At 50.6% G+C, this 61,011-nt stretch overlaps 4 protein-coding genes across 6 annotated transcripts; all 4 read right to left on the reverse strand.

Moving 5' to 3' along the window:
- Window positions 1–32,074: 32,074 nt before the first annotated feature.
- On the reverse strand, window positions 32,075–34,288 carry S100A6 (S100 calcium binding protein A6). Of its 2 annotated transcripts, none has more exons than XM_060087865.1 (3): window positions 34,188–34,288; window positions 32,663–32,821; window positions 32,075–32,300 (listed from the first exon to the last, which is right to left on the reverse strand). In XM_060087865.1, exons 2-3 carry the CDS (start codon window positions 32,798–32,800, stop codon window positions 32,166–32,168), a joined length of 273 nt encoding a protein of 90 aa, XP_059943848.1. In that variant the 5' UTR covers window positions 32,801–32,821; window positions 34,188–34,288; the 3' UTR covers window positions 32,075–32,165. The 2 variants fall into 2 exon arrangements, with proteins under 2 accessions (XP_059943848.1, XP_059943842.1); XM_060087859.1 differs by lacking the exon at window positions 34,188–34,288 and adding an exon at window positions 33,369–33,477.
- A 278-nt stretch (window positions 34,289–34,566) lies between these two features.
- On the reverse strand, window positions 34,567–37,975 carry S100A5 (S100 calcium binding protein A5). 2 transcript variants are annotated; one of them, XM_060087882.1, is made up of 5 exons: window positions 37,891–37,975; window positions 36,838–36,996; window positions 35,151–35,227; window position 34,884; window positions 34,590–34,758 (listed from the first exon to the last, which is right to left on the reverse strand). In XM_060087882.1, the coding sequence occupies exons 1-5, from the start codon at window positions 37,921–37,923 to the stop codon at window positions 34,693–34,695; spliced, it is 336 nt and encodes a 111-aa protein (XP_059943865.1). In that variant the 5' UTR covers window positions 37,924–37,975; the 3' UTR covers window positions 34,590–34,692. The 2 variants fall into 2 exon arrangements, with proteins under 2 accessions (XP_059943857.1, XP_059943865.1); XM_060087874.1 differs by having other exon boundaries at window positions 34,567–35,227.
- A 2,572-nt stretch (window positions 37,976–40,547) lies between these two features.
- Window positions 40,548–58,254, reverse strand: S100A4 (S100 calcium binding protein A4). Its single transcript, XM_060090554.1, has 4 exons — window positions 58,167–58,254; window positions 56,450–56,611; window positions 41,905–42,060; window positions 40,548–40,846 (listed from the first exon to the last, which is right to left on the reverse strand). The coding sequence occupies exons 2-4, from the start codon at window positions 56,555–56,557 to the stop codon at window positions 40,682–40,684; spliced, it is 429 nt and encodes a 142-aa protein (XP_059946537.1). The 5' UTR covers window positions 56,558–56,611; window positions 58,167–58,254; the 3' UTR covers window positions 40,548–40,681.
- S100A3 (S100 calcium binding protein A3) lies at window positions 41,905–58,253 on the reverse strand. The gene is given in 7 exon segments (XM_060090557.1): window positions 41,905–42,060; window positions 44,924–45,110; window positions 45,579–45,640; window positions 45,643–45,720; window positions 47,647–47,712; window positions 48,332–48,396; window positions 58,167–58,253. Coding segments are annotated over 4 exon segments (309 nt in total). The 5' UTR covers window positions 47,651–47,712; window positions 48,332–48,396; window positions 58,167–58,253; the 3' UTR covers window positions 41,905–42,060; window positions 44,924–44,945.
- Window positions 58,255–61,011: the final 2,757 nt, after the last annotated feature.

Genomic DNA, 61,011 nt, shown 5'->3' on the forward strand with positions numbered 1-61,011 from the left:
AGAACCCTGTGGTACAAGTGCAGTTGGGTTGAGAGCACAGCTAAAAGAAGGGCCAGCAAGTGCCACTCCTGGGCATATATCTGGACAAAACTCTAATTCAAAAAGATGCCTGCACTCCAATGTTCATAGCAGCACGATTTACAATAGCCAAGACATGAAAGCAACCTAAATGCCCATCGACAGATCAATGAATAAAGAAGATGTGGTACATATATACAATGGAATATTACTCAGCCATAAAAAGAATGAAATAATGCCATTTACAGCAACGTGGACGGACCTAGAGATTATCATACTAAGTGAAGTGAGCCAGACAGAAAAAGACAAATATCATATGATGTCACTTATATGTGGAATCTAAAATATGACACAAATGAGCTTATGTACAAAACAGAAACAGGCTCACAGACATAGAAAACAAACTTCTGGTTACCAAAGGGGAAGAGCGGGGAGGGATAAATTAGGAGTTTGGGATTAGCAGATACACACTACTATCTATAAAATAAACAACGAGGTCCTACTGTATAGCACAGGGAACTGTATTCAATATCCTGTAATAAACCATAATGAAAAAGAATATGAAAAATAATATATATATGTATATAACTGAATCACTGCTGTATAGCAGAAACTAACACAACATTGTAAATCACTATACTTCAATAAAAACAAATAAATATATAAAAGAGGGGCTGAAAGCTGCTCCCCCCATTTCCTCACCCACTGACATTCCTCCTGCACCTCAACCAGGAAGGGGAGCTAATCAAACACTGAGCCTTCCCCTGCCATTTTTGGGAACTCCAGAGAAATGCTGATTTCTGGGCTTCCCTGGTGGTGCAGTGGTTGAGAGTCCGCCTGCCGATGCAGGGGACACCGGTTCGTGCCCCGGTCCGGGAAGATCCCACATGTGGCGGAGCAGTTGAGCCCATGAGCCATGGCCACTGAGGCTGTGCGTCCGGAGCCTGTGCTCCTCTACAGGAGAGGCCACAACAGTGAGAGGCCCGCGTACCGCAAAAAAAAAAAGAAAGAAAGAAATGCTGATCTCTTCCCCTGGAAGAAATGCCCTCCTAGGTCTACCTGGTCCTGGACCTGGACAGGCCCCGGCCAGGACTTCCACCCTGAGGGCTGGGGACCATGTGGGAGGCCCCTCACCCACCTGTCGCCATGTCTGAAAGCCCACCACTAAGTCCCGGGGACTAATTCCTTACATCTGTCCTGGTCGCCCTTCACAGGGTACAAAACTGGCTTTATCCCATTTAGTTCTCACCCTAGTCAGGATGGCGACTTGACTCTGGGTCCCAGCCAGCCCCACAGTCTAACTTTAATCCCTCTTAGTGACTAATAAGCTGTGACCCCTTTTGTTTTGGTGCTTCACTGTTGCTGCTGCTGCTCTTTACCCTGTCCTGGCAGGAGTTAGCACACGATGCATAATAGTGCCTCCCTGCATCCGGAGGTGAAAGGCTGAAAACTTGGAACAAAAAAAAAAACTCAGGAACCAAAGAGGGGAAGTTAACATTCACTGAGTGCCAATGAGGTGCCAGGCACAGCTTTAACTCTCTAAACAATCCATTATCCATCTCTGAGTAAGGAAAGCAAGGATTGAAAGAGGTTAGCCTGTGTGAAGTCACACAGCCACAGAAGCTGAGCTGTGGATCCCACTGGAGCCCATCTAGCCCAGCCCCCTGGACAGTGCCGCTGGTTTGCAGACAACAAGACCCAGGCTGGGAGAGGTCAGGTGGCTCGCCCAAGGCCACACTGCGGGTGAGGCCTTAACTCAGAGCTCCTGAACCTTAACCCAGGCACTCATGCCTTCTTTGGGGGTATTGGGGGCAGGGAGATTCTACTTATTCCCAAGGTGGGCAACACCTACGCAATTTGCCAACCCCTTAGTTGGCAAGCCAAGGAGTTTGCTGATGCACAAGATGGGAGAGGGAAGCCTCCTCAGTTCTCTTGGGGTGGGAGGTCCTGGTATATGGGGGTTGGGTGCTGGGGGAAATCTCACCATCACAGCTCAGCATGTTTAGAGAGCCCCAACTTAAACCTAGGGTGAGTCAGCTCACCTACATCCATCTGCGCCCAGCCCAGGCCGTGGGGCATAACCCCACCCAGAACAGTGTTCTGGGTACCGAATAAGGACAAGGCCAACACTCACACCCGCTGGCCCTACAAGGGCTCTGGAAACTCCTGGGGAGGCAAGATGGGCTGACTTCCGGAGGCTTCTACTTTGCTGCCTAAACTCTCACTCTAGAACTTTGGGTAAACTCCTTGAATCCCCCTCCCTGGTCTTTCACCTGCTGAGCACTCCTGATCCCACCCCTCCTTCTAGCACCCCCATCCAGATCTACATCCCCCCAAAGGCTCCCCACAGTGAGGCCTCCCAACTTCCATGCCAGGTCTTATCAGAGCCCTGGGTCTTATCAGAGCCCTGGGCCCCATCGCCCCTTACAGAGCTGGGAATTGCCCAAGGGCCGGGCTGTTTCTTCCCCATCAGACAGGCATCTGCTATTTGGTCTATCTGCACCGCTGTCCTCCTACTCCTAAGGACAAGATGTTTGGACCCGGAAATTCAAGAGAAAGAGATGTGTTCCAGTCCCAGTTCTTCATTTCCACTCATGTCCAGGAGTGCCTGGCTGCCAGGAAGTTTCTCCCAATAGAGGAAGAAGGAATTCTATTGCCAACGATGCAATGCCAGCCTCCACCCTGTGGGCTCAAGGCAAGTAAGTCATGGTGGTTGAAACCGGCAGGAGGAGAAACAGAGACTGAGGCAACTCTGATGTGAGATTTAAGTACTCTCCAGCCCTGGTGTGGGTGAAGTACCCCTCGTATCAGATGCACAACCCACAGTTATGCTTTGGACCCCAACACGCAGGCCATCTTTAACCCCAAGAACTCTCCTCCTCTTCCTCCTGCAAGCCCCCAGGACTTGGTCTTCTTGCATCTCCTCTGCAGCAATTCCACTCCCACCTTCATCCTTTGGGTTTGCAGCAGTCACTGTTGATCACCACCCACCTACCAGTCCCCACCCTGTCCTTCCTTCTTGTTGGCAGACCTCGCCTTCCATGACGAAAGTTGAAAATGCCAAAGACATTTCAAAGCTTCCTTTGCACCTAGAAGTGGCCACAGGGACCTGGTTCTGACCACTGCTATGAAGGAGAAGTCTTGGAGAGCTTAGGAGAAAGATTTTCTGCCTTGGTAAGAAAAAGATTTGGAAAGAAATGTCCCCTGCTCTCTCTTCTTACTTTAATTGTTGTTATTGAGGGAGCTATACTTATTGCTGCTGGAGCATCTTTCTTGAGAGGAGCAAAAAGAATTACAGAGAAATTCGCATGGTCGAGCTGCAGAATTAACCACACCAGGAACCCCTGACATCCAAGTTTCTTGTTATGAGATAAGCGGCCTCTATTTATAATCCACTTTAAATCAATTATTCTTTTTTTTGCAACCTAAAGGATCCCAACTGGTACAAAGTTCCTCTTCCTAAGACCAATTATAGAGGGACCCTCAATCTCCAGCTCCCTCCTTGTAGCCACCCAGAAATCAGACTTCAGAAATCAGAAGTCCCAGCCAGACACAGTCCAGCCACGGGGCCCACTTGGGCTGAAGTCCTGCCTCCTGTTTATATCACTAAGGGAAGAAGAGGTTGAGCAAACACATGGAAACCTGAGCCTGGCTCCAGATCATCAGGTCCCAAAGGGAGGTCGAGAGTGATAAGGAAGAGAGAAATGATGCCCTAGTTATCCAGTTTGGCTTTTGCCACTGATGCAGCTTGGTGCGCTATTTCTGCTATCTTCTAAGTAATATAAAGATATTTCTACTCTCATCTAAATGTGACCTTCCTCCTTCTTATTAGATCACTGGTTCTCGCCGTATCAGTTCCAACCCCTCCTACCCGTGCACTCGAGGCCTTCCACAGCCCACGGCTCTGCTCTGGTGGGACGGGTCTCACAGTCCCACCCCACACCGTCCTTCAGGCTGCACCCCCCACCGAAAATGCCCTCCTTCTCTCTCCCACCAGTGCGCCTCCACCTGCGAAGCTCAGATCAAGTCCCACTTGCTCCGTGAAGCCTCCCCAACTACAGCAACCCAGCTGACCTCTTCCTTCAAAGGCTTGAGATTTTACTTCCTCCAGCACATCATTCAGCCTGTAATTTCACAGGCAGCATCATTTAACTGCCATGAACATCACTGCCTATGGCAAGAACCGAGACCCTACTCCATAAGTCCTGGCCCCAGGGGACAGGGAACATAAAGGCCACCCTGGCTTGTAAATTCTCCAGCCCGGTGGGAGCAGGCTCTACCTCCCTCAGTTCTGACTCCAAGAAGGACAGGTTCACAGCGGTTTTGTGAACATGTTCTCCAGAACCATCCCAATACAGGCCCACCCTGCCATTGTCCAAAGAGCACATCCCATATCAACAAAGAGGGGCAGCTTCTGGTGTTTGCTGTTCACAGGTCTTACAATGTCATCCAAAACACCACAAATACCAACTCTGATCATTTCAAATTTTTCCAGCACCTACCTCCAAAATATTTTAGGCCTTTATATATTCATCTCAACCAGAATCTATAAATTAAAATATCTGGGACGTCCCTGGCGGTCCAGTGGTTAAGACTCCACTCTTCCACTGCAGGGGGCGTGGGTTCGATTCCTGGTCAGGGAATTAGGGTCTCACATGCCATGCAGCATGGCCAAAAAATAAAATTAAATTAAAAAAAAAAAAAAGGAAAGATGTGCATTTAAAATAAATAAATAAATAAAATAAAACATCTAAGTTGCATTCGTTGCCTGAATGTCAACAGGGGTCTCCCTGTCCATTGCTACCACCACCCCTGCCCTGACTCCATACCCACCATGTATGTCCAAAGCCCTCCCCAAGATGCCTACAAATTACAGGAGACTTTGCATTCTCATGCTCTTTTGTGCTCTGGAGCCTGTTTTCTGAAATATCTGTCCTATATCATGAGCTACATGTGAAATTCAACCTTTTCCTCAGTTTCCACCTAAAACAAAACACAACAAATGAAAGACATACAAAGTGCTTGTGAAAGTAAATGACTTTGCAAAATATTTCGAAGGGAGAGTCTCAGAGAAGGGTCTTATTAAGAAAGAAAAGCCGGGCTTCCCTGGTGGCGCAGTGGTTGAGAGTCCGCCTGACGACACAGGGGACACTGGTTCGTGCCCCGGTCCGGGAGGATCCCACGTGCCGCAGAGCAGCTGGGCCCGTGAGCCATGGCTGCTGAGCCTGGGCGTCCGGAGCCTGTGCTCCGCAACGGGAGAGGCCACAACAGTGAGAGGCCCGCGTACCGCGAAAAAAAAAAAAAAAAGCCATAGACTTTCCTGAGATTAGAGAAAACTCAGAATATGCTAAAAGAGGGTATTTTTCGTCAAAACTAGGTGTTACTAGAAGTGGGTGGAGGCGGAGAAAAAGACAACCTCCCTCACCCAGAATCAGATAAAACAGAGGCTGCGAACTTCTAGTGATCAGAGCCCTTCCATGGGCAGCCCCGAAAGACATGCAAACCTCCCCTCCCAAGGCCAAGATGTGAAGTAGGATGGGCCTTTCCTAGCTCCCCTAACCTCTGCGCCCACCAGCAAACCACTCCCCACCCTCCTTCTGAGAGCCCCCTAAATAGGAACCAGCTTTCCTCTTTCCCTCCGCCCCAGCCCCTCCCTCCCTCTTACTAAAGTAACACTGCTGCCCCCTCCTGGCCTATCTTGGTAATGGCCCTGGGCGGTTCTGCAGCCAGCTCCCGTTGTCCTACCTGCTTCTCTGAATTGAGAGGGCTGATGTCCCCAGCCCTCACATATACCCCACCCCACAGCTACTCCTCCCAGGACGTAAGGACACATCCTGACCTTCTGGGCATGAGACTGGAGGGGCAAGGGAGGGATTGATGGGCCTGTTCTGACCCACACAGAGAGAAGCCCTATACTTACCATTAGACCAGCAACTCCAGTGGGCAGGGGCTGTCTCCCCCTCAGAACAGGACTTGGGCCTCACCCCCTTAAACTGGGAGCTTCCTGGGGGTCACTCTATGGTTAGGGCACAGCCGCTCCTTCTCCTGGCTTCCTCAGGCAGCTGAGGACAACATAAAGGAACAGAGTGTCAGCAGGCCAGGCCTCTAGCTACAAGCCAGGGTAAACATGGCAGGTGAACTCCCAGCTGGTGAGGACAGGCCGGGGTCACCCCTGCTCTGAGCTTTACTGAGACAAAGAAGATCCACTCCCAAGGTGTGTGGATTTTTTTTCTCAGAGGTTAATCCCATTATTACAGTGCAGAACACATAAGCTCCTCCCTGACCGCTGGTGTGGCTCTCCCACCTGCCTCCCATGAAAGCAAGCAATGAGCTCACCTTTCCTCAGGGCCCAGGGCCTTTATTGCCCCCCTGGCCGGTGCTTCACCCCTATCTGCCTTCTATCACCTCCTCCTGTATCCTTCTGGGCTCCCCAGACAACATCATGGACCAGCCACACAGGCCATGGCAGACACAGATACTGGGGATCTTAGAGGGTAAGTGCCTACATTCCAAATCCAGCTCAGAGGATCCAGAGACCTCAAAGTGGTGTGGGATGAGTAGGTTCTGAGAGGCCAGTAGGGAAAGGCCTAAGTCTCCAGACAACGCAGGCATCACTGCCTCCCTTCTCCCAAATGCCTCCTCTCCCAGGTCTGTCTTCCTGCATTCAATTCACTTAGCACCTGCTGGGGGCCAGGCTGCCCTGGGCTCTGGAGAAACAATCAAGACAAGCAGGATCCTTGCCCTCCCAGAGTTCGAAGTCTGAGATTCAAGCAGTCATTCTTTATTTTTCCTGTCTTTTCTCTTTTATTAATCATAAAAAGTAATCCATCCTCATTACAGAAAACTTCGACTATACAAAAGCACATAAAATAGAAAATAAGAACCATTCATGTTACAAGTGAGTTTTACTTTTTTATTTTCTAGTGCTTCCTCCTTTTTTATATATTCATCCAATTAATGCATGCGCCTCGCTTTTTAAAAGTTAAATCGTTCAGAAAAGCTTATAATAATAAAAAAAATGCACACTCCCTGCCCCTCCTGCAGCTCCTCTCCTCAAATGCAATCATTTTAACCGTTTCTCTTTCACTTATTCTGTGCTCATTCTGTTTACCACCATCATTTTAATAAGGTGGCTTATGCTTCTATTACTCCAGGCACTGACTTTAGACATTATCTACTGAATGCCTACAATGAACAATAAAGATTAACTTGTTTGGTGGTTTGTTTTTTTTTTTTTTTTTTTTTTTTGGTTTTTTTTCACAGCAACGCATGGCATGTGGGATCTTAGTTCCCCAACCAGAGACCTAACCCGTGCCCCTGCAGTGGAAGTGTGGAGTCAATCACTGCACCGCCAGGGAAGTCCCTAACTTGCCTTTAAGAAACTGAAGGCTCCCTTTGTTTCATTTCAGCCTGAGTCTCGGACCGCCCCCTCCCTTCTCCTCCCACCTTCTGTCTTTTACATTGTTGTGCAAAACATTCACATTCCATTCTGGGATCATAATTAAATCTTCAGGCTTTGTTTATAGGTTTAGTATAAATAACTGAAACCAAACACAGGGCTTACATTGTTATGGCAACATAATTATTTACTCCATAGCCAGAAGTTGCTAAGATGACTCTGCTTTATCTAATGGTCCAGGGTCACACTCCTGGTTTCTTACAGGACAGACCTAGCATCAAAGTCTTTTCTTTCACCCAGTCCATTGCTCAAAATCATGCGACATTTTAGGATGCTTTGTTTCTGGACCATGACTTTCTTATTGTTTTCTATTTTATCTCAAGTCTCTAATTGCTTTGGATTTGTTTTTTGTTGGGGGTGGGGGGTTTCCGCTTGTTAAGAAAAGGAAACTATGCTTATTACATTATAACACTACTGTTGTCTAGCTTCTATTACATGAAATTTTTCCACTAAAGTCATTTTTCTGGAAATCCACTTTGTGAATCTCTTCGAGGATGCAGTTTTCTTCTGGCTCCTGTATTTTTTCTGCATCTTCTTCTAGCGCTATTGGTTATTCTGCTTGATATTTTATCCTTTCTCTTTTGTGCTGCCAGTATTCTTCACAATTTGGTGATTTTATATTCTTAGGAATGAAACAGTAAATTAGTTATTCCAAGTAGCTTATAGCTGATGCCGGCTTTCCTCACTATTATGAACATTTATCTATTTCCCCAACTGGTTTGTCTCCTGCATAGGAAGGCACTTAGCAGTACCGTTTATGTGGCACAGCAAGCTGCACTTGAGTGAACTGACAGGCAACCCACCACTTATGCCAGAAGCAGGAAGACTTTATTCTGGGATGCCAGGAAAGAAGTTCCAGAGAGTTTGTTCATTTTCTTTAGGGGAGAGCTGGGTCCAGGCAGCTATTGCTCTGCAAGCAGATATGGGAAGAGGGGAGAGGGGTGTGGCTGCCCTGGCTGGTCCACAGGCAGACAGACTTTCAGCCAACCCTAACAACACTAGCCCCCCTTCTCATTCCCATCCTCCACAGCCAACTCATCCTGAAGTCTCTCTGGGACTCCAAAATGTACATCAGTTCCCGCCTTCACTCCATTCTTTCCCGCCTTCACTCCATTCTTTTCCGGACATCATATTCTGTCTGAGTCTTTCTTCACTCTGTTTCATCCACCGAGACACCTCCTTCAATTTTCCATCGTCTATAAATGTTTGAATCTCTTACTCACTGTCTGATCCATCTCATATCACCTTTGCTGCTATGAGCTTCTGTCTCCTTTTTAATGGGATCTCTGAAGGGAGACACAAACACAAATCCTCAACCCATTATTTGGAGCCAAATATGCATTATGAGTCATTTGCTATATTTTCTTCCAGATTTTTTTTCTGACCATAAGTTTCCAGTTTATGTTCCACAGCATATTAATTTCACAGGAGATTAAGTTTTCTGGAAAGAAAAGAAACTTTGGAATATTTTTCCCTCTTAGAAATTTATAGTAACACATTAACATAATATATCAGTCAGTATTCAGAAATGCAAGCAACAGGAGCTGCCTCAAACTGATTTGAACAGGAAAAGATCTTAGTTGAATGATATTAGATATTTGACAGATTCACCAAGAAGACTAGAGAATGAGGGCTTAGAAAATGGGCAAGCATAAACAAAAGATACACAAACAGAAGAACAGCAGTCTGGCAGGGACCCTATGTGGTCACCATGGGCACTGGCAAAGCTGCTGCCCACTGTCAGGAAAGATTCTCCACCACCTCTGCTTCTTGGGGAAACCAGCCCAGATCCAAACTTCCAGGCAGGTGCATCTCTCTGGTTGGTGCAGCTGCCAAGGAAGAGAGGAATAAAGTACATAACTAGAATTTTCAGCTTCTGCAATGGGAGGTGGAGTCTGCTTCAGGAGATGAGATATTCCCCACATATAGGATGGGAATCCAGGAACTGGGCAGCCAAAATGAAAAAATATCCACTTCCCATACCCAACAAGGCTCTGAGAAGACTCACAAAAATAAATCCTGTCTGATAAGGTTTCACTTAGGCTTTCCCCATCTTATTTTTTCTAGAACAATTATTAACATCTCACAAAAAGTAGTACTCTACAGAAAGCAATATGTGAGATGCTGTTACATATACTAGAGTAATATCATTGTTATGCAAAACTGGAATCATACTGTACATATAATTTTGTATTGCTTAATGTGCAACAGTATATAACAGTATATAAGTCAACAGGGCATAATTAATATGCTTTCCTTGTTTTTGCTTTCTTAAATGCTTTATTTTTTTATACCTCCTTGCTCTTTCCTTTGTTTTCTACTTTTGTTATAAAGATTATGTTTATTTCAATATATCTTCTCCAGTTACTTGCAAAACATGTACTTCACTCTTCATTTTTCCTGTGGGTACTTTAAAGATTTTCAAAAAACATTTTACAAATATTATTCTAATCTTGAAAGTCAAGAATAAAGTTATATCCTTTCATTTTCCTCATATGAAATAAAGAAATTAATACACTTTTACTCTTTCCAAACCCACTTCCTACTAACTGTCAATGATTTGAAATTTAAATTCCCATTGTTGCCAATAAATTATTGTGTTTACATTGCATTTTTTCTTGAAACAGTTTTGGGTTTTTTTTTAATTTTCTTTATTTTTTTGGCTGCATTGGGTCTTAGTTGAGGCATGCGGGATCTTTCATTGTGGCGTGGGCTTCTCTCTAGTTGTGGCATATAGGTTTTCTCTCTCTAGTTGTGGTGCGCGGGCTCCAAAGTGAGTGGGCTCTGTAGTTTGAAGCACCCAGGCTCTCTCATTGAGGTGCTCGGGCTCAGTAGTAGTGACATGTGGGATCTTAGTTCCCGACCAGGGATTGAACCTGGGTCCCCTGCACTGGAAGGCGGATTCTTTACCACTGGACCACCAGGGAAGTCCCTGAAAGAGTTATTTTTTAAAACTTACTGTTAAAGTTTAGTATAATAGTAAATTAATAATATATTTTATTATTATGTTTTGGTAATTTGGACTGACTATAATTTAAGTGGCTTTATTGGTTTATTACCAAGAATTCTAAGTCACTGTGCTCACGTTCTTAATTTTGATTCATCTTTCGATCAGGGATAGTACTTCCAGTAATTTACTGCAAGAAGAAAATATAATCAGTATATTTACTTCCAGAAGAGAATATAATTAGAACATTTTATGGACCTTGGCATATCTGAGAATATTTTTCTGGTGTTTTTACAGATAGCCAACAACTTAGTTATAAAATTCTGAGTCACAAACTTATTTTTCCCCCACAAAACTGAAGATTTTGTTCACTTGTGATCCTTACAAGTAAATTCTAAGAAATACCACATATTTGAGTTGTTCCTTTCTAGATAACCTTTTACCCCCTTATAATCCAATACTTTTTCCAGAGCGTGTCTAGGCATCTCTGTCTTTATAAATTTTACATGGATTGAAGTAAGCCCTCCTCCTACACATTCTTGTATCTTTTTCATCTCAGGAAGGTTTTCTTTCTTTGTATTGTAAATAATTACTTCTGCTCTATTTATTCTGCCCTCTTTCTCAGGAACAACCATAACCACACAGGACGGTGCTGAAATTAAATGTCCAGGTGCAGAAACAGGCCCACCTGGGGTCACACCCCAGTTCCCATCCAACAAGCTCTGTGATCTTGGGCATGTTTATTAATCTTCCTAAAGCTGTTTCCTCATGTGTGAAAACAGAGTAATAATACTTTGCAAGGAGTAAATATGATGCTTATAAATGGATTAGCATAGTGACTGGTACCTGAGAATATCAGGTTGCAAGGTACCTGAAGTTTTATCTTCTTGTTCAAAATCAAGTAGAAAGAAAGGAAGAACAAGGAAAAAAACTTCTTTATGATTACAATCTCAGATTTGCTTCATCTTAATTTGTGCTTGATACTTAATCCACAATGCTTGGAATAACTGTGTTTTTAATTTTTCCCTCTTTTAAGAGTGTTAAGATGTTGTAACCCTTTTTTTAAATTTTTTTTTTATTGGGGTATAGTTGTTTTACAATGTTGTATTCATTTCTACCATACAGCAAAGTGAAGTAGAATTGTTGTAACCCTTTTATATAACCCAATAATTTTTTTGTAATGAGAATGATTTCACCCTCTAATTTATCTGTGTGCAATGAAGATATTCAAGCATTAATATGAATTATTACATTTAATAATATAAAAAGCTAATCCATGTGGCGAATACTACAGCTCTAGAGAAAGTTTGGCATTTGTTGTTGCTGTTGATTTGCTATACTGACCTCACCTGTGTTGATGACCCAGGCCTTCCATGAGTGACAACCTGCAATTCTATTGGACACTCTTAGCGGCTACCATTATTGTTATAATGTCACAGACCACTTTCGGTCTCCTCTTTCTTCTCTTTTGCACCTTCCTCCTGCCCTATGGTTCTTATGAGATATTGAAAGATTGGAGATCAGGAAGGATTTCAGGGCTCTGGCTGCCTCCAATGGGTAGAGAGAAAGATAGGATTGCAAACACACGCATAAAATAAAGTAAACCCTGCAAGAGACTCGTCTGTTGATGATAACCCTGTGTAACCAGGAGCTTCCCTCCTTGCTGATGTGGTGGGAGGGGATGCCCTACTCTTTCTAAGCACCACCATTTTTCTAGGTATCCAGGGCCCCACCATCCATGTGGGTAATTGGAGGGTGAGATGGGAGGTTCAACCAAGTCTCCAGGCCCAGGGTCACCTTCCTGCTGAACCAGGAGGTGCTGGCCCTGATCAGCTTCAAGAGGCGCCATCTCAGGGCCAGAGCTTGTTCTGTAAGCTCACTGATCTCTCTCTTCTCCTCCACCCCACTTCGTTATTGCCCTGGCTCCTTGGGGAGGGGTCTTAGGGGAGGATTACATACACATCCAAATCTTTATTATCTTGCAACTCTACCCCAGCTTTTTTAAATGCAAGCACCAAAAAAGTGACACCTATGTTTTTTCAGGTTCTGCGCTAACCACATCCTTAAAGCCACAATGACTCTGGTCCAGCAGCCTAAGTAGTGGGAGGGCTCAGGGGTATCACTCAGTGAAGCCAGAGGAGGGAAGAACACAAAGGGCCCCCAACCCCATCTCTGAGCCCTTGCAGAGCAGACCCTTGAGGACAGTGGTTCTCAAAGTGCAGTCCACGGGGCAGAAGCACCAGCAGCACCAGCAGCACTTGGGAACTTGCTAGAAATGCAAATTCTCAGGCCCAGCCGGCCTGCTGGGTTAGAAACTCAGATGGTCCTGCGACCTGTGTCTTAACAAGCACCTTGGGTGACTCTGATGCATGCTGGAGTTTGGGAACCATGGCTCAGATACTAAATGTCTTCCCACGTTTTCACAGGCGGAAGAAACCCTCCCGAGAGAACACAGAAGAGAGAGTGCTGCCAGATTTTCTCAGTCCTCGTACTTCCACGGATTTGGTGTCTGTGGGGCTGGCTAATGTAGAGATTTTGTCTTTCTCGCGACCTTCGTGAATCATTCCATGAGAACATGGAGGAGTCAGGGGCTGCAGCCTAAACCCCTTTTCAACCAGAAGCTCTCTCTGCAATCTCATGGCAGCTTTGTGGGATGGGTCATGTTATCCCCACTTTCCAGATGAAGAAACTAAGTTTCAAAGAAGTTAGCTGTCTTTTTCTAAGTCTGGATTCAACTCCCTCCCTTCTGCAATGCCGTCCAGCACCAGAATACCTGAGTGTGTGTCTCAGCCCTGCCACCAGCCCTGAGACATGGGCACAGAACTTCACTTGTCTGAGCCTTGGTCTCATCACCTATAAGGTAGGGGTACACCTGACCTGCCCGGCTCACCTGTCTCACAGAGTCATTTAGAGAGCCAGGTGGGAGAAGAGGACATCAGTACAGTAGTAATCTCTTAATTATCCCCCGTTGTATGTGTATGTGGGGGAGGGGAGGTGGGCAAAGGACAATGTCCCAAGGAGTGTGCGGGGAGGGTAGAGGAGTCACCAAGCTGTGACAGAGTGTGAATGCGGGGGCTCCTGAAGGGACGTCTTAGGCAGGACTCTTTTGGCTGAAAAGAGCAAAACTAAAAGTAGCGTCAGGGAAAAAAAAAAATCATATCACTGGAGAACACGGGTAAATGCCAAGACTCAAATGATATCACCTGGTTTCTAGATGGATGGATCCACTGATGCCCTGTCTCTCTCTTAAGAGATCGCCTTCTCCCCTGCCTTAGGAGGCCTTCATCCATGAGGAGACAGACAGCTCCCGGCTTTCATCATCCACATATGGCAATCACAAGGCAAAGAGAGCTTTCTTCCTCTAGCATCCTTCCCCCAGGAAAGGACCCTGATTGGCCCAGTTTAGGTCACACGACCACCCCTTCAACAATCCCTGTGGCCAGACTGACATCATCCACAAGAGCTGGATTTGAGGCTTGGAGAAAAGAGCATTCTGACACTTCATTTATGTGGTTTGTGTTTATTGCAAAAGACCCAGGACATTCCATCCCACAGGACATTCCACCGGATGTCAGGCTGCCAGGTGTTCTCTGAACAGTTTTCTAATTCCCCCTCATGCTCTCAACCTTGTCATACTGAAACTCCAGCCTGACATGGTTTCAAAACCGGCCTTCAGGAAACCACATCACCTAGATCCAACTTCCAGCCTCCAGGCACAATTTCTTCTTGGCTACGAGCCCCATCTTGCTGTATCACTCATGTATGCAGAGCCACATTGCAGCCAGGTCAGGATGGCTGGTTGACTACCATCCACCAGGTGCCTCCACTTTTCCAGGTCCAGGAGGGACTGAGCACAGCAGGCTGGCCAGGACCCACAACATCAGCAGACAGGGATGTCAAACCAGCCTGCCTGGGCTTCCCTGGTGGCACAGTGGTTGAGAGTCCGCCTGCCGATGCAGGGGACGCGGGTTCGTGCCCCAGTCCGGGAGGATCCCACATGCCGCAGAGCGGCTGGGCCCGTGAGCCATGGCCGCTAAGCCTGCGCGTCCAGAGCCTGTGCTCCACAACGGGAGAGGCCACAACAGTGAGAGGCCCGCGTACTGCCATAAAAAAAAAAAAAAAAAAAAAAACCTGCCTGCAGTCATACACCCACACTGGGGCACACAGGAGTAAGGCAGTGTAATTGGGAGCACCACCAGAATGAAATGAAAGTGGGGAAAGAAAGTTCCTCAAGAGGGGAAGAGATAGTGGTCAGACCTGTGTGCATGAAAATGAAAGCAGCAAGGACACCAAGGGCTGACTGGCCTCCACGGGCCTTCGCAGGGCATCTGACCTTACTGAGCCCTTTCTCACCAGTCATCTGGTCCAGTTTGACTTGCCAGCTCTGTGCAGCTGGTTTCCTTCACCGGCTCCATGAAGAAGAGTTTCCATTTCCAAGACCAGAGAGGGGAGGCTGTGGAATTTTTTGCCAGAGAACTGGGAGAACTTATGAGTCAGCTGTCTGGGCCAAGGCCAAGGCCCAGGTCCTGGGGCAGATCAGCCAGGGAGGAGGGGCTGACACTGCAGAGAGAAGTGGGGAGGGGAGAACCTGGACTGGGGCTCAGTCCTGCCCACCAGGGCTACTCTCCAGGGACCAGGCTCAGGACTCAGCTGGTCCTCCCCACAGAGGGAGTGAGAAGTCTGACAGTGCAGGTTGTCAGAAACTCACCTGGGGGACTGGGGGACGGCAGGGGGTGGGGGGGTGCCTGGGGAGGGGGATCGTCTCTGGCTTTCTCCTCCAACAGCTGCCCAACCCAGGAGCCAGAAACTGGTTTCCACTCTGCACTGAATTCCTCACTCCCTGTCTCCCACCTCCCTCCCATTCCCCTCCTGCTGCTTCCAGCCAAGCCTGAGGTCAGAGCCTACCCTACCCCTCCCTGCTGGAACAGCTGCCCCTGGCCTCTGAGGAACAATAACCCCCTAAGCGATATTACTACCAGAGTGAAGGCTCTCCTGCAGCCAAACGTGAGTCTACATCATCTCATTCATCCTAACCCTGTATATGGTGGATTCTATAATGATCCCTATTTTAGGGATGAGCCAATTGTAGAGACAATACGTAGCTTTCCCAAAAACACACAACCAAGAAATGAGAGAGCCAGCGTTCAAGTACAAGTCTGCTCTGGGGATCCCGAGCTGGGCCGCCCTGGCTGCTCTCCTGCCGTTTCATGGCTTACCCAGGAAGCCTCCTGGCCACCCTATATTCACTCCACAAACCCTGGAGTCGGTGTTACTAAGAGAGCTCCCTAAAATGGAGCCGGGAAGCCACTGAGGAAGTGAGACATATGCGTGTCTCAGCCCAGATATAAGCTGACCTTTTGACCACTCACTGTCTTCACAAAGACATTTAGAACATCTGCCCAATGTTCCAGAACCTCAAGATACTTATCAGACCCTTACCCTAAAATAACTCATGACAGCCTATCCCTTAACGACAAATATTTCCTTCCTTGTGTCAGAGGACAGCCTTGTGGCTTTTGTCCTTGTGAGCCCCTGACTGTCTCTTCCTCAGAACACTGTTTCTCGTTGACCTAAATCTGTGTCTCCCAAACTGCAATTCTTAAGAGCCCAAATAATGACCTTTGTTCTTTCAGGCCTTGATACTGATTGTTGTCCGACAGCCCCGACATAACAGGATGTTCAAAAAAGAACGTTTTCAACTGAATCCTTTTTTTACTGTGGCCCCAATGCTGAGGACAAAGGGTTAAGGTTCTACACATTCTAAAGAGAGGCTCTTGACCAGCTATGGAGGACTTTCTAGGAAGGAGGTGAACCAGAAACACAATGTTTTTACCAATCCCTCCCCTCAGGGGAAGGAGAGGCCGGGGTTGGTCAGAGGCAGGAGGGAAGCAGGGTGTTGGCAGGGCTGCTATCGGTTCCCCACCACATGCCCCAAAGAGATAGAGGTCAAGGCGCTTCCCCTTCACCTTAACCCAAGTGAGAACCACTCAGGGCATGGGCCGTGTCCTGTGGACACTTAAACTCTCAAGGGAAGAGGCTGGCTGCCCCAAAGCAGGTGTGAAAAGATGCCTGTGAAGGAATGAGGTTACCCTTCCCTCAATGGCGGGGCAATTGTCAGGGTCCTGTGGCTAGATGTGGACCCCACCAAAGGGGGCCGGCCTCCAGGACAGAGGGATCCCAATGGAGAGTCTGTGTGGAGACTTCCGCTGGAAGTCAGGGCAGAGTGGAGGTGGGATGCTGTAAAGGATCAGCTGAAGGGGGGCACTCTGATGAACCCACAAAATTACCCCCCCACTGAGAGAGTCAACATTTGAACCACTGCCCGTGAGGACTCCAAGGCCAGATGATGACCCCTTGTCTCTCCTGTCTCTGCCCCCGAGAAGGGCCAGAGGAGACACGGTGAGCAGGGAAGGAGGGTGAAAGGGCCGGTGGGACCAGTAAAGAGGCGGCCCCCACTTCCAGACCCCCAAGGGGCAGGCCGGGCACTTTCACTGGGATAAGAGACTTCGGACTGAACTTTTCATTTCCTGGAAATCAAGAGCTGAGTGACTAGAAAGGCTGTAGGCCCTGCAAGATTTCATCCAAGGATAGAGAAGAGTAATGGTAGAAAGCAGGTTTATTGGAGAGCATTTGGAGAGAATAGAGATCTGTTTCTGTCTGCACTTCACTGAGTGCGGTGCATTCTCTATGCTGGTTGTGTTTCGTAAAGCACCTGCTCTATGTCCCGCAAGGTGCTGGGAATGAGAGACACAGCAATGAACACATCCAGGGCTCTTCATGCCCTGCCGGAGTTCACGTGAGAGTGGAATTCTGGGTCTGTGTCCACCCACAGCTGTGTCTCCCCACCACCCCCTGTCTTGCCGAGAGACTTACATTCGGGTTTAAGTTCAAAGGATTCGTCAGCAAAATAACCACTCCACACTTAATTAAGTAAGAGATAAGAACATTTATTAGATTAATTATAAATTGTAGCACAAAGATAAGCAAAATGGTAAGAAATAAATGTATATACAATCATCAAATTGGGGAAACACCTACATCCAGATCCAAGCAGCGCTGGCAAGCCCCTGAAACAGCAGTCTGGAGTCCCAGTTGGAAGGTCCCAAGCGGTGTGTCCACCCCACGGGTGAGACTTCAGAGTACTGCTCAAAGGAGTCCTGCCTTTTTTTTTTTTTTTTTTTTTGCGGTACGCGGGCCTCTTACTGTTGTGGCCTTTCCCGTTGCAGAGCACAGGCTCCGGACGCGCAGATTCAGCGGCCCAGCCACTCCGCGGCATGTGGGATCCTCCCGGACCGGGGCATGAACCCGTGTCCCCTGCATCGGCAGGCAGACTCTCAACCAGTGCGCCACCAGGGAAGCCCAGGAGTCCTGCTTTTAACGCCAAGCCGCAAGCTGATAATCACCAGCTTACACGCAAATATGCAGCTCTGGCTATTATCAGAAATGCTTTGCTCTCTATTCGTATGTCTCCAAATGTTTGCTGATCCTGGGAAGTGGACAGATTCCCAAGGCCCAGGAAGCTTCGTAACTTACTCCCTTTCTTATCTGTTGGTTCTCAGGCTTGCTAGCGCCGTTTCTACTGACCTACACATAGTCCAGCAGTTTAGCACCTTCAGGGTCTTTGTTTGGTCAAAGGCCTATTATTGCCTCTGAAGCCTGAACAAGACTATTAACTTCCCCAACACACCCGAGCAGCAGGACTGAGCCCTTGCCATATTCCTGAGCAGGTGACTTATTGATACCCTCTGCTTGGCATGTACAGACTCAGAACCCACATGTTGGGCTTGATCTCAAATAATCAGTTCATCCCTCCCCCTGCCTCAGAGCTGAACTTGTCCTCCAGCTCCAGTATTTGTGTGGATCCGAGTCCTACATAAAAAAATTCTTCTGCAGGTCCCCACCCCTAGCCCTTTATCCCACAACCTTCCACAGTGTGGAAGTGTGTTCATCCATTCAACAAAGATTTATGGGACACCTATTATGTGGCAGGCCCTGTGCTAAATAAAGATGAGGGGACTTCCCTGGTGGCGCAGTGGTGAATCTGCCTGCCAATGAAGAGGACATGGGTTTGAGCCCTGGTCTGGGAAGATCCCACATGCTGCAGAGCAACTAAGCCCGTGAGCCACAACTACTGAGCCAGCTTACCACAACTACTGAAGCCCGCATGCCTAGAGCCCATGCTCCACAACAAGAGAAGCCACCACAATGAGAAGCCCACACACGACAATGAAGAGTAGCCCCCGCTCACCACAACTAGAGAGAGCCCGTGCGCAGCAATGAAGACACAATGCAGCCAAAAATAAATAAATAAATAAACAAATTTTTTAAAATAAAATAAAGATGAGGATGACACGGTCCCTCACTCTGAGTAGCTCCCAGTGTGAGTGTCAGGAGGAGGGATGGAAGGAAGGAGAAGCAGAGGGGGACAGGCTTGTAAACAGATGTTCATATCAATACTACTATGTGATAAGAGTAGTATAGAGGGGTGTAGGGGCTGCTGTGGGAGATAAGAGTAGGGACCTGAGATATCACAAAGGAGGTGACATTTGAACCTGGAGTGGGTTTCCCAGGAGACAGAAGAAATTGCATGAACAAATCATGGAATGGATGTGGCAAGATAGACCCAGGCAAGTGTCCAACATGTGTGCAGTGCTCCTTTCTACCAGCAGAGGGTGTCCTTACAAAGGCACCAATCCCATCCTGAGGGCTCGACTCCCATGACTTCATCCAAACCCAATTATTTCCCAGAGGCCCCAACCTCCAAATATCAATACCATCACATTGGGGACAAACATATGAATTTGGGGGAAACAAACATTCAGTACATAGCAGAGGTCAATATAGGATTTTAAGCTACTGAACCAGCTTTATTTGCCAGAAAGACAAGTTTGACAGCAATGTGGAAGACAAACTGGGTCTAACTCAATTTTTCCTTACACTGTGGGGCTGCACATTAGCAGCGCTGTGTGACTCAACCCTAAAGAGGAGCAGAAGGGTCTGGCTTCTGGTCCAAACAACTGGCCATCAGATTTTCCCAGGCAATCCCTTGGTAAAATCTCACCACCCCAGGCTCTCAGGCATCTCTCCTAGGCAGGACCACACTGAGTGAGGACTGAATGGTCAGCAGGGGGCACCAAAGGACTGGTGATTGGACAGTCACACGGCTGGTCAGAGCCTTCCTGCCACGTGGTGAAAAGAGAAGCCTTCCAGGTTCCAGACCCTGGCACAGCCTGATCCCCTGGGCTCCATCATTCCCAGCCTCCTCCTCCCCTCGCCCCCGCCCCCATCCATACTCTGACCTCAAATAGGAGGTCAGAAAAGGAAGGAGGTGGATTTTTTTCCCCAAATTCAGGGCAAACACACACACATATTTTTTTTTAAGGCTCTTCCCAGTTTCTTACAGAAGTTTTTACTCACCAAACTCAGCAATTTCCTGATCAAGTTTTGGATCATACTTTTGTGTATTCCTAAACTAACACCGTGGCTCTGAGCTATGAACAAGGATGCTTCTCAGAACATAAAATCACAAGCCAGAGCTGGGCGAGAGCCCCGGAACTGATTCTGATCTGGTAATAATTCCGCACTCTTGAGAGTAACTCAAAAGCTAAAAACTGTATTTAGTAATATATTTACCACAGGTGATCTGCAGCTGGGAGGAGGAAAGGACACCCAGAAACCATCTAAATGTCCAAATTTAAGGGACATTACCAAATGCTGAACATCAGCAGGAAGGAATAGTGTGTCGTCATTAAAATGGAAATTATACACTTGTAGGAAAATTCGGTAAGAAAGTAGAAAATGGGGACTTCCCCAGTGGTCCAGTGGCTAAGACTCTGCGCTCCCAATTCCGGGGGCCCAGGTTCAATCCTGGTTGGGGAATTAGATCCCACATCCCACATCCCACATCCCGCATGCTACAACTAAGACCCAGAGCAGCTGAAATAAATAAATAAATTTATTTTTAAGAAAAGAAAGTAGAAATGCTCGTCTCTTTTGTTTGCGGGAGAAGGGGGATGCATTAAAAAGAGTTCTGAGGGCTTCCCTGGTGGCGCAGTGGTTGAGAGTCCGCCTGCCGATGCAGGGGACATGTGTTCGTGCCCCGGTCCGGGAAGATCCCACATACAGCTGAGCGGCTGGGCGTCCCGAGCCTGAGCGTCCGGAGCCTGTGCTCCGCAACAGGAGAGGCCACAACAGTGAGAGGCCCGCGTACCGCAGGAAAAAAAAAAAAAGAGTTCTGACTCATTCCTGGAGGCAAACCTAGTCTTCCCCTCCCCCTGAGAGAGTGAGGGCAGGCAGAGGAGCTTCCTGCTTGGTTGGGAATTTGCTTGCTCGCTTGTTTTAAAGAATAAGTGATTACAATGCCTGTTTTCTATATTTCCGTATTCTGGTATATTGTGTAATTTTTAGGTACCAAAATATTAGCATTTTTGTCCATATAGCAACATTAATTCAGTATTTTTCAAAACCTGAACTCTTTACCATTTATGTATTGAGATGTACCTAAGAATTTGAGATGTACATAATGTAACCTATAGGTTACATTAAAATTTCAAATCAAACAAACGTTAACGCTATTAGGAAGCATTCTTCTATACCTCCATAATCTGCAAAAGGTGACAGAAAATGGCAATCAACAAAGTAAAAAAATAATTCTCATTACCCCTGAGCAAAGGATGTTGGACGTTTCAGGACTGAAATTGATACCAATTCCTCTGCGTTGTCATCCCTGTTCATAAATGAAGTAATTAAGGAAAGCAAAGCAAATTGAACATATGTTCTTTAAAATAGAAACTGGCTTACAATTAACAACAAAGACCGCAGGCCCTGAAAAATATTCAAAAGCATCTCAAAGTTACTAAACAAGAAATGAGGTTATTAGAAGATGGAATCGGCTGTCCCTCACCCCTATCAATCTAGATGAAGATGACAGTGCTTTCAGTAGCTGGCAAACTGTCCACAAAATTACATTCACAGCTCAAGGACGGCACCACTGATGATGATTGCTTTTTAAAATTGTGCTATTTTTTAATTGAAGTATAACTGGCTTATTATATTAGTTTCAGGTGTACAACATAGTGACAATTTTTCTATACATTACAAAATGACCACCAAAATTAGTCTAATTACCATCCGTCACCACACAGAGTTATTACAATATTATTGACTATATTCCCTATGCTGTACGTTACATCCCCATGACTTATTTATTTTATAACTGGAAGTTTGTGCCTCTTAATCTCCCTCACCTATTTCATTCATTCTCCCCCCCATCTCCCTCCCCTAGCAATCACTAGTTTATTCTGTCAGAAAGGAAGAAATTTTCCTCTGCCCCTCTAGGTTCTTCTGGCTGATCTAAGAAATTAAACTGACATGAGACAGATTAACAGGAAAAAATCAAACAAAAGGTTAATAACATATATACATAGGAGAAACCCAAGAAAACTGAGAACTCACCAAAATAGGTGAATCTTGCACCTTAAATACCATCTTCAGCTAAAGACAAAAGAGGAATTGGGGGTAGTGATTTGGGACTTCAGCGAGGAGGAAGGCATTTCACAAGGAGATGGAAAAGCAGATGTTTGGTAAACAAAGGAGGAAGGCATTTCACAAGGAGATGGAAAAGCAGATGTTTGGTAAACAAACGTTGGCTGGGCCTTGCAGACAAAGCAACAGAGTGGACTTTGATATCCAGGCCCAGTAGAGCTTCCCCCACCACACCTAGCCCATATTCTTTGCACAAATCTCTGGTGATAGCTCTATTCTATATTCTTTAGGCAGCTAAGGAGGAGGTTTCCAGAGACTTCTGTTTCTTAAAAATGATCATCCTAATTTAATCCTCATGCCAAAGAGATACATTTTAGGGGGTAAATCTTGCTCCCCTCCAGTCCCACCTTTGAAATCTCTTTTAAGAAGTTTCATAGACCAGAAGTTGAGTTGATCAGTTGCTTTATATCTCATTGAACCGGTCTCTTAGCCCTGACAGTAGATCAGTTCAGTTATTCATTTCAGGAGGCTGTAATGCAGGTGGGCTCTCAAGGTTAGGGCTTTAGAGTCCAAGCAATCTGGTATTTAATAAGAGGCATTTCTATGGAGAAAAAGAAAAACAAAGGTTAATGATTGGAGCAAATTTTCTGAGTCCTGAGAGTTGCCTATCAAAGATTTCTAGATGTCAGGGCTGAAGCATCTTTTTTTTTTTTTTTTTTTTTGCGGTACGCGGGCCTCTCACTGTTGTGGCCTCTCCCGTTGTGGAGCACAGGCTCCGGACGCACAGGCTCAGCAGCCATGGCTCACGGGCCCAGCCGCTCCGCGGCATGTGGGATCCTCCCCGACCGGGGCACGAACCCGTGTGCCCTGCATTGGCAGGCAGATTCTTAACCACTGCGCCACCAGGGAAGCCCTGAAGCATCTTTTGCAGTTTGAAATATCTCTGGTGATGTCATCAGGTATTCAGGTAAACTTTCTGAGTGGCTTATACAGCAGCAGGCACAAAGATTGTCTAAACATGGGCTATTGAGGGGGTCTTCCTTAAGCTTATATCAAGTTGTTCAGTTTCCATTTGCAGGACTTCAGGAAAAGGGCCACTTTAATTCTCAATGATTCCAAGTCAAAGTGGGAGAAAACAGTGGAAACATTAGTTTGGAGACCTGGAGCCAAATATTTGAGGAAGCTAGAAGAATTCAGAATCCAGTCTAGTTTACTGATCTTGACCTTTTGTTAGTATTTTTATGAAGCCATCAGCTTTTTCATTAGACTTCTGTAATTTCTTACCTAGTTCAGTGGTATTATCTAAAAGTTATCAGAGGGACTTCCCTGGTGGCGCAGTGGTTAAGAATCTGCCTGCAAATGCAGGGAACTTTATTACCCACTTTGTTGGGGTTTTATCATAAATAGATGTTGAATTCTGTCAAAAGCTTTTTCTACATCTATTGAGATGAACATATCATTTTTATTCTTCCATTTATTAATATGGTGAATCGTGTTGATTGATTTGCGGATATTGAACCATCCTTGCATCCCTGGGATAAATCTCACTTGATCATGGTGTATGATCTTTTAACGTATTGTTGAATTCAGTTTGCTAATATTTTGTTGAGGATTTTTGCACCTATGTTGCTCATCAGTGATACTGGCCTATAATTTTCTTTTTTTAATGGTGCCTTTATCTGGTTTTTGTATCAGCAATGCTGGCCTTATAGAATGAGTTCAGAAGTGTTCCATATTCTTCAAATTTTTGGAATAGTTTGAGAAGAATAAGTGTTGATTCTTCTTTAAATGTTTGGTAGAATTCACCTGTGAAGCCATCCAGTCCTACACTTTTGCTTGTTGGGAGTTTTTAAATTACTGATTGAATTTAATTACTGGAAATAAGTCTGTTAACATTTTCTATTTCTTCCTGATTCAGTCTTGGGAAATTGGACATTTCAAGAAATTTATCCACTTTTTCTCAGTTGTCCATTTTATTCACATATAATTGTTCATAGTAATAAGATTGTGTGGTTTTTTTTTTGTTTTTGTTTTTTTTTTTGCAATACACGGGCCTCTTACTGTTGTGGCCTCTCCCGTTGTGGAGCACAGGCTCCGGACGCGCAGGCTCAGCGGCCATAGCTCACGGGCCCAGCCGCTCCACGGCATGTGGGATCTTCCCGGACCGGGGCACGAACCCGCGTCCCCTGCATTGGCAGGCGGACTCTCAACCACTGCGCCACCAGGGAAGCCAAGATTGTGTTTTTTTTAAGATATCATTTCATCTTCCCTTTTTCAAAGTTAAGTTTTCTTTATATTTATATAGTGTTTGGTTTACTTTTTGAATAATATTTTATTAATTTTACCTACTAATTTAGATTAGAAGAATAATGCATCTTTATGTTTATGTTTATATTTGAAGTTTTTGCTTTTATTTGACATTTTGTCATGTGTTTCTAACTTTTTGAAATATTTTAATACATAATTCCAGTGTTTTTAATGTTATAAATTCTGAAAACTTTTACATAGAATACAAGTATTCAACCCCATATTTTAATAATGTGCACAATAAAAACCAAAACACAGGTATTGATATTTTGCTCTCATATAACAATCACTAAGAATGAGCTTTCCTGGCTCAACTGGTTTTTCTGTTGCTATGAATTTAAGGTACAGTTAGAACAGAGTTTCTGGTGTAAAGGAATGAAAATGGTGGGAGGGAGCTTGGTGGAGCCAGGGAAAAATGAGAGAAGGAAAGTGGAGTCTGCAGTGTGGGTACCTGGGGAGAGCAGAACTGAAAGAATTGTCAGGGAGTAAGCCATTCATTGTCTAGGGGGTGCTGGGTAACAGGGCTGAGGGAAGGAACCATGCAAAGGGCCTTCCATGAGATGGGGTGGAACCTAGCCCCTGCTGGCTAACCCTTCAGCATTCACACCATCAGCACCCAAGGTTCAAGTCTTCCTGTGAGTGAAAACTTCCTTCTCTGCACCAAGCACCCTACCAGCTGACCACCCAGTGAGGAATGCCTGGCAAGTGACAGTCATCACTCTGCCACAGCTGTACACACACACACACTCAAACACACTCACACACTCAAACACACTCACACACTAGGAGAACAGATTTCCATAGCACCTCTAGGACAACTGTACAACCAAAGAGCACCCCAGGACACCTAGTGGGGTGGTGGAGAGGAGCTACCTCTGCTACACCTGGAAGAATAAAGAAGTGAAAGCAGAGTCCCAAAGGGATATACGTACACCCATCTTTCAAACCAATTTTCCCCTAGAGCCTTTGGAGGGAGTGTGGCCCTACCAACAACCCCTTGATTTCAGACATCTGGCCTACAGGACGGTGAAAGAATAAATTTCTGTTAGTTTAACCCCCCTCAAAATCCCCACTGGATTGTACACTTTAAAAGGGTCAATTTTATGGTACATGAATTATATCGCAATAAAGCTTTTGTTTCTGTGTGTGTTTTGGCTTTGTTTGGTTTGGTTTGGTTTTTTCCCCAGCTTTATGAGACATAATTGACTCATAACATTGTGTAAGTTCAAGGTGTACAAAGTGTTGATTTAATAAATGTTTATATGGCAAAATGATGACCACCATAGCATAGCTACCACCTGCATGCCATCACATAGTCACCCTTTCTTTTTTGTGGTGAGAGCATTTAAGATCTGCTTTCTTAGAACACTCAAGTACTTAATAACACAGTATTGTTAGCTATAATCATCATGCTAGACATTAGATCCCCAGAACTTAGACTTACAACTCTGTTTAGACCCTTTTGACCCTTTGCCAAACATCTCCCCATTTCCCACAACCCCCAACCCCTGGTAACCACCACTCTATTCTCTGTTTCTCTGAATTCGACTTTGCTAGATTCTACATATGAGTAAGAACATACTGGGTTTGTCTTTCTCTGTCTCACTTAACATAATGCCCTCAAGGTCCATCCCTGTTGTCACAAATGGCAGGGTTTCCTTTTCTCTCATGAAGGAATAATACTCCATTGAGTATATATCCATTGAACGTCCCTTAGATTGTTTCCAGATCTTGACTATTGTGTGTAATGATGCAATGAACATGGGAGGCCAGATGTCTCTGTGAGATCCTAATTTCTTACAGAGAAACACCTCAATAAAGCTGTTTAAAAGAGAGAGAGAGACAGAGCTTCCCTGGTGGTGCAGTGGTTGAGACTCCTCCTGCCAATGCAGGTACATGGGTTCGTGCCCCGGTCCAGGAAGAGATCCCACATGCTGCGGAGCGGCTGGGCCGGTGAGCCATGGCCGCTGAGCCTGTGCTCTGCGACGGGAGAGGCCGCAACAGTGAGAGGCCCGTGTACCACAAAAAAAAAAAATAAGAGAGAGACAAGGCTATTTTTTCTTGGACTTCTTGTTTTTTTTGCCCATGCCTTTCGTCATGCGGGGATCTTAGTTCCCCGATCAGGGATCGAATCAGTGCCCCCCCCCCACCCGCCGCATTGGGAGAGCAGAGTTTTAACCACTGGACCACCAGGGAAGTCCCTAGGCTATTTTTTTCTTGTAATGAAAATACTCTTTGGGTGAGATGCTGGCCTCTGGGTGCGGGGCACCCATTATACACAGAAGGAACTGCGCCCAGGGCCCCCAAAACATTTTCATTTTCATTTCGTTTAAAAGTACAAGAAACCTGAATATACTAATAATGAATATATAATAATGAATCCATCTGGTTCACATTTATCTTTATATCAACACAGTCATAAAATACAGTTTTTATTATTTTCCTATGGAGGAAAAATTCCACAGAGGCAAAAGTACCTAGAGCCCATGGAAGTCAAAAGCAGCCTTGCTCCTAGGTAATTTGTCAGGAAATCGGTCACAGCTGTCACATGCTGCAGAGAAAGAACCGGGATTAGGACACTGATCAGCGTCCCCACTCCTAGGTCTAGAACTGCCCCCTCCAACCCAGAACCCCCAAGAGCAGGCAGAGCCTGGCATAGGAAAGCTCCATTAGCTTCCAAAGCGCCAAGGACCTAAACCCTAGGACAGCCTTATATAAGAAGAGCAGTGGGGTGTCCTAAGGGATGGGTGTGGCAACTTAGTGTTTGGAGGCTTGAAGAACTGTGGGTGGGGGAGACCTCCACGGAGGCAACATCCTGCAGGTCTCCCCACCTGAAAGCCCTACACTGACTGACCTGGAAGCAGGAGAACCTTCTGATGCTGTGAGTGTAGCCTTCTTGAAGACAGGTGTAAGGGGATGCCTCAGGACCCTCCCCACCTTTCCCCTTCCCTCTGCACAGAGGGCTGGGTTGCTCTCCCCTAGACTCTGGGAGGACACAGGCAGGGCACTCAGAGGACAGGGAAAAGGGTCTGCTTGGGCATCCCACTGAGCAATGGCCAGTGGCTGACCCTACACACACCCCACCTCCCCTTACCCATCTCCCTTTTCAGGCTCCTCTGGGTCTGTCCCTGCTCACCACCTGGACTAGGTCCGCAGGTTAAGTCCCAAAGTGCCAGGAAGACTGGGCTGCTTGCTCCAGGAGTGCCATCACAGGCCTCCTGGCCACCCACCCAGGTGCCAACCTGGGGCCTCCTAGCCTCTACAACTCCACGCCCGCCACACATCCAGCAGACCCTACCTGTTCATCTTTGGGCACATGTCTGCCCTCTTCCTGCCACCCCACTGCACTCCAGGTCAGATCCTCACTGAACCACTGCAGTGGCCACCAGCTTCCTGGTCTCTTCTCCAGGGTCCAGATCTCTTTGAAGTCCAGGCCTTTAACAAATCACCACTCTATTCAAAACCTTCAATACCCACCACACACCCATAGCTTAGAGGCAGGGCTTTTTAACATTCCCTGGAACCCTTTCTTAAAAGAAAACATAATGGAAGAGGCTGGTCTACGAAAAATACAGAGCTCTGGCTAAAACAGGGTAAGTGGCCAGAAGCTGCCCTATCTGAGCCACCACGCCACCATGGGCAAGCCCCTAAGCTACCTCTGAGAACCCATTAGAGCTCTTATAGTTCAAAATCAACTAGATCCTATCAGACTGGCTAAAACTTTTTTAAATGATACTGCCTGAGGCTGTCCAGGATGCTGGATCATTTACCACTAATGGGAAGTGTGAATTGTTACTGCTGTTTTGGAAAGTAATATAGCAATAGCTATTTAAATTAAGTATGTATATGCCCTTCAAGCCAGCAGTTTCACTCCTGGGATTCTGTACTAAATAAATAAAACCATCAGTCCTTAAGAATGTGTATACAGAGATGTTTATTCAGCAATATTATTATTGCTTGTAGTGAAAAAATTGGGGATAGGAAATGCCCACCACTAAGGAAACAGGAAATGATCATTTAAATTATGGTGCTTCTGTACCATGGAATAACCTACAGCTATTAAAAAGAAGGATTTAGACCTCTACCAGTTGACTTGAAGGGATTTTCGTGATATATTGTTAAATGGAGAAAACATAAAATGAGAGAAATATATATATATAATGATTCCATTTTTATAACACAATTACATCATACACATGTCTTATATGTGGAACTATATTTATACAGTTTTTTAGAAAGCGATGGAATAAGGCATCCTAGTTTATTAACACTGGTTTATTTGAGTGCAAGAAAATAAAACTTGTCAGTGAATTTCTCAATGCCCCAGTACAAACCCTAGCCTCCTGGAACTCTTCACAGACCTTGAGGATTAGACTCATAGCCATTTGTGTCATTAATTGCTTGATCCAAAAGGATAATAAAACTTCTCTTGTTTCCCAAAGAGAGAGAGTCAAATGCTTACCACCTGCAGTAGGTCCCAAGGTTAAGCCCCAAGGAGCTCAGGAGACCGGAAAGCTCCTCTCTAGGTATTTATACTTCAAAAGAGATGAAGACTCAGAACTTAGAGATCTCTAGGACCTAAAAACTGGAGACTCCTGGAGCTATCTGGTTCCTAGAGAAATTTTATTTACATTCCAGAGAGTGGTGTTAGGATTTAGGACCGCAGCATTTCCAAGGAGACCCTTTCAGAAGGAGAGGAGAACCGGTTCCCTTTCCCTCTTTATAAGTAGTGAAAAACCATCTTTCCTTGTCCCTTGCCTTTGAATGTCTGGTCCTTGAATGAGACCTAGCCCGAGATAAGACCCAGGCCAAGGTAGCCCTGACTCACTGATTATTTCTATAAGTCATTTTGTACACTCTCAGTATGTGATTAAAACATTTAAGAGAAAAACATGAAGAAGAAATGGCCAAAATATGTCATGATGTGATAAGCACTAATGAACTGGCAAAGGGAATGGAGAGGGCCCAATTCTGAATTTACAGTTTGCCCTGGGTGGAAGCACTTAGTCCTCTATTGGTCTTTTCACTCGTTCAACAGGGTTAATAATACATAGTACACATAAATCTTCTGAGCATCACAAAGGAATGGATATGAAAATGCCTTGTAAAAATAAAAGTGCTATACAAACGTACAGTGGCTTTATTCCCGACAGTATCAGATATGCTTGGCAGAGAACAAAGAGCTACATACTGTGACTCAGTCCAAAACCCCTCCCACTGGGGCCCGCCCCAGCTTACAGACACAGGCTGTGGTGCTGCTGTTTCAGCTTCCTGGGTGTCAGGCTGACTAGGTTGTAGGATTAATGCCCATTTATGCACAGCGAGGGAAAAAAGGAGCCTCAGCGAGGGGCATGGGGGAATGCAGAGCCACTTCCACCAGTGGCCTGGATCAGCCTCAGCAAAGGGACAGGGTGTGAAGCCCCCAGCTCACATCTGAACGTCTCCCTCTGCCCTAAGCCCAGGCCCCTGTTCCACAGAGTGAACTAAAGCCTTCATTTCCATTACATCAGTTGGAGGCAAATGCAATAAAAAGTGACCAGTCGGGCTTCCCTGGTGGCGCAGTGGTTGAGAGTCCGCCTGCCGATGCAGGGGACACGGGTTCATGCCCCGGTCCAGGAAGATCCCACCTGCCGCAGAGCGGCTGGGCCCGTGAGCCATGGCCGCTGAGCCTGCGCGTCCGGAGCCTGTGCTCTGCAACGGGAGAGGCCACAACAGTGAGAGGCCCACGTGCCGCAAAAAAAAAAAAAAAAAAAGTGACCAGTCTGTGCCCCCTCCACACACAGTCCCACCCTTTGAGTAGAGCACCCACCAGGTTCCACTGTAAATGCTGCTTCCTCCCGCCATCCCTCAAAAAAGCCTTCAAGACCACACCCTCAAAGCAAACAAAAGATTTGCTACATGTTTGGGGTTTTGTTTTATCTTTTAAATCCGTGTTCCTGTTCCCCTCCACTACTATGGAAAAGGACACGCCTGTTTATTTAGCAGGTGAACTGTGCACCTTTACCGATTCTCCTAAACCTCTCGGCCTGCCCACCCACCAGAGCTCCCTGCAGATGTATGACCGAAGGCCTTGCCTGAGCAGCCCCTCCCTGGGCAGGGCAGTAGGTCTTCACCCACTGAAATGACCCCTCCTCCCTCTTTGTAAGAAGGTCTTCTCGGCCCTGAAAGCGGGAGGGGCGGGGGACAGGGTTCAGATTCGGTTTGTCTTTGCAAACCGCCTTCCGTTCATGGACTTGCTCGTGGTACGTGCGTCTTAGGTAAAGGCTGAGTTGCGAGTTGCTTTATTGGGGGGTTAATTGCTGGGAGCCAAAAGATTCCCCGGCTGACATTCCCATAGTACCAAGTGGTGTTTCCCTCTGCACTGGAAGGGCTCCACCGTCGTTGTTCCCTCCGCCACTGGCCCCTCCCTAGGGGTTCGAGAAAACCAACCACAACGGCCCCGCGGCGTCCTGCTCTCTGCCCACACGAGGGCGCTCGCTCCACGCCCCACTATGCTGGCCGCCGCGACGCCGGGAAGGTATCCTTGGGGGGCTGGGGGGCGGATAGAGCCAAGGCTTGGACGCGGCTGTGCAGACCGGGAGCTCAAACTGGGTCCCTTCCTGGTTCCCAGCTGAGCCAGTCCCTACTCCCTGCGGGGAAGGAGAGGCCACTAGAGAAGGAGGGACGCCAAGAGGTGAGGCTTCCAGCCCTCTTGGGACTGTTGGCTCATCCCCACCCCCTGGAGGAAGAAGACTCAATTCTGCAGAGTTGGGCCCCCTGGGAAGTGGGGAGGTGAGTAAGAGGGGAAGGAGGATATGGTCTCCCTCTGGGGTCCCCAGAGTCTATAGAGGAACTTGCCTGGCATACGCTAGGCCTGGAGGGGACAGAACTGCCCCATGGCCCTGAAACACAATTTACCCCCTTCCCCTACCCGCCTGCCTGAAAACGCTAATGCAAACAGTGAACTCAGACAATAATTCAGACAATTAGTCATCTTCCCTGATGGGGGCTGAGAGCCAGGCTTGGCTCCGGTGGAATACCTGGGGTGATTCTTTCTGCTGAGGCTGTAGGGATGGGCTGGCTCAATATTGACAGAAAGGCTTGAAGGCGCAGTTAGTTGCCCAGCCCCGGGGACCCCCCACTCCACCCCGAGGACCCTCAGCCCACCCCTTTCATGAACACCCCATGAGTCATGTATTCGCACAGCTGCCAGCTTCTCAGACCACCAGCCCTGGCACAAAGGACCCTGTCCCTGAATGCAGGAACAGACTCTTAAGGCGTGCCTCCCACCTTTGACCAACCAGGGCATAGACAGCAGAATCGAACTTCAACCACACAGCGTCCGTCCGCAGTGGTCTCCAACAGAATAGCAGAACACTCCCCAGCCAGGCTTTGGGAATGCCAGATATGCCTTCTCTGCCCCCACTTCACTGTGGTGAGAAAGTGGACCGGCCCCGCCCCAAGGCCCTTCTGGCCCTTCCCCTCTCACCACGCCCAGAGGAAAAACACGTCTTTGTCTTCAGAGACCCTGCTAGGACCGTCTCTGCCACACTCTGGACTCATCACAGCCTGGCTCAAGCACCATTTCCTTCTCCAAGCCCATCCCAGAACCCCTTCCACGGGGGACCACTTGAGCCTTTCCTTAAGATGGCTTCACCCAGAGTGGGCATCTTTTTCTAATTCACATAAAGGCAACTTAATGAGCTCACAACCGCTTTGTTAGGGTGCATCCGCCATTTTGTGGACCCTCCCACCAGCTCCCCTGGCCTGGTGAGTCACTGAGTCACTCCCAGAGGTAACTGTGAGAAAACCCTCTGGTGGCTGATGTAGTACCAAGCAGAGGAGGAAACGGAAATCACTGGGAAGCCAGGACACAGAGATAGATTTAACCAAAAAAAAATAAATTTATTGTACAATTACCCACCACTAGACAGGCCAGCTAGAGGGTGTCTCCACCTTCCCAATTTATTTTCAGCCCTGGAGGATGTCATTGTAGATCATGGCCAAGGCCCCCAGGAAGGTGACATATTCTTGGAAGTTCACCACCTGGTCCTTGTTCCGGTCCAGGTCATCCATCAGCTTTGCAATTTCAGCATCCTGCAGCTTCTAACATGTTAGAATGGGAAATCCAGACTCAATGGTTTTGAGACCTTGGGTTCTCTGCCTTTCCCCCTCCCAGGCAGCCCCCTCTCATACAAATGATTCTGTGCTCACTTGTCACCAAAGATCCAAGCCCACTTTGGGTTCACTTGGCTTTACTTCTCTGTTCCTCACTCAGGAGGAGTGAATACCAGGCTATGAGTTTCCCCAGCCCCTCAGGGGTGTGGACCAATGGTCCAATAAGGCACATGGTCTAGGGCCCCAGAATGTGGGTAAGCCTGAGTCATGCACCTGGCACCTCACCCTCTCTGAATCCTGCTTCTAAAGGGTGAGAGATGGGGAGAGGGGGCCTGGGGAGGGTCACTCACCGCGCCAATGGTGAGCTCCTTCTGGATCAGCTCCTTCAGTTCACTCTTGCTCAGGGTGTTCTTGTCACCCTCCTGACAGGAGTACTTGTGGAAGATGGTCACCAGGAGGCCAATAGCCTGATCCAGGGGGCGCGCCATGGCTGAAGGCTGGGCTCAGAGCTGAGGGCACAGAGGCTGGTCAGCGCCCTGAGCTGTAGGGCCTTCTCACTCACCCACAACCCCCACCAACTCCCTTTGACTACCCGTGCCAAACCACTAAGTGTCAGGTTACATCAGAAGACAGCCCAGGGCTTGTAGGGGAGGGAGAAGACAGAGTCTAGGGCCAGGAGGTGAGTGCCCTACAGAGGACCAGAGCAGAGGTGGTTCAAGAATTCTAAGGAACAAATAGGACCACAGCTGAGAACTGTCTTCCAGGGTTTCCAAGGAAAGTTGGGGAGTATGTGGTGAGTGAGGGTGGAGGCTGCACACCCAGCCCTACACACACACAGCCTCACAGGGCCACACACTGCGGCACGGACACACCCCGGGAAACACTCTCCCAACCCCAGAAGGGCCACAGTGGGGAGCCGCCCCACCGGATGCCTTAGCCCGGGGCCGCCCAGCCGCTCCCGCCTCTCCCTGCCGGCCCCAGTCTGGATGCAGGCGGACTAACCCGGGGCGGGCCGGCCCCGAAGGACGGGGGCTGCCCTGCCTAAAGAGGACTCACCGTGGCTGCAGCGAATCGAGAAGGAGCGGCCGAGGCGGATGGCTGTGTGGCCAGCCCGCCAGCCTTATAGCGGCGCTTCCGGGAGGCCGGCCGCCCACTGCCCGCCCGCGCCCCACCCTGCCCTCCCTTTACACAACATCCTCGCCCCAAAACTTTCCACGCCTCCCGCCCCGGGGCTGTTCGGGGCTCCGCGGGGCGGGGGCGCCGAGGGGAGACTGCGGCCAGCCCAGTGACCTCGAGCTCCCTCCTAACCTCCAAAACTCAGTTTGCCCCCCGTCGCGATGTGACAAGAGGAGGAGGCGGAGAGCCGGGCAGTGTCAGAGCGCGCGCGCGTGTGTGTGTGTGTGTCTGTGTGTGTGTCTGTGTGTGTAGGGGGGAAGGGCAGGGGGAAGGGTGCCGCTCCCCAGCGCCGGGGGGAACGGGGGCGAACCCTAGATGACGGACGGGGAGCAGCCAGTGGTCTACAGGATACGATTTAAAGGACATCTATAACACACATCCCCCCAGGGAAAATAAATTCCTACCACCACCCTTGATCCCTTCCCCATCCCCCCACCTGAATTCCACCCGCAGCCTCTTGCCCATTAAAGTGCACACACACACCAGAGTCAAGCCCAGTAAGTGTCATTAGTTATTTACCCTCCAATGCAAAGTCTGTCAGATCCTCTCCTAAGAAAGGATTTTGATACGGGGAGGGAGGTGGGGAGAGCAGAAAGCCCTGGATCCCAGAGATGATGGTAGGGCTGGTTGCTGGGGGGGAAACGGAGAAGAGGGAAAGGGGGCCGGCGTGGAGGTCAAGGCCAGACTCCCCCTTCTTACCAGTGTCCTCAGGGGGGCCTCCTGTGAGCTGGTGGCAAGTCAGAGTAGCCTGTCCACCACTGCCCTCGGGGACCGCATCCCAGCCACCCCCAGTGTCCTCACTCTCAAAGCACTTTCCCCCTTAGCTTTCTCTGCATATTTGCAGCACTCCCTGGAGGCAAGCAACAGCCTGGCCCCACTTCCTCATTTTCCTGGAGGGGAAAACTAAGCCTGGATAAGATTAGTCACGTCCTGCACTGAAGAACAGGAAGTGGGGTGGAAACCCAGAACCCGAACACCCAGAGGCTGCCCATCCACTTAAGGAGAAGCTCTGCCTGGTCCCACCCACCCCCAGCCAAGGTGGACAAGAATGTTCCAAACCAGCCCTGGACACCTGGAATCGAAAATCTTTATTTCCTCTGCTGGAAGGGAAGGCTGAAGCAGGGTCCATCTGGGAGGGAGGGGAAGGCAAGGGGCCTCGGAGGGTCTGTGAGAGGAGCTGCAGGGGCCAGGAGCCAGGGCCCAGTCATTGGTTGTCCGCCAGGAAGAAGTCGTTGTAGGCCACGCACAGCGTGGTCAGGAACACCGAGTACTCCTTTTTTGTTGTTTTTTGTTGGGTTTTTTTATAAATTTATTTATTCATTTATTTATTTTTGGCTGCGATGGGTCTTCATTGCTGCACGCAGGCTTTCTCTAGTTGTGGCAAGTGGGGGCTACTCTTCATTGCGGTGCGCGGGTTTCTCATTGCAGTGGCTTCTCTTGTTGCGGAGCACAGGCTCTAGGTGCACGGGCTTCAGTAGTTGTGGCTCACGGGCTCAGTAGTTGTGGCTTGTGGGCTCTAGAGTGCAGGCTCAGTAGTTGTGGCACCCAGGCTTAGTTGCTCCGCGGCATGTGGGATCTTCCCGGACCAGGGTTCGAACCCGTGTCCCCTGCATTGGCAGGAGGATTCTTAACCACTGCGCCACCAGGGAAGTCCCCGAGTACTCCTTGAAGTCGATCTCCTGGTCGCCGTTCTTGTCCAAGCTCTTCATCAGGTCATCCATGCTGCTCTCCTTCATCTTCTTCGAGGGCCCAAGTAGAGAGACAGGTCAGCCACCCCTCCCAGCCCTGCCCTGACCCCTGGGAAGGCAGCCTCAGGCTGATCCCCAGCTGAGTCAGCAAGGGAGCATCTCAACCCCCAGAGTCTCCCCCCAGGCCACCCAGCCCAGGGTGCCACCAAGCAGAGCTCAGTGACCTGACTCCTGACTCGGAATAAATTACAAGAGGAAGGCTAGTGCAGCCCCCCTTCCCCTCGGCACTTTCTACCACCCAGAGAAATAATAAGCTAGGTTTCATACAACACCTAATAGAAACAGCTTGGTGGCTATGTGGCACTAAGCGAGATCCAAGCCTTATTCCGTCCCTGCAGGACAGCTGCATGGAGCGAGTGCCTGGCACCCAGTCCTCTTCCTTGTCTGGTCCCCTGCCCAACCAGCCCAGCTCCACCAAGAGGATGGAGACAGTGCTCTCAGGGGGAACAGGAAGAAAATACAGACACATCCTGCCCTCTCCCCTTCACTGCCCTCACCTCCAACTTTGCCACAGGAGACAGGACTTCGGGACATACAGAGATGGAAACAGCCTCTCTGTGACGCCACGCTTGTCCCCAGTCTGGGCTCCTGTTATAGCCAGGCCCTCCCCAGGGCCTCTGTCCCCTTGTAGTTAACCCTGCTGGACCCATGGCCCCTCCCTCTGCCCTCATTAACTCCAGAATGCAGAAAGCTTGGCAGGAAGGCCAGAGGGGAGGCCTGGTGACACCCACGCCTGCTTTGGTCCCCTGTCCACAGGGACACACTAGGTGGAGCTTCTCTCTGGGGAGGCCCACTAGGGTTCAAGATGCGACAGGAGAGGCCCCCAGGCTGATTTTAAAGGAACGAGGGAGGTTGATACATGGGCCTGGGCTGGAATTCCAGCCTCTCACTAGCTGGGTGTCCTCAGACAAGTAATATAACATATCTGAGCCTCAATGTTTTTTTAACGTGTAATAATAACATAATGACTACCTCATAGGCCTTTCCCTTTGTCAGTTGCCTCTCTCCCACCATCTCCATCTGGTAAGAATCAGTTCTTCCCCCTTCCAAACTGTGTTCACAAACTAGTAGAACGATCCTTTTGGTTCCCATGTCAGCACCAGCTGAGAGCCCCAGACATGCCGGGTACATGGAGGAGAACCAGGCGGGGTCCCTGCCCTTGAGCTGTGCACAGCTGACCTGGACCCCTGAATTACCTCCCCCACCCCCACTCCATCCCTCGCAAGTCTCCACAGCTGTGAGAGCCCCCCCTCAACATGGAAGTTTCCTTGATCTCCTTCTCTAAACCTTCGTGCAGGCTGAGGTCCACCCTCCAGACACGGCCCTTCTCCGTTCCCAGTGAGACCTGACTCATCCCCAGGCGCAGCCCAAGATGTTCACCCTCTTCCTTGGGTCTCTGTCTGTACCCTTTGGCCATCCTGTCCTTGCTGAGACTAGTGTACCCTGCAGGTAGGTGTGTATCCCCTCACGCTGGGCCTCCCACCTCATGCTGGGGAGCCCCCGGGGGTGGCATCAGTGCTTCCTCTTTTTTTCCCTCCCCTCCCCCACAGATCCCATGGAGCACTGGGACTCTAGGGTGCAGGGGAGGGACCGACACCTACCTCACCAAGACACAGGTCTTTCTCGATCAGTTCCTTCAGCTCCTTCCTACTCAGAGTCAGTTTGCTGCCCTCTCTCCCTGAATATTTATGGAAAGTGGTGACCATAGTGGTCAGGGCCTTCTCCAAAGACGTTTCCAACATGGTGTGTAGTTCTGGAGGCTGAAGGGAGAGGAAAAGATCCCATTGCCCAGGAAGCTGGACCTTCTGCTTTCCCCCATCACTAGCCCACCTCCAAGCCTTTCCCTCAAGGACCACTTACAGGAACCCACGATGAGATCAAAATCTACCAAGTGGACCCCAGTGTCTCAGGGCAGGTTGTAGTGAGAACCAAGGCAAACTTGGAACAGCTGGAGCAGTGAGACTGACCAGGCTGGAAGGAGACTGCACACTCTCCTGCTTAGGAGATGTTGAAAAAGGGGTCTAGGGACAGAGGGGTGACAAGATGGCCTCCCCAAAAGAAGAACTGGTGACAGATGGTGGAGCCAATGAAGGGTCAGGATTTTCTCCCTGCCCGATCCATCTTGGGCACTCATTTTCCAGAGGCCGTCCTCACCCAAGTCACCCTCCTTGGCCTGGGTCCCTGAATCACCTAATATCAGGGAGTGTCCCATTATAGAAGTGGGGAACAGGGCAAAGAGAGAGTCCAGGGGTTGGAGGAGGCTGGGGCTAGAACTGGAAGGTAAGATCTCAACAGAAAGTCGGGGAGGGGTGCCAGGACTTGTCCAGCTGGTCACCAGCCTCTGGCCCAGAGAACTGTACATACAGACCAGCCACGAGGCAGTGAAGGGGCCTATTGAAACCTCCAGAGTCATTCTGAGAGCTGGATCCAGAGGTTGGGTCTGAATGGGGCCCTCCAGTCCATCAGCACAGCCACACCCACCCAAGAGAAGAAGCAGCTGGAGCTCCTGTGATTCAGACTTGGAAACCACTTCCCCCTTAGGCAGGAAGGAGCCAACACCCAAGAACCTGGGGGCTACAGGTAAATCTGTGTTGAGTCCTGAGCAAGGAAAAGAGGAAGAAGCTGCTGCCTCTTACCTACAGACCAAAGCCCACCTGATGATTCTTGAAACTGGACCTGAAATTCATCTCTTACCACCCCAAACCCTCAGCCTCTCCCCACTGCCAGGAGACTCAACCAGGACCACAGTGGAAGGCGAGGCCTCTGGGCATCTGCAGCAGCATCCTGGCTGGTTCTGATCCCCACCTCCACCCCCAGGGCCACTTCTCAGGAAATCCCCATAGCCACGATTCCAAATACTCTGCCCTCTTCTCTCCAAACACATGCCCACTCATGGGGCCCGGCCTTCCTTGGCGGAGGCCACCAGAGCTAGTCACCCTCTGGCCTCACTGCCCAGCTTGCCCCACCATATAAATGAGGAGGGAGATGAGAAGGAAGGACTCACCAAGGAAGGAGAGAGCCAGAGAACTCACGCAGCAGAAGCAGGCTCCCTCCCACTGCTCTCTGACTTTAATTCCCTTGCTCCAGTCCCCAGGAAACCAGGGGAGAGAGAGGGCCAATAAGAAGGGGCCGGAGACAAGGAGGCCCAGGTCAGAGCCTCCTGGGACACAGATGGGGAGAAACCCCCTCTGCCAATCTCACCTTCCTTGTTTCCAAACACACTGAGTTTACCATGGCACACACATCTTCAGTCCTGGAAGCTTTGCCTTCCCAACCAAAAATCAGAACTCACAATCTGATGGGTCAACAGCCAGGCTCCCTGGAAAGAAGATTCAGGAGGTACGGGACAAATGCAGAGTGTCCACCCATACCCTAGGCCACTCTCCACATTGGGGCCCTCCCACCCACTCCAAAAGCAGAACAGACTTCTCAAGATGGGAATCAGTGGGGGAAGATGTTTCCTGCCAAGGGCATAGTCAAGGTCATTAGCAAGTATGGAGCCTAAGATTTTTTTTTTTTTTTTTTTTTTTTTGCGGTATGTGGGCCTCTCACTGTTGTGGCCTCTCCCATTGTGGAGCACAGGCTCCAGACGCGCAGGCTCAGCGGCCATGGCTCACGGGCCTAGCCGCTCCGCGGCATGTGGGATCCTCCCAGACCGGGGCACGAACCCGTGTCCCCTGCATCAGCAGGCGGACTCTCAACCACTGTGCCACCAGGGAAGCCCGGAGCCTAAGATTTTTTAAAGGCTTCAATGAATGATATGTTCTAAAGCTCACTCATCACATGGGAAAATATTGTCAGAGACTCTTGGAATGGAGAACTGAGAATCAGGGACTGAGGCAGAGATCAGGGAAGGATAGGGCTGGGTGATGGGGTAGAGGCTGTGGACTGTGGGGAACAGGTTCAGGGTGCAGAAATGACCAGGGTGGGGATCAGGGAGAGTTGCCTATATCCCAGGAGAGACTCAGACATGGTTCTACCACCAACCAGTCCAAGTATGAGAACAGAATGGAGTTAGGGGCTTAGCACCTATTGCTGCTGCAGCCCCACCCTAACCTGCCTGGATGCTCCCCGCTGCCCCCCACTCCACTCCCACCCCCAGCTGCCAAGGTAGAGAGGCACCAGGGACTGGTCGCTAAGCAACAGGAGTTTCCGAAGTAGGGAGTGATGCAGGAGGAGGCCCAGGGGAGAGCACTCCATGGAAGATGGGCAGACTGGGGCTGGGGGGAGGGAGAAGGGGGAAGTGGCAAACTCTTTCCTGGATCAAAATTCTACCCAAGTCTCTGTAGTCACACTCTGAGGGAACATCTGAGTCACCTACCCCACTCCTCTGAAACTTGAGACAAAAACACAATGTGATGAGAAGGAAAGGGGAAAGCTAGAAAAGTCAAGGGAACCACACCTTCCCTGCTTCTGGACCTGCCCTCTACTCACCTCTTCCTTGAAGGTCCCTGTACCACCCAGGCATGACCAGGAAACTAACCACAATCCCACCCATTGCAGGCTAGAACTGCTGGTTTCAACCTAAGAAGAACTAATACCATGCCTGATATTTTCTGGGGAAAAAAAAAACCCAACTTCATTTACAGATCCCTATGCCTGGAATTTTGTCTCCAAAACTATGGTCAACTCCCACCACCTCCCTCCCTCCCACCCCAGCCACTATCCTCCCCTCACCCCTCCCAAGATCCTTTGTCCTCCTCTGTTGGAGCATGACTAACTGGTAATGAATCCCATCCTAGGGCCCCTGGGACAGAGATGGGAGGTAGGGAAGGATGATATTCTCATGCTGTGGTTTCTCTTCCTCCACATCACCTCCCTGATCTGACTGTGGAATGGTAGGATTCATTCACCCCTGGGCTTTGAAGCCAGGGCACTGGAAGTGGTGGCAGGCAGCACCTGGGCCGTAAATGTCAGGACTGATCCTTCCTCCCCATCCCACTCTGGCCTCACTACTTCCTCCCCATGACTCAGCCCTTCCTCCACCACCCCCAGGGCATCCACACTCCATTCCGGACCCCAACCAGGAGCAGATGTGATCTTCGATCCCATCCCAGCCTCACTCAGAGGTCCTGCCAGAGGCAAGGCTGGGGAGGTGGGATGGGTGAGTGCCCTGGCTAAGATCCTACCGTTACAAGCCTCTGGGGGTCCCTTTCCCTGCCTTCGGCTCCATCCAGAGTCAACTCTGTCCCCCACACATGTGCACAATCACCCACATCCATCTCCCACCTTCTCTGGTCTGCTCTCCACTTGCCACAAAACCGCAGCTCAACTCCCAGCACCCCCAGAGTCTCTCAGACCATCAGCCTCATAGCTTTCAAGAATCTTTATTGAACTTGTTTAGTATCGTGCTCACATCTGGAGGAGCCAGTGTGAGGCGCTGTGCCCACCGCCAACAGGGAAGACCCCAGCTGGCAGGCCCTGCCCCGCACATCTGACGAGACTTCATTTCTTCCGGGGTTGCTTATCGGGGAAGCCTTCGAAGAACTCGTTGCACATCATGGCGATGCAGGACAGGAAGACACAGTACTCCTGGAAGTCCACCTCGTTGTCCTTGTTGCTGTCTAGGTTGCTCATCAGCTTCTGGAATGCAGCTTCATCTGTCCTTTTCTGCAGGAAGAAAAGGCTGCGGGTAGAATCCAGAAGTCGGGGGAGCAGGGCGGGCGTGGGGGTGGCCAGAGCTAGGACTAGACCAGGTTTGCACCTCCAGATGGGAGACCAGGAAGGCTTAACCACTCCTTGGGGGGCCCAGCTTTGGACCTCTAGCCCTGGGGGCTAGGCTAGGGCTGGAGGAAGGCCATCCCTCAGGCAAAGAGTACCGGGGTACAACTGGATAAAGGGGACCACAGCATCTTCTGCCAAGGTCATTTTAAGAATCCAATTAGACAATGGTCATGAAAGCAATGTATAAACTGCATAAGGGTTGATAGAGATGGCATCTGTGATTGCTCAGGGGAAGTCTGTAGGTGTATGAGGGTCTCCATAACTGTATCTTCACATCCACAAGCCAAATAGAAACTCAAAAATGGTTTGGGGTTGAGGGGATAAATTAGGAATGAGATTAACAGATACACACTACACGCTATATATAAAATAGATACGCAACAAGGATTTACTATATAACATAGGGAACTATATTCAATATATTGTAATAAACTATAATGGAAAAGAATCTGAAAAAATATATATGTGTATATATAACTGAATCGCTTTGCTGTACACCTGAAACTAACACAACGTTGTAAATTAACTATACTTCAATTTAAAAAAAGAAGACACACAATTTTCTTACAATCATAAAAAAAAAATCGTTCATTGCTGTAGTGATGGCAAGCGTCGGAACGTCCTGGCTCATGGATCTCGGCTTTATACACTGACTACCTTGGGAAGTTATGTAGCCTCTCTGAGCTTCAGTTTGCCTCCAGTTAAGTTGTGCAAAGCACCTGGCAGAGTCTGACCCGTAGCCTACCGGCTCATTCTGAGCCAGCTTTCTGCAGAGAGCCAGGAAATGAGCAGTGGGTACTCACTGTGCTTCCACCACAGGCAGACAGAGCAAACTCTCTGCCCTGACTTGCCCGTCTCCGCAAGATGGCTGATCGACAGCTATAGATGCCAGCTGTAGCTAATGCTTCACAGAAAACAGGTGCCTCCCAGGCAGTATCACTCACCCCCAAGAAGCTGGGCAGCTCCCGGGTCAACAGCTCCTTTAGCTCAGACTTGTTGAGCTTGAACTTGTCACCCTCCTTGCCTGAGTACTTGTGGAAGGTGGACACCATCACATCGAGGGCCTTCTCCAGGGGGCACGTCATGCCGGCAGTCAGGATCTGGGGGCAGGGTCACAGAGACACCCTAATTTTCCCCATCCCACCCCCGGCTATGTATTCAGAATGCCCACCCTAATCCCATCCCTCAGGGAGCACGTGGTGAGACTCTGCTCCCACCATAGAGGCAGCCCAAAAAGTGGGGTTCGGCTCCTGGCGGATGGGTGTGCACAATGGGAAATCCGTGCTTGGGGCAGCAAACCCCTGCAGGGCCCGGGGCACATGCTCTGGGTTTCGGGCAGCCAACTCCACAAGAGCGCTTTCTTCACCTCTCACTCTCAGTCCATTCACTCCCACGCTCAGTCCACAGCAGCCCCACCCCAGCCCATTCTTCTCCCTCCAAGCGTTGGGTTGGGCCGTTGGGCTGGGCGAGGCTGCTGGAAGCCTGCCCAGGGCCCTGTAGCGGAAAAAACCAGTGGCCTAGCGCCTAGCGTGGGGAGGGGCAGGGTGAGGTGGCAGGGGCACAGATGCAGGAGGGATGGGGAGGCCACCCTCCCTTGGGCCAGGCTGCTGCATGCAGGGCAGAGCCCCCTAGAACACAACCAGACAAAAGCCCGCAGTTGCCTTCTGCCTTCACTGTGCTTCCTACACGCTGTGAGTGTGCACGCACAGGCTAGGGCAACCCAGCAAACACAAGCCAACATGCATACCCACCAGTCACATGCACCCCAAAACATACTACAGCAACAACACATGAAAGCCCCAGCATCACAGGACGGCTCCGATAGCTCCCCCTCAGCCACCTGCACACTTTTTGTTTTTTCTCTCTCTTGCATGCACACATACGTGCACGTGCACACACACGCATCCCGCCCCAGAGCCTCCACATCAGAATCTCACATCTGGACCCACTTAGCACATCTGGCCCCCACCAGCCTCCCCTGCCCCTGCCCCAGCCTCAGCCTGACACCCCTTGCACACCACTTGCGTGCCAGTCAGGCGACCACAACTCACCAGTCCAAGAGAGAAGAAGTGCTGAGGAGAGAGGGTTGGAGAGAGAGGAAGAGTGGGGGAAGCCCAGCAGTCTGACCTATTTATACCCCTGGCCAGGCCCTGCCCATGGCGGGATGGAGAAGAGCGGGAGACAACCCTCCTATCCTGGGCCAATGTGGTAAAGGCTACGGGCCCCTCCACGAGCCAGCCTGGAAACCCAGCTTCCTGCTGTGGGCAGGCACACATGGACAATGGGAGAGCCCCAGTGGGCACAGGCAGGGGCCTCAGTGGGTGGGTGTGCGCAGCTCAACTTGAGTTTTAGGGAGCTGGGGGGAGCGCAGGCTGTGCCTGGGGCATGAGGAACAGGGAGGGAGTGGTCCCACTGGGCAGCCGGCATAGAGGAAAGGGGATTCAGGAGTGGGGGGGTGACAGGTGGGAGGTTGTCCTGGAATGGGGTTGCCCTGGAACACATGGAGGGGACCCCAGGTTCAGTGCTGGGGACAGCTCACACTGCCCTTCTCCCCTCCCAAGGGGGCTTTATACCATGCTGAGTGAGGCCCAGGACAGGAACCGGGGGGTCTGGGAGGAGGAACAGGCTACCACCCAAAGGAGGCGTTGGGACCCCCACAGACACATCCGTGGAGAAAGGACCTGGATGAGGGAGTGATGGAATGGGGAGGGGGCATCAGGCCTTGGGTCTCAGGGATCCACTGAAGGGACCACGAGCACATGGGAAAGAGGAGGGTGTCAGGAGGGGCATTTAGAGTTGGGATGGACATCAGGAATGAAGAGGGCAGGTTGCGGTGGAAAGGTGATACAGCACAGAATGGGGGAGGCAGGGGTCAGGGGAACTTCTCAGGGTAGGGTATGAACTCAGGGATTGAGAGAGGGTCAGGAGAGGGGATGTGAAGCCCCTCAGGTGGCTGTGGCTTCAGGGAGGGGGTCTGCCTGCAGGTCTCCCCTTCCCCCTCCAATGTAGGGCACCCCCTACATCAGGGAGAAACACCCTAGTCGGACCTCAGACATCCTAATCCTATTAGTACTGCACTCTGGGCTCCCATAGCCCCAGGCAGGGAACAGACCCACCCTCTCCACTATGGCCCTGCCCTCCCCTCAGAACATCCTATCCAGTGGACTGAGTTCCGTCCCCTCTCACCCTCCTTGACAGCCCAAGGGAGCTTCTTTTTTTAAAAAAAAAGATATTTATTTACTTATTTATTTATTTAGGCTGCGCCGGGTCTTAGTTGCAGCATGCGGGATCTAGTTCCCTGGCCAGGGATCAAACCTAGGGCCCCTGCATTGGGGGTGCAGAGTCTTAACCACTGGACCACCAAGGAAGTCCCCAAGTGAGCTTCTCCTTCAGAGACACCCCAGAAAGAGAGAGAGAGAGATACCCACACACACACCAGCCTCCCATGGACATTGTCCCAGTGTTGACCCCACCCCCTCCTGCAGGACATTAAGACCATTTCATTTCCGTGAGGTCTGAAAGTGCCCTCAGCCTCCTGTCCTCCAGTGGAAAAGGCCAGAGGTGAGTGAAGCCTCAGCGGGACTCTGTTCCCAGGCCCCGGCTGTCCTCTCAGAAGAACCAAACCGAGCCAAGGGATGCCAGTTCTTTATTAGGAGCAAAATAGGCCCTTTCCCACCGTGGTCTCCTTCCCGCACACGTTCTGCTGGGCCTTGACAGCCTTCGTCCATCATGGGCCACAGTGGGGAGTCAGCAGCTGGCTGTTCTACAGGTCACTAGCTGTGATCCCGGGGAAGGTCCCCTCGCGTCTCCTGGACTCATGAGTAAAAGGGGTTAACATACCAGGGGCAAACCTGGGAGATTCTAGATGGAGGGGACAAGGGAGGAGGAGGGGGGAGAGCTGACATGCCCAGGATGACCTCAGGGCAGAGATGGAGCAGGTCCAGAGCAGACCCAGACCCTTACCCTCCGATGGCAGCCCCGCCCATTACTGGGAGCAGTGGGGGCCCAGGGCGCAGTCCTTGAAGTACTCGTGGCAGCAGGCGCAGAGGCAGGCAAGCAGGCACGTGTACTCCACAAAGTCCACCTCGCAATCCTTGCTGGTGTCCAGGACACTCATGAACTTATTGTGGTCACACTCCCAAAGCTCTGTCTGTGCAGGGCGGGGATGGCAGGGTGAGGAGGGCAGAACAGCCTGGTGCATGCATCCCGCTTCTCTCCCTCCCCTCCTGGGGGGTCCTAGCCATCCCAACCCACACCCCTCTGGGGGCCAACCTCAGCCTCCCTGTTCTGACCATTCACCGGTGTCAATCCCCCTCCCAAATCCTCTCTCTCAGATCATTTACGGAGCACCTACTACTTGCTACTGAGTGCCAACCCTGTGTCAGGGGTTCTTCACAGAGCTCTCACTCAGTCCTCCCAACAGCCAGGCCAGGCAGCCCTTGATATGATCATCCTCCCTCTTTGCAGATGAGGAAACTGAGATTCCTGCTGTGCCCATCCCCCTCCCAGCATCCCCTCCCCACAGTCTAGCTTCCACCCCCTTGCTGTCCAATTCTCAGAGCTCGTCTCTGCAGAATCCGAGCAGTGCTTCCCATGGGGGCTCACCCCAGGTGCTCACCGGGGTCCAGGTGGGCAGCTCCTTCTCTAGCAGTTCCTTGAGCTCTGCCTGGCAGAGCTTTACTTGTCTCCACAGGGCCCTGAATATTCCTGGAAGGTGCACACAATAGCAGCCACCGCCTGCTCCAGAGTCGCCATCCTCACTGTCACAGAAGAACAAGGGTGTGACTCGCGGCAGAGGCCGAGTCAGACCCCCTGCTCAACTCTGCCCTCCGTGCATCCCAGGGACTGCACCCAGACCTGACTTAATCCCCTGCAGCCTTCCCACCCCACAAGCTCCCCCTCTTCTGAGCAGCCCTCCCTGACTACACCAGCCCCTCCTCATTTATTTCCCGACTGCCCCCCTATTTCTGGACAGAGGCCTCTTTTGCCCAACCTCACTGCAAACTCCTCAGGGAGAGGTACCCACCCTTTACCTGAACCCCACACACTGGGGGTCCCTGAGGACTCCCTGATTCTCTCCACCTTTTCTCATCTGACACCCAATCCAGCTCTGTAGCACCCTCTGAGACACAGCCCCCTGGCCCTAGAAGCCTCCTCCCGCTCAGGACCCCAGAACTCCTGCACAAGGGAGCACCCTTGCCCCATGCTCCCGGCTTCAGGCCCTTGGCGAAGCTGGACCTTCTCAGGGAGAGTCAGGTCTCAGAAGAACCTCCACCGCCTCACCACGACCCCATCACCATCCCGCCTTTGTTGAACTCAGGGAAGCTGCAACCAAAGGAAAATCTGTGGCGACGCTCTATGCCTCTGATTAGCTGTGCAGCAGAAGATGAGCCATTTACCCTGTCTGGGTCTCAGGTGCCTTATCTGTAAAATAGGGTTAATCCCCCCTCACAGGCCTAGTCAGGGACCTGAACCAGTTGGTCTCTGGAGACAGCGAGCTCAGGTATGTACCAATCTGTAATCTGCTCTCCCTGAGGCCATCCCCCTGACCTCTGGGGCTCTTGAGACAGAAGGCTCTGCAGAGGGGTACCCCATTCTGTTAGAGGGGAAGCCCTTCCCAGAATTTCTCACCCACCCCCGTTCCACGGGACCCTCCCACCACCCTTCTGGGACATGCCTCCGGCCTGGAAAAATCCTAAGGCAGCCAGGAAGGCATGTGTTGTTTCCATGTGAGCACAGTGACTCACTCCTGGTTCCCCCAGGGGACAGGAGTCCTGCAGCACGAGACAGCCTGGGCCAAGGCTCTCTCCCTAATGATTTGCTGTCTGCCACACCCTGTAGATGGTCAGGGTTGGGAGGGCAGAAGAATGGGGTTAAGTGCTGCCTGGGGTCTAACGCTTTGTGACAGCCCAGGATTGGAGTAGGGTTCCGGGTTCCCAAGAGAGGAAAGGGCCATGATCGCAGGGAAGAGGGAACCTCAGAGGGGCCGAGCTGCCCTTCTGGGTTCCTGCCAGCCTGCCTGGCGCCACCACTGTTGCCTTGTCAGAAGCTTGGTGCCTGGAGACTGGAGGGAATCCTCTCTTCCCCACAGCCCTGGTCCATCTCAACCCGTTGGCAGGAATGAAAGGTGTGGGCGAAGGGGAGCTAACTGAGGGCAACAGCAGCACTGTAAGCCCACTGCCCCGACCCCTCCGCCAGACCTCAGCTCTGCACACCCCGTAAGCCCAGGTTCCCCAACAGCCCCTCACTGTACAAGGGAACCCTTGAACCCATCATATCTGACTTCCTTCACCTCATCAGTCCCTGCTGTGGTCATCCCTCTGCCCCCAAGCCCAGACCCTGGGCCAGGAGACAGACCTGGAGCTGCCGGACACCCAGGGCAGAACCTAAGCAGCCAGCACTCACCACAGGTGTTGGCGTTTCAGCTGGAGGAGCCTAGAGACAGGGTATCCCTACTTGTAGCCTCCCAAGGAAGGAAGGGAGCAATTATGGGGGGCCCAAGTAGGTCAAGCTGAGGATGCCCCCAAGGGCTCCCCTGCCTCCTTCCCTGGCAACCCCTATTACAGGCCCCACCCGCCCACATTGCCATGCACCCATCAAAGGCCCCGTCTGGGCTGCAGACACCACCACCTCGTCATTTTCCCTCTGCCCTTCCCCAGAGCTGGGATCCGGGCACAGCCTCCTACCCATCTCCTTCCAACGTGGTTAGAGAAGACAGGTCATTCATCACAGCCATCCCCTATGTCTTCACCCTGAAAAGGCACCCCAGAAGAAGACAAAGTGGGGACACACTTTCGCCTCACCCCCAGAGAATCCCTCTGCCAGAGGGGATCTTGGCGTGCCCCTGGTTGTCCCCTCATTTACGGTGAGAGCACTGAGCCTGTGAGACACCCTCGCTGCCTGATCTCCAGATCGATGGTCCTTGGATGCTTTGGGCTGAGAACTGCTTGCTTCCCTGGGGAGCTCACCAGTAGGATGTCTTTGAGACCTGGGAGGAAGGTGTGCTGCTCCTAGGGGTGCTTCCAGAAGTCTAGGCTGTGTTCTCCTGGTGCCCCCTCATCCTCCCCTAACTCAGACTCACACAAGGGTGGCCTGGAGCTTGAGCTACTAAGGCCTGTTTCCTGTCCTCCCTGGCTCCATTCAGCACCAAGCCCAAGTTCCTTGCACTCCTGTGGGGTGGGGGTAGATTTCCTCTGGCTTTTGGCTTAAGCGTGTAGCCCTTTGGGGTCCCAGCGTTATGTGGGGTGTCCCCCTTGCCTCCCCTCCTCAAGTGAGCACCTCCTCACTCCACACTCTGTCAAAGCCAAAGGTCACTTTGGCTCAGTTTGGCCGATGCCCTCAGGGCATGAGGGGCCCCACTGCCCCACTCACCTCCTGGAGTCTGCTTTCCCTAAGATTTTGATCCCATTCCTTATCGACTTGTGAGCTCTTCAACGCTTTGAAAAAGATGTTTTTATTCTATCCAGCACTTTTTGGTTTTTTTTAGCTGGAGCTGGCACAGACCAGACCACCATGTTGCCAGAAATGCAAATCTCTTCATATCACTTCTCCCGCCCTCATCCCTGGGCCTGAGAGACCCCTCCCCACTTCACAGAAAGAGAACCCAAGACCCAGAAGAGTGTGGGAAGGGGAAGCGGAGTCAACCCCCAGGCCTCTGAAGAAGCCCTAATACCTGTGGGGCAGCCAGAGAGCTCATGACCCCTTGGCCTCATCCCAGGCCCCCTGCACCCGAACCTCAACTGTGCCATCATCTCCCCGAAGACTCAGCCCCTGTGGGTGAGGGGAGCGAGCAGTGGGGAGGGCAGGGAAGGGAGGGCTGTGATTAACCCTGTTTTATAGGCAAGGAATTCTGGGGAGTAGGGGACAGAAACAGGGGCCAGACTGGACCAGCAATTTATTCAGTTCTAGGTCAAGCCCTTGTTCCCACCTGTGACATCCCATCTCTGCCAACAGCCACCTCCCTTAAGCAGGTCACCTCACCTCTCTGGGCCTCATTTTCCTCATCTGCCAATGACCAAGGAGAATAATGGTCATCACTTCGTAGGATTGCTGTGAGGCTTAAAGGACTTTCTATGTACAAAGCTCATAGATAAATAGTGCCGGCACATGGTAAGGGCATAAATGTTAACTGAGAGGTAGGTAACTTGCCCAAGTCACACAACTAATTTGTGGCAGGGTGAGAGCCATTCATTTTTCATGTGAATATTTAGAGGCACCTGTCCTAAGCATTGGAGGTACAGCCATAAACAAAACAGACAAAAGCCAAGCTCTGTGGAGAGGACCATCTACTGCACACAACAGACAGTAACAAGTAAATAAATGTATGATAGACCAGCGACATAAATGCTAGGAAGAACAATAAAGCAGGGCTAAGGGGAAAAAATGGTGGTGGGGCCTGGGGTACTTTATTTTTATTTATTTATTGTTTTTATTGTAAAGAGTATTTTTATTTTTATTTTTTTACATCTTTATTGGAGTATAATTGCTTTACAATGGTGTGTTAGTTTCTGCTTTATAACAAAGTGAATCAGTTATACATATACATATGTTCCCATATCTCTTCCCTCTTGTGTCTCCCTCCCTCCCACCCTCCCTATCCCACCCCTCTAGGTGGTCACAAAGCACCGAGCTGATCTCCCTGTGCTGTGCGGCTGCTTCCCACTAGCTATCTACCTCACGTTTGGTAGTGTATATATGTCCATGCCTCTCTTTCGCTTTGTCACAGCTTACCCTTCCCCCTCCCCATATCCTCAAGTCCATTCTCAAGTAGGTCTGTGTCTTTATTCCTGTTTTACCCCTAGGTTCTTCATGACATTTTTTATTTCTTAAATTCCATATATATGTGTTAGCATACGGTATTTGTCTTTCTCTTTCTGACTTACTTCACTCTGTATGACAGACTCTAGGTCTATCCATCTCATTACAAATAGCCTGGGGTACTTTATATGGATGGTCAGGGAAGGGCTGGGCAGCCTGCTCCCAGTCTGAGTCCTTATCCCCCTGCCTTTCACGTTTCGAAGCCTGGCCATGCCTCTCTGTGATGCCTCACCTTTGTTTGCCCACTGGGAGAGGCTCCGACTGAGGTGGGGTGCAGGGAAAGCAGGAGCTCACCCAGGGAGGCAACAGCTGAGAGGCAGGTGGGTGGATGGAGAGGTCTGGGCGCAGGCGCTTTGGGGCTGGAGGACCGTCGTGGGAAGAACCCTTACTGGACCCTCACTCCAAGATCCACCACCCTCTTGCCTCTACCTTGAGCATGTCCTTTTCCTTGTTTGGGCCTTAATTTTTTGCCTCCAAAATGGATTTGGAAGATTCCTACCCTGAGACTCCGATGTGAAAGTGCTTTGTATCACTTGCTGGCCCCGTGGACGGACGGACGGTGTCAGGGCAGAGGTCTCGGAGTCTAACTCAACAACCACACACTAAGTCCCCTCCTCGATGGGGGCAGGAGGGAGAGAACCAGGCCTTCTCCCCCGCCTCGCCCCAGGTCATTTTGTCCAGCCTTCTTCATCCCCACAGGCTAGAGGCAGAGCTGCAGCCTTTCTTATCTTGCTTTCCCGAGTTGTTCTTACAGGGACTGGAATCTTCCTGCCCTGCTGCGAGTTCTTCCCTAGCATCTACCCTGAATCCCCCAAATGCACATGACACTAGCTACCCCTCCGAGGCCCAGACAGGGAGCATCTTCCTCCTTTCCCACCCTCTGCTGTCCACACTGTCCACTTGATTCTGTACCTGGGAGTGGAGCTCAACACCCTTGGCCTCTCACCCGAGCTGCCCCACTGCAGATGTGGAGCTGACTACAGAGAAGTGTGCCCCAAGTGGAAGGTAAGGGTCTCTCCCCAACAGGAGCAGCATGAGGGAGGGAGGGTGGGAGCAGATGCTCTCCGACCCAGCAGGACTGTCCCTCTCTCTCTCGTCCTCTCTCCCTGCCTCTGTCCCCCACTAACACCACCATCACCTTACAAAAGCCTCTGGGAAACCACCTTGAGCCATGAAAGTCAGTGTCTGGTTCTGCACCTCAGGAAGAAATAAGATGAAGTGTCCTAGAGCATCTGGACATTCATGTGCTTGTGCCAAAAGGACCTGGGCTCGAGGGACAGGGTGACACCACCCCAATCTCATAGCCCCATGGGGGTCAATGAACCTTGTCACACTGATTCATCTCCTTTCTCATCATCTGAGCCCAAAGGTAGGGAGAGTGTGGGAGGGGGTGTTTGATTACTGAGGCTGGAGCCAGGGAGGCCTTTGCTACAGAATTAGGGGATGGGGGTGGGGAGCGGATCTGAAATGGGATCAAGGAGAGCCTGTGAGGCTTAGACCTACAGGCTCTCCTTGGTCTTTTGAGGACCAAGTCAATGCCTGACTGCCCATTTCCCGGATGGGAGCACTGAGTTAGAGGGGAGACCAAGTGACCTAAAGATGGGAGCATGGGGAACCCTAGTTCAGTCATTCCCCTGCCTCAGAATCCACCTTTGCCTTCAGTCTCTCTTTTCTTGGAGGGTCAAGAGATTGCAGGGATAGACCCAAAAGAACAAAGAGCAAAGTGACAGTAGGACACTATGGGAGGTGACATATGGATCCCTGAGGCTCTCCTCCCTGCCGCAATTCCAGGAGGAGGTGAGAGAGAATCTGGCCAGCGGGCCTTTGAACAGCACCATTTTCTGGACCCTCCTCGTCTCTGCCTCAGCAGGAAGATTTGCAGGAAGGGGCAGGATGAGGGAAGATGATTGAGACCAGCTAAGAAAGTCACGTGTTTGTTAGTCTGTCGAATATACAGAATGAAATTAGTCCCATCGGGTGCCTAGGCAGCCGGGGAAAGCTCCAGAGGCAGCCAGCCCGTGCCAGTATCCACCAGCCAGAACAGCCCCAGAACCTGGAACTGAGCCCCAGCAGAAGCCAGGATCCACTGTGAGCAAACAGACTACAGTCGTGCAAGCACCAGCAAGTGGACCCACTTCCCCGTGGATTCAGGATTGAGACACCAAGAGCGTCTGGACTCTGCCCAGCCAGGTCCCCTTCATCTCCAAGGCTTTGGAGGAAGGGGAGGAAGGCCCGGGCTGCCACCCCCGTGTCCCATAGGGGTGAGGCCCTTTCTTACAACCTGGGTCAAGTCCCAGCACTATTCATTTAACCTCTCCCAGCCCCTATTTCCTCCTCTGTGAAATGCAGAAACTAATAACACATCCCTCACCCAAGTGCTATGAGGATTCAATGAGATGATGCTAGAACAGGCCTAGCAGAGAGCCTGGCCGGAGGGAATGTTCCATGAATGGCAGATGCTGCTTCCTCTGGGTTTCCTTATCTGTAAAAAGGGCCTAATGATAGCTCTTTTGGGGGCTACCATGAGGCTGAAGTGACAGTGAGCATGAAAGAAGCTTTGGGAACTGCTGTGGAAATGTTAATTACCATTATGATGAGTCCCTGACCTACATTCACTGGCTCCTTTTCCTATAGGATATTAGGAAAGTGAGCTTCCCTCTTTTCATTGCTAGGGCCTGCCCAGCCTTGCCTCATCAGCCCCAGACATGCAGGTAGAACAGTGAGAATAAGCAGTGTGTCCCAGAACCTTCTCACTCCTTTCTGTCTTTGGGGAGCTCTTTTCTGAGCTACTCTGTAAGCAGTTCCCAAGCATCAGAGCTTCCCAGGGAAGTAAGAAAAGTAAGAAAACAATTCAGAAAAACATTATCTATTGCTTGTCTGCTATCCAACCCCCCCCCTTTCCTTATTATTAAAACCCTTTTTCTTTCCTTTCAAAGTGTCAACATGCCCAGCTAAAAATATTTGGTCACAGCTAGGACTAGCCATATTACATAGTTAAGGCCAAAGAGATGTAAGTAGAAATCTTTGGAGAGAGTATTTCTGGCATAATAAAAAGGCAAAGTGTCTTGAGGGAAAGCTTTCTGCACCCTATACTTCCTCTGTCTCTTAGCCTGGAACATGGACAGTGAGACCTGGAGGTAGAGCAGCCATCTTGTGATCATGAAGCAACATGCGTGATGGAAAAAGCATACATGCTGTAGATTACAGAGCAAAAAAATCGGTGTCATATGACATCCCTGGGCCCCTGAACCAACCTTGAACTAACCCTGAACTGCCTGTCTCAGATGTCTTGTTATATAAGACAATTAAAGCTACTGTTAGTCAGGTGATCTGCAACTCAAAGCTTAATAAATTCATAAAGCAGAGTCCTCAAACAAAAGAATCTAAAATGTGGAATTGACCAAGTGGAGGAGGGAAGACAGTGAGATATGAGGACCCAATATGTGCAGGCTGAAAGTCAAGGACGTTTGTTATGAAATGACAAAATGTTTAGTCAAATTGTCCCCTGATGTATCTTGGGATGCAAACCAAATGGAAACCTAGGTGTAGTGATAGAGGAAGTGGTAGGAAAAACTTAGAAAATCAGCATGAGTTGGCTCCATGAATCTTTCATTAAAGACCTGAAAGAGAAAGAGGCTTCTATTACAAAAACCTAAAGCAGGTGTTACTGGCTTTGGGACAAAGCCATGGGTGAAAGCTAGAAGGATCTCAAGAAGATTGCTAGTAATAATTTGAAGGGCAGTGAGGAAATTGTTACTGGAGACTGAAGAAAAGGCAACCCCTATTATGTAGTGGTGGAATGTCTGGAAACACTATTATCCATGGTAACGTGGAAAATAGAAAGATGACGTAATGAACTCATGGACTGGCTAAGGAGACTTTTGGACAGAATACCTAAAATGCCAATTGGCTTCTTCTGTCTGCCTATGGTAAAATATGAGAAGAAAGAGATGAACTAAAGAAGGAACTCTTTAATTCTGAGTAGAATTTAGAGGAAATATAGAGGGCCCAGGACAGTCTTTCCAGGCAGCAAATGGCTCTCAAAGTAATAAATGGTCTCAGGGCAAAGATCAAATCCACGGGCCTGCCAACAAAAAGGGCCTCAGGGGTAAGATAAAGTCAAAGATGAGATCTTTCATGGAAACTTCAAAAAGATTAAAGGGCAATTCTCAGATCTCAGATAAACAACACGGCTTCTAGGGACTAGCCTGGTGGCGCAGCGGTTAAGAATCTGCTTGCCAATGCAGGGGGACACAGGTTCAATCCCTGGTCTGGGAAGATCCCACATGCCGCGGAGCAACTAAGCCTGTGCGCTACAACTACTGAGCCCGCACGCCCTACAGCTCACGCATCACAACTACTGAGCCCGTGTGCTGCAATTACTGAAGGCCGCATGCCTAGAGCCCATGCTCCGCAACAAGGGAAGCCACTGCAATGAGAAGCCCATGCACCACAACAAAGAGTAGCCTGCACTCGCCACAACTAGAGAAAACCCACGCACAGCAACAAAGATCCAACGCAGCCAAAAACAAAAACAAACAAAAAACACCAATAAGGCTTCTAATAATTTTAGCAGTGTGTCTCTTTCAGGCAAGAGGGCCTTTAAGAATCATAAGGGCATTTTCTAACAGCTCTCTAACTCTAAGGTACAGAGGGCCAGGCTCAAAGAAATTTGTAAATATGGTTTTTTGTCTAATTAAGTGAATTATAAGTTGATACACAGGAAGCCCACCACATTTTTAAAGGCATTATATCATCTTGGACTGAAAGGGATAGAGACAGCTCAAAACAAAAGAAGTTTTGAGGGGCTTCCCTGGTGGCGCAGTAGTTGAGAGTCCGCCTGCCGATGCAGGGGACACAGGTTCATGCCCCGGTCCAGGAAGATCCCACATGCCACGGAGCGGCTGGGCCCGTGAGCCATGGCCATTGAGCCTGCATGTCCGGAGCCTGTGCTCCACAACGAGAGAGACCGCAACAGTGAGAGGCCCGCGTACCGCAAAAAAAAAAAAAAAAAAAAAGAAACTTTGAGCCAGCCAGGTGACAGGGCATCACTGAGCAATTAAAATATTGTCAACAAGCAAAAAAGTTTACTGAGTATAGGGCTTCCCTGGTGGTGCAGTGGTTGAGAGTCCACCTGCCGATGCAGGGGACGCATGTTCATGCCCCGGTCCAGGAAGATCCCACATGCTGCAGAGCGGCTGGGCCCATGAGCCATGACCACTGAGCCTGCACGTCCGGAGCCTGTGCTCTGCAACGGGAGAGGCCACAAGCGTGAGAGGCCCGCGTACTGCAAAAAAAAAAAAGTTTACTGAGTATAAAACTAAAAAAGGTAGAGAGTCCTCCTGGGCCCAAGAGACCCACGGTGGGAACCACAAGCTCTACATCAGGACCGTGCTGGGGAGCCCTGGAAGAAGTCGTTGCACATGATAGTGATGAGGGCCAGGGAGAGAGCATACTCCTGGAAGTACACCTCCTGGTCGCTGTTCTTATCCAGATCACCCATCATCCTCTTCAGGCCCTCCTCATCCACCTTCTTCTGAAAGTGAGAGACAGTGGGGTTATCACCAGGCTGCTCTCACGGGTCAGAGCCCAGCTCTCCCTCCACACTGGGCAGCCAGGTATGTGTGGGCAGGGAGCCCCTGGGAGCCACTAGGAGGCCCGGTGAGTGAGGACAGAGAGAAGTGCTCATCAGTGGGAGTCTCCGGCGCCCCCTGCTGGGAGTGGGGAGAACGCCAGGCATTCCCTAGACGCAGGATCAGCTCTACTCCCCACAGGAGCCCAGCAAGGGGGGCATTACCCCCAGTTTGCTGAGGAAGAAACTACAGCTTTCTGAAGCCACCACCACTCCCCATCACCAGAAAAGTGAATTCAAAAAAGGTGGACTCTTGGGCTTCCCTGGTGGCGCAGTGGTTGCGAGTCCGCCTGCCAATGCAGCGGACACGGGTTCATGCCCCAGTCTGGGAGGATCCCACATGCCGCGGAGCGGCTGGGACCGTGAGCCATGGCCGCTGAGCCTGCGCATCCGGAGCTTGTGCTCTGCGACGGGAGAGGCCGCAGCGGTGAGAGGCCCACGTACCGCAAAAAAAAAAAAAAAAAAAAAAAAAAGATGGACTCTTTTTCATACCAGACAAAATGAAACCAAATTAGAAAAGTGTGACCAAAACAATTTTTTTTAAGAAAGAAGGACATGCCTCATACGTTCAAAGCCTGAGACCTGACTTTGGGATTATCCAGGAGTCGGCAAGGGAAGGGCGAGGGGCAAGTTGAGAGTTGACGGCATTTCTCTGCAAAATATCTCAGGGTGCGTGTCTTAGCTGGGCTTTTCTCTCCCTACACACCTTCTTAGTTTGGCATATGAATATGGAAAACGAAAGAGAGAGAGAGAGAGAGAGATCACACGTGAGAGCTGTGTAATCTTGAGCCGGTCTCTTCCCCTCTCTGGGCTCTGACAGCGCACATTCTCTGGAAAGCTGCGGGGAAGAGCCAGCAATAGAGCACTCACTCACGCATTCACACGCAGGCCTCCCTCTCACTCCAGTGAGGCCATGGAGGGCTCAATCCCACCCTGGTGTCTGCGTCAGCAGGCATCCTCAAGGAAGGGAGAAGAGATTCAGCCTGTGCCCCTGCACGCACACACCAGGACCCTCCCCATCCCAGGCGGGCCCCACTCACCCCCACAAAACTGGGCAGCTCCGTGTGCAGAAGTTTCTTCATCTCCCCCTTACTCAGTTTGAACTTGTCACCCTCTTGGCCAGAGTACTTGTGGAAGGTGGTGACCATCACAGCCAGCGCCTACTCCAGAGGACTGGACATCTTAGATCTGGGGCTTCAGGGCTGGCAAGTAATGGAGACGCCTCAGCCCAGCCTGCAGGACCCACTGCTGCCCCAAACTGCCTCTCCAAGCCCCTCTCTGAATGGGCAAGCAGGGCTGCATCTCCCGCTCGGCCTATGGCTCCCTGGGCAGGGGCCATACCTCCACCTCACACTGAGGGCAGATGCTAGACCTTCCTCTGTATTTGAAAGGGCCTCATGTCTCCTCCCATCACACTTGGGGCCCACCCCTGAGTGCAGGGCTCCCCTCTTTGAGCATCTGTGGAAAGGAAATGACAGGGTAGCCAGAGTCCCATTTGGGATCCTCTCTGTGCAGCTCCTTCCACAGGCCAGTGGGCTCCGTGCCAGCGCTGCGGAGACAGGCATCTCCATGGGCTAGTCAGTGGGGCTCGCTGGGCTCTGGCAGTGGCCATGGCTACGGCCCAGGAGTACGAGGTTCCCCGAGGAGTCAATTCCTTCCTCTGCCAGAGGGTGTCGCTCTCCCGTCTAACTGGAAGCTCCCTTGGGTGGGCTTATATCCTCCCTCAGACTAGGGGCTCTCACCGGGTAGGGAATGTGTGTCCCCTCATACTGGAGGCCCCTGAGCAGCGGTGCTGGCTCTATGCAGACAGGGCATGGGTAGGGTGGAAGCAACTGAACACCCTCCCCACCAAGAAGCGTCCTATTGGGACTGGAATTAAAGAAATTAAAAGCCCAGCACCCTGGGATCAGGTCGGAATCTAAGACCAAGGGCAGACCTCGGAGGTCATGTTTTCCAAGGCTCTGCCTCTGAGAATGGTCACACCACCCCAGGAGGGTTAAGCGGGTCCGAGGGTGAAGCCAGAGGAGCTGGCACCAGAAGCGAGAAGAGCCCCGGGCCCATCCTGCCAGCCCTGCCTTCAGGAGGTAGGAGAAGACAGGAAGAAGCAGTGGGCAGGAACCCAGGCGGGCCCACGTGCTCGAGACCCCTGGCTCTTGTTCCTCAGTCCTGCTGGAATCCAGGACTTTGCAAAACAACAAAAACAAAACCCAAACAAACTCAGGATCCTCCTTAAAGCACCCATCCCACCCTCACCCGCCCCACGCACGCTTCATACTCCTGGGCCTAAAGCCCCAAGAAGTGCCTCTAGACTGAGAGCCAGACTGTGAGACCCAAGAGGGAGCCTCAGAGTAACCCCTAAACACCACAGAGGAACCTGGAAAAGGCCTCAGTCTGACACTTCACAGGAGGCCCCCCCAGATGCAGAGACCCACAGAGGCCCCAGGCCTCTTCCACCAAGGGAGCCAGAAGGAGACAGAGATCAAGACAAAGGGACAGATGGCACAAAGTAGCACAACACTGTAAATCAACTATGCTCCAATAAAAATTAATTTTAAAAAAAAGACAAAGGGACAAAGGTAGAGACCCATGGGGGTCGGCCACACCCAGCCCTCAGCGGGACAGAGGTACTCACCAGACATGATAGCAGAGAGACAAGCCAGAAGGAAAGCAAAGGGCCAGGTGCCCAGGGTGGGGATTTATATGCCAGCCCCACTGGCCCCCAACATTGTATTTTAAGGAAAACAAACCTGCACTAACCTGATCCTGCCAAAGCCTGGTCTCCTGCCACTCCCAGCCCCGTCCGTCCCAGAGACTGCCAGGGGCACCGCCAGCTGGCCAGCTCAGCTCAGGGAGAGCTCTAGGCCGGCCAAGGACAGCCCCTCTCCCAGCCCCACCCAGGCCACAGAGGGGAGTGGGAGATGTCATGGGGTAGGGGTAGCCTGGGCCCAGGGCAGGGGAGACAGCCCCTGTTTTCAGGGCCTGGTGACTCAGGCCAGGCTTTATTCTCATGACCCACGCCTGTGAGTCACAGCTCACTGGTATGTCAGTGGCTGCAGGTGACCGCTGGGACTGCACAGGCCTGTGTATGTGTGCTGGAGAAGCCAGAAGGCAGCTGGCGGTTGGGGGGGGCGGGCATCAGGAAGAAGAGGGCAGGGGTCACCTCAGGGAATGAGGGAGACAAAGTCACTGTTTTGGTTTAATATTTATTTATTTATTTGGCTGCACTGGGTCTTAGTTGCGGCATGTGGGACCTAGTTCCTCGACCAGGGATCGAACGTGGGTCCCCTGCATTAGGAGCGTGGAGTCTTAGCCACTGGACCACCAGGGAAGTCCCCAAAGTTACTTTTAATAGCCGGCACCAGAATACCTTTCAACGATGTAACAAGGAAAGTGGGTGTGCTTCAACATACCTGGAAAGGGCCCCTTTGGGTAGGAGGGGGTCTGGCAGGAGGCGGGAAGGCAGTGAGAGGTGGAGAGGGCTCTGTTATAGTCAGCTGGGGTGAGCAGCGAGCGGTCTGTGGTGTGTAAGGACGCCCCGGGAGGGTTGAAGGGAGAGGAGAAAACTCGGGCCTCCTGCAGGTTGGGAGGTGGGCAGGTGACGAGAGGTCAGACAGCTCCCCAAGCCCGGTGGCCAGGCCTGGGTGAGGCCACAGCCTCCCTCACCCCACTCCTCCAGGCCCCTCCCCAGAGAAAGGCAAACACTGAGGCCTTTCAGGACCCAGCCCAGGGAAGGGCCTTTCAGAGAAGAGCGGGCTTCACGCTGCCCCTTCCCAGGCCCCCGTCGCCTACTGCCCCAATCCAGTCCCGGCACCGCACTTCCTGTGGGCCCAGCTCCCCGCCCCCCTCCAGATGTCCACCAGCTTCTTTCCCCTCCCCCAGCACCCCTAGTCCTAGTTGACTCACCCGTGGTTCCAGGCCCAGATGCCCAGGCAATGACTCAGCGGCACCGCCCTCCTCTCCCAGGGCCAGGGCAGCCGCAGTCCCAGGGCAGTAGGCTGAAATCCCAACCCAGCTTGGGAGGAGAGAGCACTGGCACAGACACCCCGCATCAGGCCCACCCGGGGAGTTTTGGCTCATGATACCACAGAGAAGCTCAGACTGAGCACCCACAGAGGATCAGACATCAAGCCAGGCTGCTGTCTTCCTGCAGGCCACCGTGGGACTTGGAGGCAACCTGAGCGGCGTAGAAGTCAATCCTTGGGGTCCCCAGCATCCTCTCCTACACCTTTGCAAACCACCCAGTGTCCCTCCTCCCCAAGGCACTTGGACCCCTCATACTACTGCTCTTCCCCATCAAAACCTACTTCAGGGCTTCCCTGGTGGCGCAGTGGTTGAGAGTCCGCCTGCCGATGCTGGGGACACAGGTTCGTGCCCCGGTCTGGGAAGATCCAACATGCTGCGGAGCGGCTGGGCCTGTGAGCCATGGCCGCTGAGCCTGCGCATCCGGAGCCTGTGCTCCGCAACGGGAGACGCCGCAACAGTGAGAGGCCCACGTACCACAAAAAAAAAAAAAAAAAAAAAACCTACTTCAGGCCGAGCCTGGAATAAAAGTTGTTCACCCTGAGGTTAAAGACCACTGGGGTGCAATGCATTGCTTTTTACAGCACTTCTTCCATTTTAACTGAGGACTTCAGCAGATGCCACTTCTGCTCAGAAACTGCAGTGGTGTCCCCATGGCTCTTGCTGGCAGTGAAGTGCTTCAGGCTTTGACCCCCACCTGCATTCCTACCTCCCCTGCCTATCCCCTAACTGCCTGCTCACTGTACCTGAGCACATGGGGGTACGTGCACCTGGGGTGGCCAAGACTCTGTTCATGTTCATCCTTCTGCTCAGAAAGTACCCACGCACCACACCCCTTCCGGCTGAAATCCCACCTATCTTTCAAAGGCCGGTTTAATGCCCCTGACCTCACAGAGCCTGCCCCCGATTCTGACTCTACCTGCTCTGTCCCACACCAAGCACTCCTTTTGTCCTGTGTGCTCAGAGCATTCTGCTCTCCATTGAATCACTCGTGTGCTTGTCTGCTCTCGCCCTCACTCCCAAATGATGAGCTCACAGGGCAGGGACTGCATGAGCAAAGGGTCTTGCCCACACCAGGTGCTAAACGGGAGTTTATGGGGGGTGGAGTGCTGGGGGCAGTATTTAGGAGCCAGGGGGCCTTCCCACCTCCCCAGATCACATCACTGATTATGCTACCCAATCATAACTTCTCCTCTGGATCCCAGGAGTGGAACTGAGACACTGGGTTGGAAAACGGAGCTTCAGAGAGCTCTGAACCCCTGAGAAGTGACTGCAGGAAAGATCACGCTCGGGGACCCAGTGAGGGAAGGCGCAGAGCAAACTCCCCAGCGGGCAGGGATGGAGACGGGAGGCAGTCAGACCGGAAACTGGGGGAAAAGGTCTGAGAAAAATAGAGTCACAGAAACAAAGGGACCGTGAGGGAAAAGAGAAGAAGACCAGAACGATGAGAGAGAGAGAGGGCAAGAGTGCCACTGATTGCTGGGGCACTACCTGGACACCTGTCCTTAAATAGGAACTGAGGCCAGGACAGTGCCCATCAAGGGGCCATATTCCTGAGACTGATGAAAATCACGTAATTTGC

This window comes from Mesoplodon densirostris, chromosome 2 (assembly GCF_025265405.1).
Source record: "Mesoplodon densirostris isolate mMesDen1 chromosome 2, mMesDen1 primary haplotype, whole genome shotgun sequence".
In the NCBI taxonomy this organism is placed as follows: Eukaryota; Metazoa; Chordata; class Mammalia; order Artiodactyla; family Ziphiidae; genus Mesoplodon; species Mesoplodon densirostris.

Excerpts from the sequence above, each read along its gene's own strand:
- S100A6 (XM_060087865.1), bottom strand. The coding sequence starts at position 32,800 with ATGGCGCGCCCCCTGGATCAGGCTATTGGCCTCCTGGTGACCATCTTC. Across the intron at positions 32,301-32,662 it reads AGGAGCTCACCATTGGCGCG|AAGCTGCAGGATGCTGAAAT; the intron begins GTGAGTGACCCT and ends CTAACATGTTAG.
- S100A5 (XM_060087874.1), bottom strand. The coding sequence starts at position 37,923 with ATGAATTTCAGGTCCAGTTTCAAGAATCATCAG. Across the intron at positions 36,997-37,890 it reads CCAGTTTCAAGAATCATCAG|CCTCCAGAACTACACACCAT; the intron begins GTGGGCTTTGGT and ends CTCTCCCTTCAG. Across the intron at positions 35,228-36,837 it reads AAGACCTGTGTCTTGGTGAG|AAGATGAAGGAGAGCAGCAT; the intron begins GTAGGTGTCGGT and ends GGGCCCTCGAAG.
- S100A4 (XM_060090554.1), bottom strand. The coding sequence starts at position 56,557 with ATGGTCACCACCTTCCACAAGTACTCTGGCCAAGAGGGTGACAAGTTC. Across the intron at positions 42,061-56,449 it reads AGCTGCCCAGTTTTGTGGGG|ATCCTGACTGCCGGCATGAC; the intron begins GTGAGTGGGGCC and ends CCCTGCCCCCAG. Across the intron at positions 40,847-41,904 it reads AGCTGCCCAGCTTCTTGGGG|AAAAGGACAGATGAAGCTGC; the intron begins GTGAGTGATACT and ends TTCTTCCTGCAG.